Source organism: Polyodon spathula, chromosome 10 (assembly GCF_017654505.1).
Source record: "Polyodon spathula isolate WHYD16114869_AA chromosome 10, ASM1765450v1, whole genome shotgun sequence".
Taxonomy (NCBI): domain Eukaryota; kingdom Metazoa; phylum Chordata; class Actinopteri; order Acipenseriformes; family Polyodontidae; genus Polyodon; species Polyodon spathula.
The window spans coordinates 13,508,900-13,574,546 of NC_054543.1; the positions used below are offsets into that span (position 1 = coordinate 13,508,900).

At 37.3% G+C, this 65,647-nt stretch overlaps 1 protein-coding gene across 2 annotated transcripts; it reads right to left on the reverse strand.

Moving 5' to 3' along the window:
* Positions 1-10,518: 10,518 nt before the first annotated feature.
* Positions 10,519-39,416, reverse strand: LOC121321856 (polycomb group RING finger protein 5-B-like). Of its 2 annotated transcripts, none has more exons than XM_041261149.1 (9): positions 39,253-39,416; positions 36,369-36,695; positions 30,279-30,375; positions 26,754-26,809; positions 24,916-24,975; positions 21,488-21,633; positions 21,048-21,200; positions 20,084-20,173; positions 10,519-12,250 (listed from the first exon to the last, which is right to left on the reverse strand). In XM_041261149.1, exons 2-9 carry the CDS (start codon positions 36,478-36,480, stop codon positions 12,203-12,205), a joined length of 762 nt encoding a protein of 253 aa, XP_041117083.1. In that variant the 5' UTR covers positions 36,481-36,695; positions 39,253-39,416; the 3' UTR covers positions 10,519-12,202. The 2 variants fall into 2 exon arrangements, with proteins under 2 accessions (XP_041117083.1, XP_041117084.1); XM_041261150.1 differs by having other exon boundaries at positions 21,048-21,146; positions 39,253-39,415.
* Positions 39,417-65,647: the final 26,231 nt, after the last annotated feature.

The window sequence follows — 65,647 nt, forward strand, 5'->3', positions numbered from 1 at the left end:
GGACTTGGGAATATGTCTTCATGCTAATAAAAAGTAAAGCCAGATTAAGGGTTTGATATGGATAGGATGGTAGATACACAATACAACTGTTGTATGGAATAGTATAAAGTATAGAACAATAAGCAGCCATTGATTTTGTCGATTTAGAGCTAACTTTGCTAAAATTAACTATTTTCTTAGCGACAGTTCAAATGGGTAAGGGTTGCTGCTCCTTTTCTGGTTGAGTTACTTGCCAGCAACATGCTACACATGCCATGCATATGATACAATACCAATCGTGAGCAGCCAGTGACACTTGATAGCATGAAGGCCTTGCATCTTTCCATCAATAACTTGTGAAGGTCTTTGTGGGACACTGCCTGCTGAGCTGTCATAAGCATCTTGTTGACCTTGCTGTGGAGATGTTTTTGCCGACCTGGAGAGCCGATACTTTTACCACATACAGTACATATTTTCAAGCAGCAATACAGATGATCTCATTGCCAAGTCTAGACCGTTATAACCTATTTATAGATTTGGAAAGACGTGGTAGATAATATGGGCCCTTTTGTGACATTTAAAGTTAGTGAGATGTTCCTGTCTTTGATTTTACAATTGAAATTATTTTAAGATTCAAAAGGTCTCATATCCAAGACAAACACTTTTGATAACAAGATTACATATACATGTGAAAATAAAATATCTTAGGATCATGTTGCATTTTAGTTTAAGGATCCATCTGTAAATGCATTATCAAAAGTTTTGATGGAATTTATTACAGTATCATATTAATAATAATTAGGACTGTAAAGCTTAATGTTTTGTTAATTAATTACAAGGTTTCTGGTAAATTCCCGAGTTGCAGTTCTTATAACACTGTATTGCTAAAGCCTGTTATTATTATTATTAATTACAGTTACTGTAAAATCCTTCAAAAAACATTTCTATATGCTTTACAGATAACAGCTACATACTTTAAAGACATTTATAAAAAAAATGATGGCTATCAAAATAATGAATTGGGAAAATGGGGGTTGCAAATTGAAAAATTAAACAATGTTACTCCAGGTCTGGTAATTAAACATATTTTATAAAATATCAGGTATAAATACTGTAGTTTGCAATGAAAATTTTAATGTAACAGGAGATAATTGCAGTACAATGTATGTTCTAGTCAAAGTGCATTGCTGTGGTGACCACATAGCAAGTCTTCTCATACGAGGCGGACTCTGTTCTTCAAAAACTCCAAGATAGACAAACCAAACTTGACTAAAGTGATGGGATCCAGAGGTCAAGTACAAACAACTCTTATGTTGGCTGTGTTGCTCAAGGAACAGCTGAAGTAACTGCAAAGTGGGTCTCTGGCTTATATACATAAATAAAATGGTTTTTGATTGTGTTTATATTGAGAAATGCCAGGAATGGGGGTGTATAAAATAATATGTAAGTTCTGTGAATGTTTTAGGAGCTTTAAACCTTTGACAGCTGTTAGTAGAGCTTAGAAACAGCACTTGCAATGCTTGACAAAGAAGCAGTTAAGTTGGTTAGTTTGCAAGTTGCAAATGTACAGCTTCTACAAGATCTAGTTTCTTAGCTGAATAACAAAATACATTATTGAAAATATACAGGGGTTGGACAAAAGAAAATGGAGACATAACATTGCCAATAAGTTATATGGTAACTGTGATAAATTAGAACATAAATGGTATTGAAATTATTCTTGAAGAATATACTTTAAAGGTAAAACACACAATGTAAAGTACCCCTTTGATTTCATAAGATTACTTTAGTAGAGAAGATTTAAATTATTAAGACTGGATGAGTACCAACTTATCAACATTATAAAGACTTAATAAAGACAGACCTTTGGTCTTCTATACTGGTGAACCTTTATTAACATAATTCCTCTAAAAAAGTGAACTAAGGTGAAAGCTAAGCACTGTATTTCTAACTTTGTACAAAAATATTCATTTATAACACCTACATGAAAAAAAAAAAAGATATTTCCCTTTGCAAACAAGTGCTTCTAACTAGTAACAGAAAATATGATGACAGAAGGGCTTTTTCGGAATAGAAATAAAGCCATACCATGCAATCCTGCCTCTGCAGCAAGCACGCCTAAAATGTAGTGATATATTAAAGCACAGACTGGCTGGCTCTCTTGGTGCTGATGATGCTCAAAGAGCTATGACAGTTTTGTAAAAGGAGATTTATTTTTCTCCTTTTAAGCTTATAGGAAGCAAGCAAAATTATGACATCACTAAAGCCTTTAATGTGTTTATGTTGAGTTCAGGACATACATTTATCCATTCAAAGTAGCAGCACCTACTGTACCACATTGTAATTAGACAAGTGTTTAATGACCTGTTTGTAGTAATTAACAGTATAACAGCTGTGTAAGTTTGTTGTGTTTCAGTTCTGAACTGAGTCTTCCCATAGGACTATAACCCTTTTGATTAGAATTAGCAACCACAAAAATGTCACCAAAACCCATTGATAGGGCTGGAGTAGAATATCATAAAGGTCATGGCACAAACAAGAGCTATGAAACTTGGTTTATTAATAATTTTTAATGATTATACTGACCCATATGTACAAAAAACATATGTATATGTATGTGAACTATAGGTTGTTGGGCAGTACTTTCCATATGCAAACATACTATGTATCTGTTAATATCTACCCTATGACTAGTCTATTCAGAATATTGCTAAGCCCAGGTACATTACCCCGTGTTGTCATGTGCTTGGAGCAATGCATAGAGATTTGTTGACTGTTGAATGCATATATTTGTTTTGTGCTGTACCAAGTGAATAAAATCATTTCTGAGACCTAACAAATGTTTGTAAAAAGCAAGCACTTCACAATATAGCAACTTCATAGTTATGCATTAAAATAGGTTACACGAAGGTTGAGTGTCGACATAACCCAGCCATACCTCAGGGCTTTTTTCTCATAAATTAATAATTATGGTTGCTCTTTCTGTTTATCCTACTTCAAAATGAATAAATATATTTTTTTCTGCTTAAATCTCAGTGGTTACAGCACAGGTAGAAACTAAAACACTACAATGTTTTGATTTATAGCTGGTGTAACTCTAGACTGGCAAGAGTTTGTGGCAATGAACAAATTTACAATGCAGATATAAAACAGTGTCAGTTGTGTTTAAACCTGATTATTTTCCTGAAAGAAAGAAAGAAAGAAAGAAAGAAAGAAAGAAAGAAAGAAAGAAAGAAAACAGACACACTGCAATAGGCCACCATCAAACCTTAAATTAAATTAAAGTAGGGACCTCACGCAATTATTCAGGTCAGGTCAGAAGATACCAGATCTGTCCTTAGCAAATATGTTACAACATGTACAGGGAATAAATCAAAATGACGGTGGCGCATAACTATTTCCAAATTAAGCTATCACAGCTCTGTAGCCTTTGATTTAATGGCACCTATGTTCCTTATAAACACCCCACATTGGTACATTAAAATGTAAGTTAGCTGTTATGAATAAAAGCATGTTATTATTACAGCGAGGGGTATCTGTGATTACCAGAATATCTATATCATAAACAGTTAATTAGGCTGTGCAAGCGTCAGCTGAAGCAGATTCTGGATGACATCATGGTCTCAGGCAAAACTACATTAACCATAGCCAGTAGTCAGCTGGTGACAGAAACACACTGCTACAGCACAGATCTTTAGTTCTTACATTCTTTTTGGTTTCCTCCTGCCAAAGCGAGTCAAAAGTATTTCAACCTCTGAACAGTTTTAGCATCTTAGAAACCTTATCCTCTGTGGTTTAATCAGCAGTGAAATCATCAAGAAAATATGAGGAGCAGTTATAGACCCCTGCCTTCCCAAGCGAGATACTGTAGCTGTGTCACATCTCGGGTGTCTAAAGAGGCAGCGATTTGTTTTGCTGACCTGAAACAAATTACCCTGGAGGTACAGTTATCTTGAAAGGCCTTGCAACCAGATTTTGTAAAGGAGGAAGAGTTCATTATGTATACAAGTCACATTTCCCAAAACATTCATGATACATAAAATAAAAAATACAATAAAATACAAAAACTTAAGGGGACAGCAATTTTTTTTATTTTTCTTGTATTGAAAAGAACACCCTCCCATTAAGCAAAATAAGCACATGCAGATCACACTCAAATACTAACTAACAGAAGATTCTAAAAGAAGTCTGTAATAACTAAGAACACCCTTTTTTTTAGGATAGTAAGCACACATTAGCGGGAAAAAATCTATGGGTTAACTTCATCATTCAAAACTCTATTGTTGATCAGATCAATAGATTTGTGTTCCTTTTAAATAGCCAAATTCTTGTCATGTAATCAAAGAAACTACACAATTATATTGAAAAAGTCTACCAGAAGCCATAATAGTTGTACAGTATTTCAAGTTAGATTTCAATTTTTGCCAGTTTTTAATAAAGTATATGGAAAACTACAAAGTGGTGTATAATTCAATATGTCAATTTAATATTATTCAGCAGGTTCGATTCAACTTTATGAAGCAAAATTAATTAATTCTATAGGGTGATGCAAACCTTTTGGCCATAGATGTATGTTAGGGAGGTTTTTGACATTAGGACAAATCATGGTAAAGTGCAGAATTATGAAGTACAATAGCCATGGTATAGCATTGCGAGCCACTGCCGCTTGGCTTATCTTTTATTTGCCTTTTCTCAATACTGAGAGACAATACATTAAGAGTTTCTAATTACAATGCAATTGCAGTGCATAGTTACATGGCAATGACATTGTTAACACACAACCATACAGTTTACATACAAAAGGAGCTAATAACTGCCATCAATTTTCATTCTGTTGTATTTATCAACACAACAGTGTGTGTAGTTAATGGGTTATTACACTTAATTACAATGTAGTTAGGGATACTTAATGTGTCGCCTGTTACATTTAAAAATTTGAGAAATGATAAATCAAGTTTTTGGTACACTTTCGCACAGGTCAGAAAACCAAACACATAGCATAATATCACAGAATATCTTGTTTAGTCTCACAGCAGCTTTGACAATTGATCCAGCCGCATTCACATTCTCTCTCTGAAGTGAAAGCAGTAAGACTGGATATTTTATCCATGGTGGAATTTGACGGCTGTCTCAGGTCATAACTTGAGGATATTCATCTGAATACTAATTAAAACCACATGAAGGATTAAGAAGCTTCTGGACAGCTTAAAATGCACATAAAGTTAGATAAGTTATGCTAATCAAGCTGATGGCAGACATGCCACACTGAGCTACCTCAGTACAGGTGATCTAAAGACCAGCTGCACTTAGTTTCACTGTATAATGACTCTGGGAACTCAATTACCATTACTTAACTCTTAAGCAAGATCTATTGGGGTTCAGTGTGAACCATTATTTTATGGGACTCAAACCTGCTCTATAGCTGTGGGAACATATACAGAATGGAAATTGAGGCATATGCAATAATAAAGTAGTTTTACTCTTGAATAAAGTATGCTACAGTATTCATTGCCATTGTGCTGATGAGTTAGAGTCAGTATGATGGAAATGTCACATGATAATACAGGGCTGGCCAGTGAGGTGCCAAAGAGAGTGACCAAACTAACACATTGCAAGATCACAGAGAAAAATAAACACATGTGTTTCTGCCAATATTTCCTAAGATGTTTCTACCGAAAACAGAACACATGCCAGTTCTTTCTTTTTATTATACAAACTGCCAGACTGGGAAACAACATATTCAACAAATTGCCAAGAGAAACTAACATCCATCCATAAATTCTGCCAGGTGGCGAAGGCTAGTTGGTTATATTGAAACTGCAAACTGGAGCAGCAGGGTGGCTTGTTAATAAAATGAAGAAAGTGTCAGACTGGCTGTTTGGGAACCTTGCTGTGCTTCAACAGAAGTGTGGCACAGGTAATAGGAACAATGGCTACTGCTCTAACAAGGTAGATTTCTGTCCATCTACCCAAGAGCAATACAGTTTGACATTTATACTGTACAGATTTAGTTTGCGTTTTTACCTTATAATCTATGACTGGGACAATATTTGGGCATTTTATTAGAGAGGGAACTTACAGCCAGTACTACACATGTGTATGTGAAGAATGTATTCAGATAGTGAATATTGAAGCTCAAGGCCAATCCTGTTCAAATGACTTCCCTAATTAGGGAAAATAATTTATTTTTAATGAAAATGTGTCTGTTCATGTAACTACCAAAAAATTACCTAGTTACTATCCAGTATGGGTTAACCATGCCTTATAGACATGTTAAAGATGTTACAAGAAATCAGTATGAGACAAGCCCTCTAATACTGTATAATATAGAAATAAACACAACGATGGAAGGCATCAGGTCCTAATTCACAAAGCTTCAACTCATTAGTTATTTAAAGATTTTTTTTTATGACTAATACACTAAAATGTTGTGTCATTTAAATAAAAAAAGATAGAACCATGCTTTGTTAAATAGTGCCATGTGCTCTGCTCATCCCAATGCTGTCGAGCCATAAACAAGCATACAGAATGGATACATGGTGAGAGTAAAAATGGAACAGTAAAATAAATAAAATAAAAAAGTTATGCTGTACTCACTTTTTCTTGAATTACTTAGATTTCAGCTGTTAATCTGCGCACATTTGTGGTTCTGGGGAGTATCAGTTATTTAAAACAGGTGACGCATTTAAAGTATTTGCAAGGGTTTCAAGGTTCTTCTAGAGATTAGCACTGGCACCTGATTGCAATAACTATTTAATAACTGTACTCCAAACCCTAAACAGTTTTAGTTTTTAATTTTGACCAGCTGTCCAGCTATTCTTTTAAACAAATTAGTGTGTTTTGGGAAGCAATTTTTTGGAAGATCAACAGAAAGGGTATCAACATAAAATAGGTCTGTGCAATGGTGTCCTTTTGGATGTAGTTTACAGTATCTTCTCGAGGTACAGATTGTGTAAGTTTCAGCTAAAGACATTGCTACATGTGTGCCTCTTGATTAGTGCTTTTTGAAAACTTCCAGTAAAAGTCTGCTGCCTAAGTGGTCGTGTTATTTAATCGTTTCCAACTCTACACACAGCTTTATTTTCTGACTGATTAGTGTTCAATGAGTCAATTAAGTGATTAAGGTAAAAAGCTGTATGGCTAACAAATGTCTCCATCATCATAATTCTAGTGTTATTACCCTGAAGAAACTATAAAAACCAAAAGCTGACAGCAACATTACCAACAATGCTACACAATGGACTTGGAACTATTGTGCTGTGAATTAGGGCTGATATTACTGCTTTACTTTGTTTAAACTGTAGGCTAGCTATCAAACGGGAGAAGTAGTTTGTAGATAGGGTAGTGTTTGGATACTTGAGCACAGCCCAGATATGGTATAAAGCTACTGCAATAGGAAACCTTTTTTAGTCTTTTTTCTATCATTGTCCTTTACAGTACAGAACCAACATTATGGGGCTACTGTGTTTCAAAGGTCATTTCAGGGGCAGTTGTGTATTGTATTTCTGTTATTTTGCAGTTTTGTTGTGTTTGAATGCATGCATTAGTGCTAAAGGTTTCAGCAAGTTGAATGCACTTGTTTGACTTTTGGAAGCAAGGCAAAGAATAAAATGGGCCATATTTTCAAAGCATTTACTTGGAGAACACATCATGTTAATGAAACCAAACATGGTGAAACTTGAATTACTTTGTCATTACCAGTTGTTTGGTTGTGAATTGTGATTCATGAATTTGGGTTATGCCTTATGTAAATGTTATAAAATTGCCAAAAGACCACATTTGTACCTCATAATTAAATTAATTTAAATGTGCAACTCAGAATAAATTTTATCCTTAGTCCAGGGGTGATACTGTAGAACCCTAATGGCAACTCTTTCATAGCATCCAGCCAAGTATCGATAATCTTTTCAGCATGTTGAGCTGGCTGTGTAAAACGCTCTCTGCCTTTATTTGATGTTCTATTACATAAAGAGCAATCAGGATGGAGGGGTGAGGGCTAAGGACCTAAATAAATGATCAAGGTATATTGCATTGATGAACTGTTATTGTTTACACTTCTTTATTACATTACATCCAGTAATCAGGATATTGAATATGGAGATGCATTATTTTGATTTGCATCATCATATTGTATGTTTCTCTTTCAACACTGAATGAATTAATGTAATTGTTAAGCTGGATAAATAAATATGGATAAAAAGGTTTAAATAATTCAAGGAGCCATTCATATTATTGTGTTAGTTAAATTCCCCCAAATCAGTGTTCAGTTCTACTGATCCATGTAAGCCAACAAAGACAAGTCTCTTTATTTGATCTTTTTATTGCACATAAAAATAAATTACAAAGAAAATTAAAAGCAACCAAATAGACTGAAGGTTTACAACACTGGTAAAGTGTATTGATTTTCTTGTAAGCAAAATAGCACATTGGAATCTGGAAGTATTGGGCTTTCATTGTTCAACTAGAGCAGATACGATAGATCAGATCCAACAATAATCTTTAATTTTCGTTGATGGGATGGCAGTCGGTCCTGTAGCAACATGCAAGATTTTCCATGGAGAATTCCAGTCACCCTGGCTGATGTTCATGGAGCTGAGCAAACAGCAGCATCACCCTGCAAATGTTTACTTGGGAGGCATCCAGGGCAAAACATAAGATTGCTGAATTATGCACAGCTAAGACATTTCTTACTGATCATCACAGTTTGAATGAACTTCATTAACCTTGCTAGCAAATGCTCACTGCAAAGCCATTCAATCTATTTGCTATTTAATGTATAAGAATCCCACTACTGTGACACCAAACACGAATAACACTATAACAATTACTCCCTCCCACCCACCCCAACTCAGGTCGTCCCATTATTTTTTTATATAATCTACAGTAGTCTGTCATCAGACACATTTCATAATATGGGTCATACCCATGAGACCGTTACATGTATATAAACGTACATAAAATGTCCTCTATTCACACAATGTGAGTGTGTTACACTTAATAACAAAAAAAAAATATTACATCCAAAACAGAACTCTGCTGCATATACGATATACATATATATATATATATATATATATATATATATATATATATATATATATATATATATATATATCGATACCATCTATATATATGCACGCATACACACATAGCTAAACTCTATTGGAATGCATTTCAGGCACATTTACATTGAAAAATAAAATAGATTATTCTAAGCAGCATTTTTTTTTTGTTTGGAAAACATACAACATACATGTCCTTTTAAAGATAAAATATCTACAAGTGCTTCTTACAAAAATACAGAATATTCTTCATAATGGGTTAGAACAAGAACATTTCAAAGGCTATTGTCTTAAGGATGTATTAACTAACAGTAAACCACTATTAGTTTGTATGTTTCTATTTATTTTTAAATTTTTTAAATTTTTTTATAAAACACTTATTTCTGAAGATGGATAAAAACACAAAGTGATTACAGAGTTGTTTTTTTTTTTTAAAAAAAAAAAAAGCTCTTCACAAGTTGTAGGTAATAAGCATAGCTATAAATTAGGATGCTGTTAACAAAAGCCCAGCACAATTTGCCCACTTCATTGCTAGAGATTTGTACATAAAGCAGGCAGCTATACAAGATATCTGACTTTTTCAGGCCACCAGAAGGCTACTTAATAAAGCAGACATCATTGTTTTATCACCATATGTATTCTACTCATATTCAGCAGTACGGGATGGTACTACAGTTAATGTGGTACATGTGTAACAAGGCAGTCTTAGATGTAAGCCTCATTGGCCAACATGTATCGTTTAGACTTTAGTTACAAACATGCAGAAGCTAAAAAAAATAAACTTCCACTTTAATCAGTACAGAGATGAAAGGCTTTGTTCTTGAGGATTTCAAAACGACAGACAGCAATTTAATAGCTTTTAATTAAAAAAAAAAAAAAAACACACTATAAAAATGAAAAGCAACAGTTGTCAAGCATATGAAATTAGCAGCACAACCAAATGTTAAGGGAACAATAGACCTGTTTATCTAATTTAACACATATTTTTCAGATATTTTATTTCTCAATAAAATTCTCAATTTTGAGAATTATGCATTCAATAAAGTGGAGAGGAAAAACAAAAAACTAAATATTGTAAAATAAGGCAAACCAATTAAAACTATCAATGTAAAACATTACAAAAAATCTATTTATTCAGATATAAAATGTAACTATATTCTTTTGATATATATATATATATATATATATATATATATATTTTGATATATATATATATATATATATAGTATTCATACAGTATCTATCTAATTCTAAAATCCATCAATATTTCTATGTTCACTGCCAAATAATGCCATTCCCAGGTCTGATAATCACATTTTAGTCAGGCCATGGAAAAGAACTGAAAGCTTCTATGAATACTTTCAGCTCATATTTTTTTTCCAGATAACGATTCAAGATTTGGAAATGCTTTTGATAATGTCTCCCTAATCACTGAGCCTCAGTAGCGCAGCAATGGGTGTTTTGCTGTTGCTTCTTGTTGCATTGGTTCTGTTCTCTCACAGCACTCAGTTTGAGTCCTGTGCTGAAACTAAAAAGCTGTGGATTGCATCCTGTACGTACAGTACACAAATGGTACCGAATTAGAGGTTCAGAAATGTCAGAAACTGTGAATCAGATTATCCTGCAGTCGATAAGCCCTTGCACCCTCTGACTCTTCTTCTGTTCAACTGGCTGTGATCAGAATATGATCTCTTGTAAGTAGCCAGAATAAATTTTGTTAAATAAACTAAATTCTGTAAAAGACTATTCATCTCATAGAGCCACATTTCGTTTCTATACAAGTTCAATTGTGTCCTCTCTCAAGCTCTGGCTTGTGTCAACCTCTTGCTATCTATCAGTTTGTCCAAAAATGTAGATAATGTAAGTAAAATTCAAAACCCCCTACAATGCATGAAAATGTATGTGGTCATATGACGTGTCATGTGATCCACTAGCCCTATATAAGTTGTGTGAAACCTTTAGTATCCTTTAACTCTGGACCACTGCGTCCAATGCGTTGGGGGCTACAGTATGTGGTCCAACTCACAGTTGAAGCCATTATCAATTTATTTTGCTTAATCAGTGTGCATTACTATATGGTTTATCCAAGGCATATGTAAATTATATTTTAATTGGCGCCACTCTACACACAGTGACTACAGTTAAGAATGCATAGGGAATTAAAGGAAGGAATGATAAAAGATGTACAAATCTCTTGCAGTATGACATTTACAATGGGAAATACCACCAATTACTCTATGAATAAAAACAACTCTCTGACATCCTGACATTAATAACTAAGAAAGTGGCCATGACCCTTAAAAACAGGGCCTATATAATCTGTCCACAATAATCAAAAAAGTGTTGGGTGGATGAAATTAGCTTATTAGGAATCTTCAGATCATCCGTTTGGTATTCAAAATTCAAAACGGTTCTTCTCTAATCATCACCGCCACCACCACCAACATATATTCTGAATCCATTTTTAAGCATTTCTTTTAGATTGTTTACAAGAGTTCAGCTACACACTTGACTGAAAAAAATATCTACTTCTAACTAAGAACACATTTATAAACCTTTGGGATTGTAAAATACAGATTAGTAGCCTGCTTTAACTGTTACAAATCTCAAGACTTCCCATAAACACCTCTAAGTTCAATTCACTTGCTATTTTCATAACCAATGTATTTTGACCAATATATTGATACCTTATAACTTATAAGCGTATCCAAGCCAGAAAGCATTCCGTTGAACAACCTGAAGGTATCAGTTCTATTTGGATTTTCTCCAGTGGGTCCAACTTACTCGTACAACAGCAAACTGAATCATTACTTTCACAGATCTGTACACTGTGTCACGGCAGTGCAACAGATATGCTTGTTGTATTCAAATTAAAAGCAGTGAAACAGTTCAGTTGTTACATTAGTTTCTGGACTACGAAAAACCCATGCCAAGTGCTACAATTACTCTAGGTAGGACGTTGAAGGAGCAAGATTGGCACACATTAATTAGTTGTCAAATTAAAACATAAAACAGACTTAAAGAAATCAAACAGGTTAGACATCTATTTGCATGCGGAAAAGAAACAGAAGCATCTGTGTCCCTTGTCCAGGCACATCCATTCATTGTGCAATCTGTCGATGGGTTTACTTTAGTGCAGGTTCACTCTGTCTCCCTCTGGTCTAACCAAAGTCAATCCGCGGTCGATACTGTAGTACCATTGGGTAAGACTGATGGGGGGGGGGGGGGGGGGACAAAAAAAAAAAAAAAAACACAAACACACACACATTAGTTTGTTTCAACAGAATAACGCTGCTATAAATACAGTGCAGTCCAACTGTGATACGTCATTCAATAACAAAGCACTGATACATTTGTACTTTGTACTGACTTAATATTTACGGTTTAATGTGATAAAAGAATAAAAAAAATGTTTAAAACTACTTTTTTATTGGACAACACCAATTATAAAAAGTGAACACAAGAATCACAAAACACCAAATTTCAATATTGTTGACACTTCACAAAGCTTTAGATCACTGGTTTTAAAGTTTTTTTTTTTCAAAGCCTATTTTTATGAAAAAAAAGTTATTGGCCATTATTGGTTTTTATAACAAAAGCCTAGAAGAGTTTCATGAATATCAAACTTAACTATGAATAAAACAGACTGAAAAAATAAAATGTAAATACAGAGAGAAAAACAAGTATAAAATAAATGTCCCTGCAAACGTGCAGTTTTACAAATATGAATCTTCTGAGTATAGATGGAGAGTACAGCAAAAGATGCCAAATTTACAAAAACACATTTAAGTGCCACTTACAGAGATGCTTTCTCTTACATGTTGTGATAAACAACTACACAAAAGCAAACAGCAGTACGAAATGACCTTTGATGGATTCCTTGCGAATCTGACATTGAAATGTCACCCTGTTGATACCATTCGCTGATGCTGGGTGAACTTCTGTAATGTTACTCGAGAGCCAGGCATTTGTTTGGCTTGTCACAACTGACAACAGTAGCGGCTCACACAAATGGTACTGGTACATAGTTCTGTACAGAGTTGCATCCTTATTAACCAGACTTTACTAACTGGACTAAATCATTCTGATGGATTGCTGTTTTGTACTGCTCAATGAGTATTTTTAATGTCATTTCTAATTTTGTACGCTGTATTTTATTACAATTTATTCTTTGCTCATATTTTCCTGTTCACATTTTTTTGAAAGGCACAGTACATTACAACATAAAGCTGTGTACAAAAAACTCTTATAAATGTTATTGGCTTCTTGAATTCACACTTGGTGCCAGCACCACATTCCTCCAACAAAACAGACCTTTCTTTTTCATTTAAGAATAAAAAGTAAACTGCATACTGCAAGTAAGGCAGTATTAACCTGGAACTCAGCCAGCCAAGCGCCACTGAATGGTGACTTCACGCATTCAACCAGTCTGAGTGAAAGAATACCAGAAATCAGTTGAAGATTCCCCAGCTGCTCCACTAAGGGCTACACAGCATTTGATTACTGCGCTGACACATTCCACGACCCAACTGCCGACAGTGAGACTAGATCTTTTTAACAGTCAATAAATCCTGCTTGTGTCAGAATTCCTCCCAGTATGGACAGACACTGGATTGAGTTGAATCATGTAACTTACTGGGCCAAAGGTGCTGAATGACGGTGAAAAGCACTCCAATAAATGAACTACACATATTCTAAGTGTACTTTTCTTCAGGGGGAAACAACAACAACAAAAAAAGAATTACTGGCACCACATTTTAGTAGTCATACTTTGTGTTATCTATTTAAAAAAGCGGTGCTATTAAATGAACAGATACCTCGCTCTCTTTTTAAAGTTACACACTGCCTTTGTGTATTTTTCTGTGTGCATGACTGTTCCCCATAGCTTGTTTTGTGCCAGTACCATAACTGAGCACTTTACATCGGCTACATAAGCCACAGCATGTGTGGCTATACCCCAAGTTAAGGGACCTAAGACCAGCCCTGCATTACAGAATAAGTATCAATGCTGCATTTTGCATAACCAATGTTAGCTACAGCCATTTGGTTTTCATTTCCAACCCCTGTACTTTCCCATATTTTACAAAAGGCCGCATTCAAATGTATTACAGAATTACTACATTGTCTAACTTAATATAACGCCATATAGATGAGGCCTCCATTTAGTGTGGATTAACAGTGATTCATCTGGGTTTGGATCCCATTTTCCACATTCCACAGACATTCTTTTTTTTTTTTTTTTCAGTCTAATGGGACTTAATCCTAGTCAGCTCTGAAACCTTGCCCTGTCAACCCAATTCCTCACAGATTTCCTAAAAAAAAAACATTTAGAGAAAATAGCCAGACAGCTCATACAATTTTCTTTGGTTTCCAAATGGCACACAATTTCACAGCTGAGAGAGCAAAAGCACAGGTAGGTGGAGGTGCTGTGACCAGAGCTGAAAAGATGCCAGGGGCTAAGTTGGCTCTGGAAAACCGAGATCTTTAGCTTCTCAGTTCTTAAATCCAATTACCAGGCCCTGCACCTCCAGGCCAACTTTTAGGTTAGGATATGTCCTCCTTACTGGGCTATAGCAAGTAGCAGATCAACATAGGTCAGCTGATTTAATACTAAATGACACTGGAGCACTGTATTTCATACCTCCATTTGAAATGCTAAGACATAATTCAAAGTTGCTGGTGCTTTTTGCTACAAAATTACTTTCTGTGTTGTAGCTCAATTTTACTCAGATGGTCAAGGAGCTGATTAGATACCTGGAAGAATTGTGTTGTAATTTGCATATCTGAATAAAAGTAAAGACTTTAACCCTTGGTTAGTTCTCTATCAAGTACAAAATGTAACCATTACCTCATGGGTATTAATCCTCTGATACCGTCTAACCTGACTAGATATTCCAACACTGCATACAGTGCCAGTGACACAGTCACGCCTGCCCCCGAGGGTATAAAAGGACTGCTGACACTGATATCATCATTATTTTTCCTTTCACCAACCTGAGAGACCTAAGAACAGATAAAGGTTGAATAAAATACTTTTATCTGATTGTTGCTTGTGTATTACACTGCAAGTCCCGCAATGGCCTTGTGCTCTGCTCGAAGCTGGCAGCTCTGCTGCCCCTTTCCCTGGGATCGAACACCTTAAGTCAGCTACTTGTGCTTTCTCTAAGCTGCGAGCTTCGGTCGGAGCGTAAAAATAAAAAATGTGTTTTTTGTTATAAAAACTATATTAAAATAATGGTAATTGTTTGTTTACTGTATTGTGTGAGAAAAAAATATTTTCCACAGAAACACTAACACAGCTGCTGGGCTCAGCTGTCCTGTGGTAGACCGAGATGTGCTAGGTCAGGCTGCTTGCAGTTTGTCTCAGTGTCTCGTTGCCACATTAAGATCTGCTTGCAGAATTAGTGTGAAGACTGTTAGCTAACAGTAGGCTTTCCTTGGTTTTCAAACTATTGGTCAGCCAAGAGCATTATAGGTGGGCATCCCTATATCTGTAGGTAACTGGGGTAACTCAGACCTGCTCATATTCATGCCGGTACTTTGTAAAATGAACAAGGTTAGCTTTGCCAATTCACTAGCGGTTGCTGGACTCAGCTCTGCTTCGGGTCTGACCGACTGCAGTTTTTCCTGTAGTGTCTCATTGCTGCTCTGGTTTCTGATTGCAGCACCACTGCGAAGGCTGTCAGTGTCAGCAGGCTTCCTCCAGTCTTAGTGCTGTGTTGCGTTAAGCCAGAAGCTATACAGGTGGGCATCCCTGTATTTTGCTTCTTCGGTAACTGTAGGTCACTGATCTACCACCGTTCTTAGTGAGCAAGGTTTCCTTAACTGTAGCGATTCTGCACCGTACCATAACGTTTGCACCATGTTCCGTGTACCATACCATTGCACTGTACCGTACCTTTTGCACCGTGTACCATAACTTACCGTTTGCACCGTACCATGTGTGTACAGTTCTGTACTAGTGCTTAGACAAGTACTGGCTTGAGTTTCAGTCACATGTTTTTATACAAAGCCAGCCTGCCTGTCTATCTCCAAGCAGGCCTTGCTGACAGTCCAGTTACTGTCTTAACAAGCGGAGGCACCAATTATACATTCTTACTGTACATTGCCTGCTATTTGCATCAAACTGCTTTCTGCAAGTTTTGTGTGCTTTTCTCCAAGGCGCTCTGCATCTCTAGGAGCTGGCGTTCCCATCTGAGGACGTGGAGTCACATTGCGACTGAACTCCCTGTAACAGCGGAGCTTATGCCATTGAGCAAAAGGGCCACTGTGGTTTTACAGGTGCCCTGGTCTACAGACGGTCTGCCCTGTTGCATTACTGTACAGCAGCGGTCCTGCTTGAGCAGGCACCCCTTGTGGGCAGAAACAGTACTGTACACTACTGTACCAACCCGGTGCTACACAAAACCGGTACCAAATCCAGTTCTGACCAACTACCGACCAAGGTTTTATAATTCACAATCTGGTACCAAGCGGGCCTTGTTGACAATCCAGTTGCTGTTTTTAGCAAGCTGAGGCAGCAACTGTACATTCTTATGGTACATTGCTTGCTATTTGCACAATGACTGGGTTTATCCCTGTGACATATGCAAGGCCAGCCTGCCTGTGGACAAAAATATGCTCTTCCTGCCTGAGGCAGCAGCATACAGAGGCGGCACTGGTAAACCGCATTTCTTTGAGTTTTGTGTGCATTCTCGTACGTTTGAGAAAAGTTTCTCCTGCCGCTCTACTGAGCACTCTGTACAGCATTCTTCACCATCGCCCTCTCATAGAGGTGGCTGCATCCTCAACCCATGGCTCTGTGCCAAGGGTGAGCCAGGCACCCGGGAATAGAGAAGCTCTGGGCAACAGTTTCCCACAGCCTCGCGTGAAAGACAAAGTTTGCTCCGTTCCGTTTGGTTCTGGCCCGCTACTGACCGGTATTCCCCTACCAGTTTGGTGCCAAGTAGGCCTTGTTGACAGTCCTGTTACTGTCTTTAGCAGCTGAGGCTGCAACTGTACATTCTTACTGTACATTGCTTGCTATTGCATATGCCTGAGTTATTATCCCTGTGCCAGCAGCTTCAGGGACCAGCACAGCCAGCTGCGCCTGCAGCCAGAATGTCTTCCGGCACAGAGGCAAGAAGCCTCAGGCCAAGCCACAAGGTGAGCAGCAGCCGTAGGGGTTTGCTGCCACAGGTATTGGAGTATTGGCGTCAGTGCACCACAGACATCTGGGTGTTTACTACTGTTCATACCGCCTACTCACTGCAGTTCAAGCACGGTTCCCCTCCCTTTCGGGGCGTGACTGCAGCATCAGTCACGGACCCACAGGACACCGCTGTAGTGTATCAGGAGGTAGCAGCTCTGCTGCCAAAACAGGCTATTCACATGGTACACCCCTCCAATTGAAGGACAGGTTCTACTCCGTGCCCAAGTGGGATGAAAGCCTCAGACCAATCCTCGACCTCAGGCAGGTCAACAATGTTGAGCCGAAGGAGGTTCAAATGTGACAACGCAACAGCTAGATGCAGCCATTCAGGCCACGCAATTGGTTCATCAAGGTGGACCTCAAAAGATGCCTATTTTCCTATCCCCATAAAAAGTATAGAGTATCTGGTTTTCACTTTTAGGGTAGAGTGTTCGAGTTCAAGTTTTGCCGTTTGAATTCTCTGTAGCTCTCCATGTCTTTTGCAAGGTGCAGTGAAGCTATGCTAGCCCCATTGAGACTCAAAGGTATCTGAGTACTCTATTACTGGATGATTGGTTTGTTTTGCACAGTCTCCAGCTCAGACATACACTCACACATAACTGTTCATCAGCCACTTTCTATGATTAGGGCTTACGGTGAATCTGCAAAGAGCCAGTTCACACTTTCTCAGACCACCTCCTCTATGAGCCTGCTTGGACTCCAGGTCCATGCTGTCCACTCTTGTCGGACAGCAGAATGCAGAGAATTATTGCCCGCTAGAGTGATTCAGCTCAACAGAGCATTCATGGTAATGATGTTCCAGAACTTTTGGGTTTGAGGGCAGCATCTTCTCAGACTATCTTGCATGCACCCTGTGCAAGCCTGGTTCAGTAGCAGGGTTTTTCAGCCTGCATTGAACCACGGTTGCCCGTTGACTGTGTTCTTCACTGTCTAAGGTCACTCTCTTAGTTCAAAAAGTCTGCCCATTTGCACCGCAGTGTACCGTAGGGTAGTGTCACCAAAAAGGGAGGCCATTACCATGAATGAGTCCAGCCTAAGCTCTAGAATGCTACTCCACATAATGGTTTGGAACTGCAGGCAGTTTAACTGGCCTTGTAGCATTGCTGCAGAGGGTTTGCGGGATGCATGTGTTTGTCCATGCAGACAACACAACAGTGGTGGTTACGTCAAACACCAGGGCAGCCTCAGGTTCCCCAGTCTTCATTGAGTAGCCCACAAGTTGTTGCTCTGGGCGCACGATCACCTCCTCTCCCTGCGAGCAGTACACCTGCCTGGGGTGATAAGCTAAGCGGCGGAGCTCTTCTCAAGGGGAGGTCCCAGTGCCTCAGAATGGAGGTTTCACCCAGCGGTAGTGAGTCTCATTTGGCAACGGTCCGGGAGAGCAGAGATAAACCTCTTGCATCCCAGGAATCGACCCATTGCCCCCGCTGTTTCTCCATAACAGGAGCCGGGGACACACTGGAGATAGATGCCTTGGAACACCAGTGGCTGATGCAGCTGCTGTATGTCTTTCCACCGCTCGCCATGCTCCCGCTGTGTCTGGAGACGTTGTCCCTCACTGGAGACTTAATGTGGTGCCTGAAGCATTTATGAGGCCTCCCTTTGAGCCCTTGCATTCAGCTGAGCTGAAACATTTATCTTTGTAAGCGGCTTCCTTACTTACACTCACAACCGCTAAGCGGGTGGGCGAGATGCAAGCATTTTCGATTGCAAAAGCCTGCTTAATTTTTGCAAAAGCCAGGAAAAAGGTTGCTCTTCATACTAATCCTGCTTTTGTGCCAAACACTACCTCAGCATTCCATGTCAACCAGTCTGGATTTGGAGGCTTCTTCCACCTCCTTCCAGTCTAACAGGGAGCTGCAGTGTGGGCCTTGGCATGCTATGATGACATGATAAAAAGTTGAAGGCAGTGCGCATGATGTGTTGTCTGTTCTTGAACAAAGTTCCATGATCAAGCCCTGTCTAGGCAGAGGCTGTCCAAATGGATCAGAAACACATTCAATAATGCCTATGAGGTGGCCAACGTGCCCCCTCCAAAAAAGCTCACTGCTCATTTCTATGGCAAATTTGGGGGTTTTATTCCAGGGTGCATCTGTAAATGACATTTACAATGCGTTGGTGTAGGCTGCTACCCATACCTTACTAAGTTCTAGCGACCCTGGTTTTGGAACAAGAATGTTAAGGGCGGCCTCTTGCTTAACTCTTACAGCATAAACATAGAGGTGAGTTATCCCTAAATTTTTTAGCCCTAACTACTTGGCTTAGCCTTCTACCATTCCATTTGATCTGCAATATTGCCTTGCGACAGCTTTGGTATTCATACCCATCAGGTAATGGTTACATTTCGTCCTTGATAGGGAACGTTAGATTATTATCATAACCCTGGTTCCCTGAAATAGAAATGCAACCATTAACCTTCAAGGTCACTGCGTTCATTATTGCAGCAAGTCTTGAAGGAAAAATGAGGATGATATCAGTGTCAGCAGTCTTTTTATACCCTTGGGGGCAGGTGTGACTGTGTCACTGGCACTGTCTGCAGCTTTGGAATATCTATTCAGGTTAGACAGTATCAAAGGATTAATACCCATGAGGTAATGGTTACATTTCTGTTTCAGGGACCCAGGGTTATGATAATAACTTGACGTTCTATTATATTTGTACAGACAGTAAGAAGTGTTTTGTAAACAATCAAACGTTTGGCATTATATGGATGTCAATTATAAATAGAAGGTTTAATCCAACTAATGGCAAACCCTTACTCTGGCAGTGTAACTACTTGACAGACTTTCTTCAGGAAAGATACACAAAGAGTAATGCAATAAAATAGGCAGAGAGATAAATCAGTACTCACACTTTCACCCCGAAGTCTCCATCTTGTCATATAGATAAATTCCATAGTATGATCTTTCCCCATGATCTCACCGTTGCATAGTACATCCAGCTGTGACCAAAACAGACATGACATTAATAGCTACAGATAACACTGCAATAGGTACACTGTAACTAAATATTGTTCCATTTGTTTCTAAAGTGGTGAGCAATGAATCTGGTGTCAACATAAGAAAGCAACTGGCAAGTATACCATAAGGAATCACAGAACAATACAAAACATATACAAAATATCCCAAGATGCATTGCAGCCAAATAGAACATTAAAACAAAAGAGTTGGGGTAGACGAACATATGATATGTATCAAAGGGGGGGGGGGGGGGGGGTAGAATACTTCTATTTAACTAGACAGGCTTTATGTTTGACTGTTTTGTTTTCTGTATATTCTATATTAAAAGCTCCCATACGCTACCTTCACATTTCATTTAAAGCTTTATCAGAATGTGTTGTTATGGTTGCTTCAGTGTGTGCCAATCAAAGTGGGAGAAGAAATGGATTTAATCCCAAACAAAACTTTATTCACAGCACAGACATCACAAAAGATAAAGACTTTGGTGATCGTATCCAAGATTTTTTGGTATATATGTTATTTTAACTGAATAAATGAACTAAAAAAGGACAATGTCCTAAACAATTTTAAGTGTAATTATTTGATTCTTGGGTGGTTGCTTATTCATGGGGTCCAAGACATTGTAAAACTTTCTTAAAAAAAAAAAAAAATCCATCTGTGGCTAATCCTGGCAGAGTATAGGTTGATCAACTCAACCTTAGTGCTGAAGTAGCTAACCTGGCATTTTCACCCAAGGATGATACAGCACATTTATTCAACTAGACAGGCCTTATCTTAGCAAAAATAGACAAGTATTTTCTTAAGGAATAACAGGTATGCATGTGGCACACATGAGGTTTATCGGACATAGCTTACCTCATAAGAAGTTGGAAGCTTTAACTTCAGACTAAGAAACTTCTTTATTGTTCCAACCGTCACTCGAGAGGAGCAGCGTATAAATTTCTTCATTAAACCCTGGAGCGGGAATTGAAACAAGATCGTTTTCTCAAGGTTGGGTAGAAACTCAGACTGTTAGACAAGACAGGAATTAAAAAAAAAAAAAAAAAATATTTCCATTATGGTTCAAAAATGTAAAAGAATATTTCCTAAAACAATCCTCAGTAAACAATACAAAATCCTATCTGTTCTTACTCAAACCCTAACTCGTATATTGACGCTGAATTTACAATGTCTCCCTCAGAATGCTTGGAAAACTTTATGTTTATTTCTTCCATTAACATTAAAGTCTAGGTATACACTTGGAATCCTGCTGACTCCACCAAAATAGTGCACTTATATGCTGTAGTTCAGCTAACCTTCACTATGTTTTCTGCCGACTGACTGCTGTTTCTTAAGCAGTCAAGGCAGATAGCTATCTGGGGGTCACTTCTGTGGTGATCGTGGTCTCCATCTTCCTCATCTTCATCGTCCATTCGGGCTCTCTTTGCTCTTGGAGTGTCATCTGTGGTAAACAATCAAGATGTTAAGAAAGATGCAAACTCATGCAAGATAATACTACCAATGGTGCTAGGGCCTCCTTCTGCCTGACAAGAGCTTCTTACCAACACAATGAATGCAATACGTATACATTTGTGCTGGGATCGGGGCCATCTATACTCATTATCTCATTAGCTCCAAATACAGCCATGACAACAAAGAAAACTGTACTAACCCTTACAAAAGTTTAACAGGGTATGTTTCCCTGTGGTTATACAATGTGTTTACCATAGTTTACGCTGGTTTGACATATTTATTAACAGTGCTTACTTATGTTTTACCAAGCTTTGACTATTCTTTATTACACTTTACTATGGTAAACTTTTACAAGGGAAGTAACTGTGTTGTATTATGAATCAATGGCAGTGTCTTGTTAGAAGGTCTGACACCTCAGAAACTACTGAAAATCTCATGTAGTATATAATTAGTAAGCGAGAAATGTGCATGTTTGTATTGAAGTGTCATTTCACTGTGTCAAACAACTTAATATGGAAATAAGACCCCCATCTCTGACTGTAAAAAAGCACATTTATGGAAATGAATGTGCTTTATTTTTCACCAAATGCAATAGATGGCAGTCAATAGTTTATCTGTGTAGTTTTAAAAAAGCAAACAATAAGCAGGAGCCTACGTGTAAGAAAATAAACCACTTTTTAAAAGCTGCCTGTATATCCCAGAACTGGTTTAGCGCTCTTTAACAAACCAAGTGTAACTGTCTCTGTATAGTTTACCACTAATACTATTTAGAAACCCCCCAAACTATGATCTATCCTCAGCTGACAAGTCTGAATAATTAAGCAAACCAGCCTAGTTTAACCGCAATGACTGCCTGCAGTAGTATTTTTTCTTTCCATATTAGCTGTGCAATTATCTGTTAAGGAACTACTGTCATCACAATGCACCAAGCTCCAGACACTCCCTGCCAAACGAATGCTTTGATGGACAATAATTCAAGATTATTAATTATAAAATATTGTAAATTAACATGGGTCTTGCTTAGTAATACTGGAGGCTAAATATCACCAAAAAGCCGTTTATCTTGTCTAACTCACCTCTTACCTTTTTACTCCCTATATGCATCTCTTCAGTTCTGTGTAAAGTTGCTTTCCCTATCTTGTTTTGTCTATGAACCTATCTCAGTCCGAAAGAATGAAACTGTGAAAACAAAGCAAACTACTCTTTTTATCTTCACTTAATTTTATAAAACAATGTTAACCCTCTCTCTCACCGAAACATCCCACATTATAGGAAATATGTATAATCTGTTTTGAAACCATGCACTTGATCATCTTGTAGCAAAGAGGAACTGAAGTAATACTGTAGAACTTTAATTTTACAGTGTTACGGTAATGAGGAATTATTAGTGTGCAGATGAATGTTTTGTAAAATTACTACCAGAAATGTTATTTTAACTTGACCTAGCGAGTCACTGAATGCTGTTGGGTATCAAAAGAGTTTTTTCTTTATTATCTAGTAACCATTATAGCAACCATGTGGCAATGTGTGTGAAGGGCACCGTTACATTCTGCATTTAGTGTTTACAAAACACCACAAATATGACACCTGTCTCTCAAACGGTTTATCATGCAGAAGATTTCCTTTTGAGAAGTTTCTTATTTCTAGAACCAACCTGACAACTACAAAGAAAGTTTTCAGCTTTTACCCTATTGTTATGTTTTTTCAGTTCTGTCTACCAGGTGCCAGAGATATTTAATCTTCTTCTACCCTTTGTATATTGTTGTGATTCATCACCGCCTACTGGATCGCCTACATTTCATTTGAGTCAAACTTCTTTTCTCAACAAGTTCTCTTTGATATTACATTCCCTTTCCAGGACTTTTAAACCATAAAAAAGAAATGTTTCTTGGTTGTCCAGTGTGTTTCCATTGCCTAAAGGTAGTTTCAATTGCAAGCACATAAGCATCTGGAACCCTTCCTGCCACTACCTGCAGAAGGTAGATATGGATGTCATGAATACCTTTTTTCCAAAGGTGTTTTTGATACCATTTTACAGAACACAACTATAATACTGTCATTTCCAATGCTGTTTAATACGGTAATAACCTTCTATTTTTAAAACTGCATGAGGCAATACACCTTCAGATCGCTTACAAAAGACTAGGCGTTCAAAATATCTTCTCCCATCAGCATAGCAAGCAACTGCATTCTTTTCTTTTCAGGTCAACGGACGAATACAATCCTTTGTACTCTGAGATTTTTTTATTTTAAACCCAACCTCTGCACAGTAGAGATTTGTCTCCTTTGAGCATTGCAGAGAACACATTAGCATTAGCCCAGGAAATCAGAGACACAATTAATGTCACCTGTGTTCGTTGTTACCTCCTTAGTCACTTTGCTAATACCCAGGGACAGAACTTGGTACTGCAAGATAGGTATTAAATATTACAATGTAGGTGGTACATTTTGTTTGGTTGATGTACAGGAGCTAACTGACAGTACTAAGCTTAGCTAGCAAGCACAACAAATTGATAAAGTACCTTCAGGATCCGCTAACTTAGAGAAGGCCATAGTACCATATCATGTTCAGTGTTCTGCTCATGTTGCAGCTGTCACAGCATCTTTCTGGTCAACTAACAGTACTGGTCTTCTAATAAGGGTTTCATGTTTGTGAAAGGAACTGCTGGCAAGATATGACGGATGGACATATTCTTCTATATATCCCCAGATTCTGACACCCTCTATAATTTGGGGTAAAGGTTGTTTTCAGTGACAGCGTGGAAACCCCCAAAGATTATGATACTGTTAAGATAAGATAAGCAGATTCTAAAAGCATGTGCAACAACACCTTATCCCCTTCACTGGGGAAATGCATCCCCAGCTGGAAACAATAAACATTCATCATTGACATCATCTATTTTCCACATCAGCTGCCGTCCTATATGTTGAGAAAGAAACAATGTATATTTATGCACCAGATCTAATGGTAGTCACCCAAGTCTTTCATATAGTAGTAGTGTGTGAAGAAATTTGAATTACCTGTGCACTGACGTACATGGGACTACAAAGAGAAACAATGTGAGGTCATGCAAGATATTATCAGTATCATAACCCAAATTCACAAAGTTATAGGTAACCTGGATGAAACAGCTGTGCTGTAATGTCCTTGACTGTGTTATTGTGCTAGTCTGATTAATTTGGTCGTATTCTGTGAAAGGGGAGGGGGGTCTTTGTTATTTGAATGGGACTGAATGGGACTATATTAGATATGGATGCCATTCATATTTACCTCCTCCATTTTCTCTTGATTTGGTCTTCCTCCAGAATTCTATTTCCTGTTGTTGCTCCTCTAGCCAAGAAAAAAAACACATAATAATAATAATAATAATAATAATAATAATAAAAAAAAAAAATAATAATAATAATAATAATAATAATAATAATAATAATAATAATAACAACAACAGTGTTAGTGTGTGCAAACATAATTTGTGAAATGTAACTTATAAATATGTTAAATAAGCAGCACACACCAGAATCACATAATTCACTGGCTATGTATTGTATAGTAGGGCAGATATATTTGTATCCAATGGTCATGTACTGCTCCAGAACAATGCCTCCAAAAGGGCAGTACCAAATTCCTACCATAGCTCTAATATTAGCTGCCAGTGCATGGAATCTGAAGCTACAAAAACTATGATTTATAAACTGCCCCCCCCCCCCACCGAGGTCTAAATAGAAGTGCTCTGTAGATATTCACAACATATCAGGTTTTTTTTTTCTTTCAGTAAGCGTTAGCCAGTTTCTATTTTTAGCACAACTGATCTTACACATTATTAGTGTCTCATGCTTTCTCTTCACAACTGAAACAACCTTAATCTAAATATAGAGCACAAGTATCGCTCAGTACGAAGATGATCACTGTCAGTTAAGATAGAAAAATATGATCAATATACATATCATTTCAGAATTACCTGCCCTGCCTTTTTAACACAGCCTAGCTCTTTTCAGATTCAAATGAACTTAATAAATCACAGCACTCTGTACACCACACGTGTCAGAAGGATCTACAAAAGCTATTCTCAAATACTTTATGCTTCCTACACTGTTACTGATACTGTTACTGTCCTTAATGTAGGTCACTTGCCGCTCTCCTCTGGGGCCAGCATATTTGTTAATTTTGTGAGGAAAAAGAAACAACAAATGTCTATTTAAGATCCTCAAGAATTAAATGTAATGAGCTGAGAAAACTAATGTTAGCATTCCAGATATTTTACATTGACATTCAAGGCCAACAAACTGAACCTGACAGAACCCAACAGAAGCGGACAGGTTTGGGTCGGCTTCCATTTCATAATAGAAGGTTGGGCTTGGATCAGGCAGAGGCCTACTTAATTGTAAACGATACGTTTGGAAGTTAACAGCACAGCTCAGACAAATCAAACTCTTGTGTGATGACCTAGTACCAGTTGCCAAAAATCTAAATAAAACAGAACTGTCCCTTATACAAGTTTAAAACAGTACAGTTGCACAGTACTTTGCAGTTTTCCCATGCTTTTCCTACCTATAGACACTGGATTTACCATGGTTTGCCATGTTTTATAATGTGCTGTGCCATACCTCTCTGGGCTTTACAATGCTTATTGTCATTTTCCATGTTTTCACTGTGCGCTATTAACTTTACTATAAACCTTTATTAGAGGTAATACTGTTGATATGAAGATTGGTGTTGTGGGTCCAGTGGTAAGTAGATATTAGAAAAGCCTTAATATTAATGTTCAAACGACTACTGTTTACATTGTATTCCTCATTTTGGTAACTCCTTGCATTTTTGGTTGTGTGTGAATATGCACAGCACCTGAAAGGGATACTTTATATCACATTCAGAAATGAGGGGGCCGAAATGACAGATTTCAAGATCGAAAGACAGGCATCTCCCACCTGTTGGCACTATGAGTTCAGCCAGAGCCATGGTTTCTCCACATTTAATGAGCACAAAATTCATCAAGTTTGTATAAAGACAACAATATTAGCCCTCTTAGAAAAACATTAAGTATTAAGTGGTTTAACTCACATATCTGATTCTACCACAGAAACGCACAAAAAACAATTTAGCAAACTTACTTTCTCTGAGTCCAGGCACAAGTTTAAATATGATCTCTTCCAAGGTGTTGTCCAGCCTTTCCAATAAAAAGAAAACACAACGGTTAAAAGAGTTCTGTGAAAATGGTGTAGGCGATTACAATAACCCAAATATAGATCATATACATGATTGTTAGCGAAAAGTCATTCTGAAACTGACAAGTTCCTGTCTAACGACAAGAATAAGAAAGCATGTGTGGGATGCCTGAAAACATTCTATGGTATAGGCATTGCATTCTATCAAAATAATAAAAACAGAAGCAAGCGCAGGATACCAAATGTAAAGGCTATCTGCAAAGAAAGACAATGGCTAAAGTCCAGAGTATGTTACATATGAAAGATTATGTAGCTTTGATGATGTTAGCAATAATCCATTTTATAATAATTATTATTGCAATTACTCAAATACTGTCTTCACTTTGATATAATCTTTGTTTAGGTGCTTTGACCCGAGTTAAAAATCCACTCTTGAGTTCTAGTAAGACAGATCATCTTTCACCAGAGACACAATACAGGGTAGATCAACAAAGCACCTTTGGAATTGTAAGAGCCAGAGCCATCTAGTGAACATCTACAGTAAATAGTGTACTTTATTACTGTCAATACACAGTATCTGTTGTAGATGGTACTCTCTTCTCACAACTGTACAGACACCAAGTTGATTGGCCTACTGCGTGTGAACCTAGATTAAAAGCACTTTAACACTGACTGTCAAAAAGTCAATAAAATACAGTATTTCAGTAAGTGCAATAAGAATCAATCCGAATGTTGGCAAACACTATAAAATGTGAACATGAAAAGTGAAAATAGTCTGTGTCACATTGTTTTACATGAGTCCATAGTTCTGACCAAACAGTGACCAGCAAATTGCTGTACTTAGTTGGGAGTATATCCTTTAACTGTTGTTCAGTCCTCAGCATTCCATTATTCCATCATCTAACACAAAACACAAAATCTGCAAGGGTTAATGCATTTCTGCAGATTTACAGTTCTTCTAAAGCTATTGCACCTGTGTTATTCTATGTTGCACTGAGCACCCTACAGAACTGGGTAACCTAGACATGCTTTGGAGAAGAGCTGACTGAGGCATGCAGGCCAGCTGCTGCCTGGTGGCTTGCTATGGTAAAGATCAAATTCACTGTAGAAATGACTACAAACCCTGGAAACATGTTCAGATATTAAAATCCGCCTCACTGCAAATTGTTCTAAATGCTCAGATGATCTCCTGGTCAGCTGACGCCCATCAGAACTGGACAGGTGTGCTGGATTTATTTCACGCCAGACAAGTCCATACATGTAAACATGTGCATAAAGCTTACTGTATTTGTTGCTATATTAATCAAACAGGCATATATGATATGTTTATGGTAAATCACAAAAATCTTTTTTTTTTCTTTTTTTTTTTTTAATACAGCTAGACAGATCTTGAAGCTTTTAGTGTGTGCAAAAACCATCTGGAAAGTGGGAAAACTTGACAGCAACACGTGAGCAATGTCCCAATCCCTTTGGCTTGGTCAACTGACTCTCATTCCATAACTGTTCCTGAACTGTGTGTTGGGAGTCACATACTACTTCTGTAAGCCCTTTGAGGAACTGAAAAGCTGCTGTGTGCAAACCCGCACATGCTGTCATGTATGAGGTAATGCTGTTTAATGTACAGACAGCACCAGCAAAAACAAGGCGGCCAAAAACTTCCAAAACATTACTCATCCATTATGTAACTATTTTAAAGTTTTTTGCACTCAAATTTGTTTCTCGTAACTCTTTAAATTATCTGGGCTTAAACATTTAAAATAATTTAACAGAATTTATGAGCCAAATGAACATTGGGCTGATTTCCAATTGAATCACTTACAGTATTTACCATGTAATGCATGACCTATCATTGCAGTATACAGACAAAAAAAAAAGGCTGAAGCAGAAATGTATCCCTCCCAATAAAAACATATCAAATGTTTTTTGCGAGAGAAGAAAATGCATGTTAGCCCTTTTTTGTAGGTAATTATGCGGGCAATGAGACACAGCGTACAAATTGCAAGTCAGGGACTTTTTTTTGTTCATGGAAGGTTCTATTTAGAATGCCATTATATGTCTAGAAAACACATTCCAGACAGAGTGCCTTTCAATCTCTATATTCCTTGTCAGATTAGAGCTGCACTGAATCTGTGATCTGGCATTCAACTTGGTTGTACAATGTCTGTGAAGCAGCAAATGCATGCAGTGGGCTTCATTTCTGCAGTGAAAAACAAATGACCTAACATGTTCTAATCAGGCTAAGGTCAAATGTGAATTGATTTTGGATGACAGAAAAGATCATCAGAGAGGCACCACATAATACAACAACACATTATAAAAAAGGAGGTGAATACAAATATGATTGAACTTATTATCTCTCTGTACTATGGACTGAAGCAGTAAACAGGAAGCACACCCTTGAAGCAAGTACCAAAACACATTTTCAGACAGCAGTAAAATTATTTTAACAGCATAAAACTAGCAAGAAACTCCTCACAACAACTGAACTGCTTATTCTGGCAACCAAGCTGAAAATATAATCTTCAAAATAGTTTAAATGATGAATTGAAAAATACAAGTGATCAACAAGTTCCAGGACAAAGCAGATGACAAAACAAGATGTTCAAAGTGGTGCTAGCACATGGGCAACTTGAATTGAGGACTTGAATGCTGTTGAGGATTTGAATGCTGTAACCTCAATGACTAATTTCACATCACACATCAGTTTTCAACTAACTATAAAAGAGCGAGTAGACAAATGTTTCTACCAGTGCGGTGATATGCAGGTGATAACCTTCTGGAAGACTGACCCAAAGATATGTCAAGCTCAAGTTTTGGGGTTTCATGCTATTCCTCCTATTTACCCCAGGAACCCGAGGGAAAAAAAAAAAAACATATTTTAATTCTGTTTGGATCTTGTTTCCAGTTGCACACTACTAACTGTAATTGAACTTTACTGTGTACCAACTATGCAGACACTATGTCAAAGTATGCTGTCTGTATCACTGATATTGCCATAGGTCAGGTTAAAACAATAAGGCAGTGAAATGGTTAGCTTTTACTTGGCTACAATGATTAACACCTGAAGAGAGAGTAGCCCACTGTTCAAAAAATATTTCAATGCAATGCCATCCCCAAATGAAATCCATTTACTATCAATGTAGAAGGACTGGATGCTGTACCAGTCTTGGCTGATACCATGACAGAATCTCATTTTGGGAATTAAAAAAAAAAAAAAAATCTAGTCACTTGCAATTGGTAGTAAATGGACAACATTTAATTAAAAGCTTTTACGTATTTTTGAAGAGGGGATGATAATTTATTCAGTGAAACCAAGATATTTAGTGAGACAGCAAATTGAGTGGGGTAAAAAAGGGAACACATTTCTTCCCCAAGTCCCACATATGCCAGCATATAACAGAAAGTTTTACGTATATTTTGTGGCAAGCCCATAATATATATATTTTTTTGCAATACATTTCCATGTCTTACCTTAGCATTTCTAACGGATTTGTTTCATGAACTTGGATGCCACATTTGGGACAGTCATTGCTGTCTTCAAAGTGTTGGACGATGCAGCGTTTGCAAACTGGAATAAAAAAAAGGTTAAAACATTGTTTAAAATTGCTAACCTTTTGATTAACATCCATTTTTTTTCTATTTGGCTTGTGGATACATAATTCTGAAACCTTCTCTTGGGATACTGTAACTTGGAATAATCCTAGTAGATTGTCACCCTCGGGTTTCTTTGATCATCTTATACCCTGCTGGGATAACCAGGTGGTTGATACAATTCAGGGCGATTCTCCAGTTCTGTAAAATGTTTCATTAATATCCAGCTGTGGCTTATCTAATGGGATATAGGTTGATTAAACTGACCCAGGTTAACTAGACAGGTGTTTCAGCATGTGCCTCACTAGTGTACTTTATTGATTTTTTAGTTTTGGAAAATATAAAAACTACACAGACCAGAGTTAAACAAGCACCAGGCGATCAGTTAATTGTTTCATGTTCCTATTCCCTTTGCCCTCATTCACTTATGAGTTTTTTAATATATATATATATATATATATATATATATATATATATATATATATATATATATATATATATAATGAAAGCATGCGGTATTCTTCAACAGAACAAACACAAACACAATCAGCTAGAAACATACTGTAGTAGAAGGGTGTTTGCCTAAACCAGCAAATATGACAATATGCTCATAGGTTTAGCAAGTGGGTAGATAGTTTTCAATTTTTTCAGGACCGCTGTGTTAAAATTTGCAAATAAAATAAAATTTATTCAAAGGCAGATGCAAACCTTCAAATCAATCCAACAAATTATGAGTCACAATTTGTAAACCTTCATTTGCAGGTTTTTTAGTTAGTGAATAGAAGAGCATCTACTAATTACAGTCTTCCCTACAGAAATGTGACATGCTAATTTGTAAATTACTTTTTATTAAGATGAAAACGCAGGACTTGCTACCACCACTAAGATGCACAGGACACACTCGCAAACACTTATTTCATACCCCAACACACATGCAAGTTATTCCACAACACCACACTGCTCCTCGCCCTTAAAGACTTTATTAAGATCCATTTTTATGTCTAATCATAAGAGCCCAGGACAGTGGCATTCCTCCACCTGTTTTACTCCTTGTCAATCTACAGTAAGTTAAATAACACAGAAACAAAGACAAAGTTACAGTACATTTTCTTGCTTTGACTTTACCATAATTAACTCTGTTAATAAAAGTTTGCTGGGAAGCCGTTAATTGGTTTGGTTTCCCCCAGTGCAGCTTGTGAAGTGTAAAGACAGCTCAAGTTTATTTGGATTGTGAAGCTACGTGGAGCAGAGTTGGTAGGGTGACATCATCACCTCATTCCAGGAAGTCTGCTTATCATTTACCTTCAAGAGTTACGTTTAGCATGCCATTCTCCATAGCAATGTCACACACATGCCCCCATGCATATAAAGAGGAGGGGGCCAGGTGATAATGCCCAAGAGATGATGTGAACTGTTTTGTCAGGTGATGTAAAGGAAGGCTTAATGAGGATCGGGGCCGCTTGACCTTGCTCGTTTCCTGTCTTAGCACTGCCTGCATTCTCAGCTTCCCTATCTAGCATTTTATTTTATTAAAGACATGATTAGGGAGAGAAAGGGGGTGCTTCTGTGCCAAAATCTTTAGACTGTGCATCCTTTAGCTGTTTCAGTGTGCCTCTGGGATGTTTGTAGTGTGCAATTCTACTTTCTTATGTAAATGACTGCTACTAATTCTCTTGGGGGGGGGGGGGGATCCCTGCTTGAAAATTAAAAGTGAAAATTCAACGGACTTCAGAGTCCCTGTTACAGTACTGGACCTTTATAAAATGGAAAGTACATTTATTACAAGTTTATAGTAATAAATGTATCTACAATTCATTTTTGAATGCCCTCTCCGCCTCCACGCACAAACTATCACTATCACACACTGTTTTTGTAGAAATTATACAAGGTTTTGGACACACCCAACTGAAGCAATTAAAATGTATTGCTCTGCAACATGGACGCAGTGGATGGCTGAATGAAGACAACACCTGTGCTTGTCTGAGTTTGATAAAACTTTGTCTGGACATTTGTTACAAGACCTTGTTGTATTAAATCTGTTAATGTTTTTTCAATGTACTCATGAAAACTGATTGGCTAAGCTTTTGAAAGCTTTAGTTTGGAAACCACTACCAGTTAACAAAATTTTACACTGAGATTTATACAAAAAGCTACTCCACACAGATATATATATATTATATAATATATATTATATCATTATATAATTAGACAATGGTCACAAACAAGTTACATTACTTTTATATATATTTCAATATACTATATATATATATATATTATTTAAATTATATATATATATGATAAATTTAATGTACAGCATCAGTCTGTCACACTCTACATGGTAAACACGATAACTACATGAATTTTCACAAATTTTCGAACACTTCATTATAGATCTTTCAGATCTGTTTGCATGATGCTTGTAACCAAATCCAACCAATTATTTTGTTTTTTTTGACATACTCTGATAAACTGTTGATTTTATACAAATTTTCCAAATATTTATGTTAATAAATGTTTTGCCAAGTCATGTGATATTGTGACCTTTCAACTTGACTTCACTTCTATAATATACTATGAAGCAGGTAATGTTCATAATATCACGAGACCAACTTCAAACTATTCTGAATGATTGCAAACATCATAAAATGATACGGGAGAGGTACAAAGACAAAAAAAGAGAATTTGTTACTCACATAAAGTATTGTACATGTCCGAAGTTGAATTATACTACTGTACAACCTCCACAAAAATAACTTTATTTTGTAGAGAAATTGAAAATCATACTACATAGCTTCTGCTTTAGTTGCTCGCTTTTCTAACAGAGACCATATTTAAAATAGTGGACCCAGATGGTGTGTCAAACAAAAGGCTTCATCTCACTACCACATCACTCTGTTGAGAAACCAGAACACTGGGTAGAACAGATCCCTCTTCTACAAGGGGAAAGCTTTAGGCACTGGCGTGTAAAGTGTTCCTGTCTTAAACCTGACAGCCTTAATTAGGTTTGGCAAGGTTTCAAAATCTCCTCTTTATTATTGTGTGCACTTCCATTCACACCATGCATTATGGGAAGTGTTTCAAAGTTGACAGCTGAAGCAACAAAGAAATTTAGGACTACATTATGGTTCTCAACAATGCAACTGGATTATTCATTTATGTGCTTCAAACATATATGTACTTTTTGTATATAGCATATATTTCTTAACAAATTGCACCCTGCATTCAGTGTTGAGTAAGCATCTTTCAATTTCCATTTGCTGGATCTCCCAGTGTCTGGAATTCTCTCCCAGGAGTGCTCAGACCCAATGTTTTTTTAGCTTTGCATTTTCCTACAGTGATATTTACTATTTGTAAAGTACTTTGATAAGCTTGTTCAGGAAAGGCACATTATACCAATAAGCATACATAATTGAGTGATTAACTAGTTTAAAGACTTGAAGCTTGCGGTATATTAGAAATGATTGTGGAACTGTTTTTAAATGTTCTATCAGAGATCAGAAACGTTCACAGAGGACGGGAAAGTGACGACCAAAACAAATGGGGAGGACTTCTCTGAAGGTCTAAGAAATGTGTTGAACCCCTGGACACAGGATATGCCCAAAATTGAGTGCAGTCGTTCATGTAATAATTTTCTTAGTTTCGAAATGTAATTAAACAGAGATAGAAATGTTAATAGGAAGCTGGTGCAGGTTACAGACAAATCATACACAAGTACAAGAACAATGCTGTTCTCCAATTGATTTGCAACAATTGTAGCTAAAAAGTAAAATATGGTTGAAGTGGGAAGAACTACTTAGAATATGTTTAAATGTCTAGAGCTCTTCCATTTTCCATGGGTTATCTAACTGGCTCCTGTACCAGTCTTAAAATCCACATAGTTGACAGAATTGTTCTTTAACATTATCTTTAGTGCAATGCCATCAAAATATTTAGTTACAAACATCATGCAAATAGATATGCAGTCACACTAGTCTTAAATTATCCCCTTCAGTTTCAACAGGCCACATAGTTCACTTAGTGTCAATGAACCTCAGCTATTCATAAATGGGATATAAGGAAAAAAAAAACTATATTGTACATCAGTAAATTACCTTTAGAATCAACTATAAGGTTTTAACCAAGAACACACTGACAATGCAGTTCAATGACTCCATAGTGTACATAACTCAAAATAAACCCTCTCCATTTTTTTTTTTTTTAACTGTAGTCAAACTTGACTTAGTTGTATATGAATAAATATATTATTTGTAGCTACAAACAGGACAGCAAACAGCAGCATATGTTTTTATAAAAAGGTACTTCAAAGTACTGCACTTGAATCTTTGTATAAAATATGTTTGGTTTTAATTTACTAAAGAAAATCCCAGCTATTTTCAGAAGAAGACTGTTTTACAGCACCAGCTGAGCAAGAACCCCTGTTTCTCATTCTGCACAGACTTTGACTAATATTCTGTGAGCGGTGTTGACAATTCTCATATTTAATACATATAATTATTTTCAATTATTTCTCCACATTACTGTAGTTCTTGCTACTGTGCATTTTTTAAATAGACAGAGATTAGGAGTGGCCGATTGGGAAAGACTCCAAAGAAGACTACTCACTCAGCTGAGAGTTACTGTTCTTTATTCCTTATTGGGCAGTGCAATGGTATGGCTAGGGTATGGGCTGTTAGCAGAGATTTAAGCGCTTCCAACAAATGGAAAAGATAAAAAGGAAAGTAACCTGGTGAGAATTGTACAGCATTCATCTGAATGGGATGATGACAGGATCACATGTACAGGACTATACCTTTTATGATTAGTTTCATTTGGAACACTTACTTCCCTGGTTTGTGTGTGCTTCCTCTACCTTCCCACAGTACTGTTAGCATTTCCGGTGTTCCAGCTGAACCACAATCACACTCAAGCATACTTCCCTCAGCTGTGCTTAGCAGGTATGTTTCACACTGCCTAACAGCATGTGCCCTATTGTCTTCAAGGCAGGTGTTGTTCCTCTGTTGGCATTTCTTTAATTTGGGCTAGAAATTGCATTCTCTGGTCAGCTTACTCAAATGACCCTGGTCATACATATATTAAATTCTCCAAGAAAAGGGGAGCAGAATGTTCTTTTATTTCCTTTGACAGAAGTGAGTTATGTTGCCATGGCAACCCAAAACAACAATATGTATGTTACTGTGATCAACCTGATATACAATATTAAAAAATGTGGGTTCTGACCAGCTTGATTGACTACAAACATCTGCTGCAAGCTAACTACTTCCACAGCACTCATTTAATGTGTCAGCGCTAACATGCTACAAAAATGAGTCGCAAATGCCAGCAGAAGGTCCAATTCACAAGCACATAATATAGGCCCAGTAAAAGCTAACGTTTGCTTCGTTTTTATTTTTATTTTTTTACCAACACGGAAATCAGAAACATTCCATCATTGCTCCAGTTCTCCCAAGGATGAAGCTCACGGCTTGATTAATATAGGTGACCAAGCTCCTAGGAAAGTCAATGAAAAAAAAAAAAAAAGAAGCAGCAGCAGCAGCAAGCCATAGACTTACTCCAAAACTGGCCTGTTGCCCCTCTGGAAATGTACTTACACACTGGACTAAAAACCACTGAAAATGTTTTTTTTTCTGTAACTAGACAGTAATAATAGTGCAACCCTTTATTGCTATCTCTAACACTTTCTGGGGCTTTATAGGGTCACAGTGCAGTTAAGTGTTTTCTAGTTAAGTAAAGGTGGCTGATTTTAGCATATACATAGTCAACTGATATTTATATCCCTTACAACCTAAACACAAAGAATTCAGCAACCACATACACTAAACATTGAATGGTGCATAGAGGGGTCCAACTCTACTTTTAACCCTTATAAATCATCCTTGACTTCCTTTGACCCCATTAATGGCTTAATTCAGAACCTGCGTCTTTGATGTGTGCTTTCAGGGCTTAGTGGACTGCCATGGCTTCAATACTTACAAGTGTGGAGGCACTCAGTCACTGTGGTGGGCTTGATTAAGTATCCTTTACAAACATAGCAGGTGATGTAGTGGTTAAAATCTCTGACCAGGTGCTTCCTCTGAGTAGCCATTTCTAGGACAGGCGAGGTTGACAGGACCGTGGAGACGGGAGGTGATGGTCCAGTCTTGCTCACAGGAGCTGCTGTGCTACAATGCACAGCTGGGATGCTCCCCGCATCGGTCTCATTTCAAGCAAATCTTCACCTTGTGAAAAATACATTCTCCCGAATGGAAGCTCAAGGGTGCTTCATTGTAACCTTCCCCTGGTTCTGTAGGACTTCTGCACCTGCAAGACGGAAGGTTTACATTACAAAAGCAATCTATTTCAATAGGCGTGTGGGAAGCCACAAAAGTATAGGCCTGGTTATTCATAACACAGGGATGCTTTAAAAAGTTAAAGCTACAGTATCCCAGTTGTATACCAAAATATGAATCTGGGTTGCCTGTATACTTTCTGTACATTCTACTTCGTGACAAACCCAACCTTACTGACTTTCCTGTTTGTTTAGCTGCATTCACACAAGCTTTCAATCTCAATGAAGCTTCCATTCTGTAACACTAACATGGCTTGTTCATGCTGCTTCCTTCTGCAGAATGTACTGACTTATTTGAAAGCTGTTCTGAAGCTCTAATAAGCAAAATGAAACAAACAAAAGACAAAATATTGGAAACTCTTTAATCCCCCACCCCCACCCCAAAAAAGAGTTTTTGTCTAACATTTCACAGGAAACACTCTTGACATGATCTTGCAAGTATAAGGTTACAATATTCTTGAACATGTAAAACTGTATGGGCTTACATGTTTAAGTTAAATAGAATTAATGGAATCCCTTTGGAGCCTGAATACAAGCGATAGAAGACACTGAAGATGGAGATGCCTACTAACACAGGGGTGCTGCAGAAAGGGTTCTAGTGCTGTACATCTGCTTAAGTATGTTAGGAAAACATACTGTGAAAATAAATTAGAAGAGCATAACAATAATAAAACAAAAGCCAGTTATTAAGTCAAATACATGCATAGCACCATCTCTAAAGTAGCATAAAGAGACAGTCAAACTGAAGACCACCTGTAGAATTATCATCCTTCAACAGTAACCTGCCTACCAAGAACTCCTTTTGAAGCTTGAGTACATTAGTGTGATAGTTTGCCTTTTTTCTATGCCTCTAATCATACTAATAAGCCAGTCATTGTGCAGCAAGGAAAATTAGGCTCACACAAATGTGATTTTCAGCAGCAAGTAATTGAGAAAGCCCATTTTAATATTTGAATATAAAATAATTTAATATTTGAATATAAAATAATATAGTATTTTAATAGAAAGGGCGAAAGAGCACTAAAGAGCATTTATAAAGACATGTACAACATACTGAAACGTTGGGCAGCTGGCTCAAACTTATATTTTATTACCATTATAAACTTATTTCATAAAATTACTTTCCCAAGAATTTTCCTTTCTAATATATTTCTCGTAACGTACGTAATGTATGACTTTTGGCAACATTACAACACTACATACGTATATATATATATATATATATATATATATATATATATATATATATATATATATATATATACACACATATATGTACATATGTGTGTGTGTGTTTCACCATACATGTAATATGTCATTTATCCATGGTTATGTTCTGGAGTAACAATATGTAGATCATATGATTTGTTAACTAGTGTCAGGTTAGTGGAGTTCACATTCATTTATTTTATTTACAATATCTTGTACAGAACGTTTATTCTCCCTCGATGCACTGTCATGTACGATTTGCTTATAGAAACCAATACTTCTTTTCTTGAGAAATATACAAAACAATTCGACAAATGTAAAAACCATTTCCCATATTGTGAAAACCATTGGTCAGGTACGTACTTGTCACTTTTACACCAAAACTAAGTTATAAAAGTTTTGGTTACTGTACGTGCCTGGAAGACATGTTTCATGATGTTAAACTGTTGGTTTTGCAAATAATGTGCAGATTCCAAACAAACATAAATACAAACATTTAAATTTCGACTCTCGACTGAGCGTCATTGTCCTAAAGCGAGTAGCCTCTGTAGGTTACGATACATGTACTACGTCGTTCCACCTATCTACGCGCAGGTGCTGGTGCCAGCACTACAATAACATTACAGTTGTCAACAGCTACACACCGCCGCTTGATATTTTTCATAAGGAAACTGCTCACAACAATTTAAGTACGGGTAGATGAACCAGTTTTTTTTTTTTTTTTTTTTTTTTTTTTTTTCAAAAAGTAATTCAATTTAGAATTGTGTAAAATAACATACATAATGGATATATAGCAGAGACACACAGATGCTCTGTGTAACAGAGAGAACGTCGCATCTGAGTACAGATAAGATTGCTAGAAAAATCCTCAGTACGCAGCAAAGAAATCCAAAGCTTGCTTGCTTTTTACAGTTGTAACAGTGAACACGCTGTGTTATCTATCTCTCATCACCAGGAAGCCACAAACGTCACAATTTGCGTCAGCTTACTTAAAACAGGGTTACTGGACACTAAACGCCTCGTTGATATTAGTTACCTAGTCGTCCAAAGTGAAGGTTAACCAAAATCGATTTCAAAGTAGCACTTTTTGTAAACACACGCAGCAGCAGCTTTCTCTGTCATATATCCACAAAAAAAAAAAAAAACAAGGTCGAACTCGCATGCCGGCAACTTGATACAATATAAATATATCCTGACACATGATCACATCCCATCCCACCCCAAAAACTTCACTACCTTGTGAAAATGATACGCAATAGCGTCGCATGTTTCTCTTGATTATTATTATTATTTTATTTTTTCAGTAACCGCATCCCTTACCTTTTTATTTTATTTTCAAGAGGTCATGGTCATGAGGATCTGATGTAAATCCACTACTATATAATTCTCACGGTGGGTTATGAGAGTGAATGATGTTGTAATAATAAAGTAGTAGAACACGGAACTAGCTTCGCCGAGCGAGACTGATAGAAAAGGGGCGGAGGACTTTCCCCGGAGCTTGTTTACGCATTGCTGCCTTATTCATTCCACAGCATATACGCTCTGATTGGACGCAAACTAGGGCGCAGCCTTCAATAACTAACTACTACAGAACTGTGAACAGAGAAATAGATCGGAAATTGTATTTATTCTACCCACACGAGTGATAGGATATCTAAAGTTACAACGAATATACACGTAATATGTAAATTAATAATATGACCATTTGGTGTGTTGCAGGTTGCATAGCCTACATGGCTAGAAATAATATGATTCATTTAATTATTCGATATTGTTGCGACTGCACGAACGGCAGTTTTTGATGTCTCGTGTCTTGTGAGTCCAATCCAAATATAGACAACTGTGCTTAAAGGTCCTAACACTATTGCTGTATTTATTTCGACATTCGATATGCATACACAAATTACATTTTAAATGTATTCTTGTATATATTTCACAGTACTGTAAAAAGAAAAAAAAAATGGTTTGGAATCTAGTATGTTCTTAAATTGCAATTAAAGTTCCCACGTGGGAAATACTATTTTGAAAACAGCTGCCACTTGTCATTTGAATGGCCATATAGGGCCGCACCATTAGCAGCTTCCCACTTCAGCCCCTTGTACTGTAAAAACTATTATTGTAGCATCATGACATGGGTGGCATTACCAATATTATATTCTATTTCCAGATGTAAATGTCCAGATATGAAAGCTAGTGAACTGTGCCACAAGTTTCTGAAAATACTGTTCCAATAATAAAGATGACACTGTTTTACAAGGGTATATCTAATGTGAATACCATTGTAAAATTAGATTCTTACTATAGCACTCCTATCCCATATTATAATAATAATTAGTTCCTTGTGTAATAGATGTGCTTTTATCAACAATGTGGTTGAGTTAACCTGGTTTTTAGCAAATGCAGTATCAGCAAATTGGCATTAAGGAACAGAAAATATGTTGTCTGGCTACAAAACTGGAGAGTTTTCTCTTGGGGCAATTCTTCTGTGGAGGTGTACAATATGGCAAAAAGAAAAAGAAAGTATGCGTGAATGTTAATTCCTTTTTTTTTTTGGACCCTGTGTAGACTAATGTCCAGGATGTCAAAAGTCCAACACTGCCAGTATTAGAGAAGGAACCGCATCTTGATTTGACAATTTGTAACATTCTGTTTAAAACCAAATTTTCTTCAGTTCTTAAGTTGCAGGTAACATAGTTTGTTATTTGGTGTAGATATTATCTATTCAGCACTAACACATTGAATGTATTTTTAGTGTCAATATTACCTCAAAAGGTAGAACTGACTATGCAAGATAAATATTTTTAATTGGGATCAAAACAGCATTCAGAATTATCTTTAAAGGCAATATAGCATAAATCCATTCACCATGTAGCTCTTGTACATATGTGAAGTTTTGAAAGAAGCATGTAATTCCAGTTTCTTCTTCTTATTTTTTAAATATAACTGGTACTATATTAGGTTAAGGAAAGTTGTGTTTGTGTGCTATGTCATGCACTTCCTTGATCTTAGGGACATTCTCCACAACCCTTCAACACCTTTATTCTTGTCATTAACTTACTAGTTGCTTCTCTTAAAGGCTGGCATGATTGTAGCTAGAGGCATGCTTTGACCCAAAACTACATCCAAGTGTAACCATTAACCTGTACCCCTGCAATAGTCTGCCTCTAGTGGATGTAAAAAATATCACATTTGTCCACTTTGTCTGTTTTTGGGGCTCCACTCCTGAGGATAGTCCTAGCAGTGGCAGTGCTGACAGCAACTCAGGACACTTTGGCAATAGCAGTGCTGGCAGCTCCTGACACATGGACACTGGTTCCTCCGCCTTTCAAGATAACGGCAGTGGCTCCTTCTCTAATGTAGCTGAAAACGGCTATGGCACCTCCCCCACTGTATCTGGAGATGGCTATGGCACTTCCCCCACTGTATCTGGAGATGGCTATGGCACTTCCTCCACTGTATCTGGACATGGCAGCTGCTCCTTCTCTTACTCTTGGGACAGCAGCTCTTCTCATTCTTTCTTTCACACCTAGCTCTTCAGACAGCTCAGTGCATTAAAAGTGCTTTTTGCACATCAATGGCTTCAAGTTTTTTTCTCACTGATTTTGCTCAGATTCTTGAGATCCTTTATTCTTTGTCATCATGCTGGGATGCCAGCTGCTCTCGGAGCAGCCTTATCTCCTCTTTATGCTTCCTCAGCACTTTCTCTTTCTGTTGTGTAAGCTGCTTCACTCTGTTGGTGTACTTATTTTCAAGCACTTCCTTCTTTTCCCAGAAGTCATTGTACTTTATCTTGGCCTTGTACAGTTCTGTAATGCTGCTACTTTCTCCTGGGTCAATTTCTGATGCCGTAAGTTGCCATTTTCAGTTTCCACCATCAGCTGTTGCTCTCGGGCCTCCGGCTCCTGGACAATCTGGCTCGTAGTCTTAGACTGGGCTGAATGTTCAGCCCCCAGCTTGGACAGGTGCGAGCTCATGTCTTTAATATTTTCACTGTATTTCTTCTGAAGTTTGATCTTCTCCTATTCCATTTAAGTCACAACACGGTGCAGATTTTCCTCCCACTTGGTTTTTAAAGACTCAGCACTGTTGTTCAGCTCTGTGATGTGGTTCTTCTTATTCTTTCAGATAACCTGCGACTCCCACACCATACTTTAGATTTTCTTCTCCAGTTTCCTAATTGTCTCTTCCAATTCATTTTGCTTCGTCCTGTGAAAGTTTTGTACTTCTTTCTGTTTAACAACTGAATAACCCGGAGATATTCTTCTTTACTCTTCAGAACGTCTACTTTCAGCTTCTCAAAGCCCCCTTGTTTGAGTTCAAGCTCCTGCTTCAAACTCTCAAAGTCTCCCGTTCCAGAGTGTGTAACAGATTCTAGTTTCTGCCTTCCACTTCTTCGCCTGGTCATGGGCAGTTGACTTCTCCTGGTTGAGAACCTCTGTGGTTTTCTTTACCTCTTTCACTTGGTTCATGGGCTTCTGGTGCTCCTCCTGTTGAGCTTTTAAAAACTCCTTCCTCATCCTGGGTCTGTATGTGTTGCTGCAGGGCCTCCTTTAACTTCCTCAGCAGCATCTCCTGCGGCTGCTGTAGGTCACTTGTAGGTACTCGTCTCCCCTACATAAAACAGCAGGCTTTTGAAGTAGCTGCTCTTCCTGTTGCTGCAGGTCACACTGTAATTTCCTCAGCAGCGCCTCCTGTGACTACTGACGATCACTCACAGTGTGCACTTCTCCCCCACAGAAATCATCAGGCTTTTGAAGTTGCTGCTCCTTCTTTACTTCCCTCAGCAGCGCCTCCGGTGGCTGGTGATGGCCACGCACGGCTTGCTCTTCTCTGTCTGGCTCTTCTAGCCCATCCAGCACCTCAGGCTTCCTCCAGTCCTGCTTCATTTCCCGCTCACGCAGCGGGCATTTTGCCTCCTCTTGCCCGTACTCTAGGCAAGAAAAGCACTTTGGTGCATCCTCATAGGCCAGCCTAGACTGCTCTACCTCCCGTTGCTCCCTCAGTATCTGAAGGACTCTGGTGTTGCTTGTCCACCAGCTGTGCTTCTGTTGTCTTACAGACAAAATCCAGGGCCTTCTTCCAGTGGTCAGTCCGAAGCTGCTTTTTTCCCTCTGTCTTCAGCCACAGAGGGGTCCTAGGGTCATGTCCATTTATTTAATTGTTTTACTGCATCACTGGCTGAATATGTAAACTCGTTCTTTGCTTTCAGGACGTTGGCAAGGTATGGATTCCTATGGATACATATATTGATAAAATATCAGATTTATTACTTGCAAAAAATATATATTTTACTTCATATAAACAATGTGTATTTACATTGATGCGGTGCATTATAACTGCCTCTTTAATGTTTTATTAAAGTCGTGTAAAGAAATATTTTAATTTAACAATCTTTGTATACAAATGGTAAACCGTGGTTTTCACAGAGTTTTACCATGCACTGTAACTATATGATTTATCCTGATTGCAGTCAAAGTTCAGCAGCAGTAAATGTAACAGGTACTAAACAGGTAAGGGTGAGATTTTATAACAGCAATGCATCAAACAGTACTACCCATTACACAAGGTTTACCTGGTTAAGTCATACACCTTCTACAGCGCTGTTGCTGTACAGCAATATCTACTTGAAAAGATAGTTTGACAATTTAGAAATTGAAAAAACTGTGAGCTTTATTGTTTACTTCTGATTCAAGACTGCTTCTGTGAATTACCCCATAGAATCTAGCGCATGGTATGTGCGCTGTCTATTGCTCTAAACACTATTCCTGTTTTTGTTATCTTGTCTATTCAGTATCTTAGCTTGATTGGTTATAACATTTTATTCCCTGCTGTTTCTTTATCACATTAATAATACATTAGAAGGCACTGAAGTAAACACAGGTCAACCCAGACTCACATTGGAATGAGCTTGAGCGAGTACAATGCATACAAATTGCACAAACATTCATTATTAACTTAACATTGCAGACTTTGAAGTTGGCAACACATTAGTCCTGGACTTCCATGTTCAACAATATTAGGGTCCCTTTTTGAGCTGATCGTAAGAACATAAGAACATAAGAAAGTTTACAAACGAGAGGAGGCCATTTGGCCCATCTTGCTCGTTTGGTTGTTAGTAGCTTATTGATCCCAGAATCTCATCAAGCAGCTTCTTGAAGGATCCCAGGGTGTCAGCTTCAACAACATTACTGGGGAGTTGATTTCAGCCCCTCACGATTCTTTGTGTAAAAAAATGCCTCCTATTTTCTGTTCTGAATGCCCCTTTGTCTAATCTCCATTTGGGACCCCTGGTCCTTGTTTCTTTTTTCAGGTCAAAAAAGTCCCTTGGGTCGACATTGTCAATACCTTTTAGAATTTTGAGTGCTTGAATTAGGTCGCTGCGTAGTCTTCTTTGTTCAAGACTGAACAGATTTAATTCTTTTAGCCTGTCTGCATATGACATGCCTTTTAAACCTGGAATAATTCTGGTCGCTCTTCTTTGCACTCTTTCTAGAGCAGCAATATCCTTTTTCTAGTGAGGTGACCAGAACTGAACACAATATTCAAGATGAGGTCTTACTAATGCATTGTACAGTTTTAACATTACTTCCCTTGATTTAAATTCAACACTTTTCACAATGTATCCGAGCATCTTGTTGGCCTTTTTTTATAGCTTTCCCACATTGTCTAGATGAAGACATTTCTGAGTCAACAAAAACTCCTAGGTCTTTTTCATTGCTTCCTTCTTCAATTCAATCCCACATGATATTTATAATGCACATTTTTATTTCCTGCGTGCAGTACCTTACACTTTTCTCTATTAAATGTCCTTTGCCATGTGTCTGCCCAGTTCTGAATCTTGTCTAGATCATTTTGAATGACCTTTGCTGCTGCAATAGTGTTTGCCACTCCTCCTATTTTTGTGTCATCTGCAAATTTAACAAGTTTGCTTACTATACCAGAATCTAAATCATTAATGTAGATTAGGAATAGCAGAGGACCTAATACTGATCCCTGTGGTACACCGCTGGTTACCACACTCCATTCTGAGGTTTCTCCTCTAATCAGTACTTTCTGTTTTCTACATGTTAACCACTGCCTAATCCATGTACATGTGTTTCCTTGAATCCCTACTGTGTTCAGTTTGAGAATTAATCTTTTATGCAGGACTTTGTCAAAAGTTTTCTCAAAACCTAAATAAACCATGTCATTGCTTTGCAATTATCCATTATTGATGTTGCAATAATGGATAATTCCTAAAACCATGTTGACTGTCTCCCAGGACACTGTTACCATATAGGTAATTTTCCATTTTGGATCTTATTATAGTTTCCATAAGTTTGCATATAATAGAAGTCAGGCTTACTGGTCTATAGTTACCTGGTTCAGTTTTGTTTCCCTTTTTGTGGATCGGTATTACATTTGCAATTTTCCATCTGTCGGTACCACCGCTGTGTCAAGAGACTGTTGCATGATCTTGGTTAGCGATCTTGTAAATAATTTCTTTCATTTCTTTGAGTACTATTGGGAGGATCTCATCCGGCCCAGGGGATTTGTTTATTTTAAGAGCTCCTAGTCCCTTTAACACTTCTGCCTTGGTTATGCTAAAGTTATTTAAGACTGGATAGGAACTGGATGACATGTGGGGCATGTTGTCCGTATCCTCCTTTGTAAAAACTTGTGAAAAGTAATAATTTAATATATTTGCTATTGTTTTTTTTTTTTTTTTCTTCATCTATGATTTTGCCATTTGTATCTCTTAGACATTTAACCTCCTCTTTGAATGTTCTCTTGCTGTTGTAATATTGAAAAAACATTTTGGAATTAGTTTTAGCCCCCTTAGCAATGTTCATTTTTATTTCTCTCTTGGACTTTCTAACTACCTTTTTGACTTGGTTTTGCAGTTCCGTATACTCTTTCTGTGTACTTTCTTTTTGGTCCCCATTTAATGCTCTGTAAAGTGCCTTTTTTCTCTGAATATTATTTTAATTGATTTTGGCAATTTAGTTTTACATTTAGATTTGTCTACTTTAGGGATGTAATTGTTTTGCGCCTCTAGTACTACCTTTTTGAAGAACAGCCATCCTTTTTCCGTGGATGTTTCTCTATTTTACTCCAATCTACTTCTGTTAGTCTCTGCTTCATACCTTCATAGTTTGCTTTTCTAAAATTGTAAGCCTTAGCTTTAGTCATTACTTTTGGGGTTTTAAAAAGTACTTCAAATGAGACCATGTTGTGGTCTGAGTTTGCTAGTGGTTCTCTGACCGCTGTTTTAGTTATTCTGTCTTCGTTATTTGAAAAGACTAAATCAAGGCATGCCTCCCTTCTAGTCGGTGCCTTGACAAATTATGTTAGGAAGCAGTCATTTGTCATTTCCACCATTTCAATTTCATCCGTCGTGCTCCCCACCGGGTTTTCTCATTTTATATGGGGGAAGTTGAAATCCCCCATTAGTATGGCTTCTCCTTTCTACATGCATTTCTAATGTCATTGTATAACAGATTATTTTGCTCACCGTCTGAATCTGGCGGTCTATAGCATGCTCCTATTATTATGCCCTTTGAATTTTTGTCCGTTATTCTGACCCATATTGATTCGGTTTTATTTTCTTTGTCCAGGTTAAACACCTGGGCTTCAAGACTGTTTCTTATGTATAGCACTACCCCTCCTCCTCTTCTGTCTGTCCTGCCTGTCTTTCCTATACAGTGTATACCTACAAATATTATATTCGTCCCCATCACTCTCAGACAACCAAGTTTCAACAAGAAACAACAATGAACAACAAGTTCTATTCTGTTCAGTGGATCGGAACCTCAAATGAAAAATGGAAGAGAAGGACAGAAGCTAATGAAAAGGTTTTAGAGCTCATAGGACTACTGAAAAACCTATATGCTGACCTCAAAACTGTTTCCCCTCTGTTTAATATACCCTATGACTTTTCTTCACATTCATAAATACAGTCTGACAAAAAAATAGAATTAGCCCATATGTTCCATGATTACAAGGAAGCTAATTGTTATGACATTAATTCATGTTTTTCAGGGACAGTGCAGTGTCTGTGTTTACTGGATTTGACATGTCTTGCTTAGATCATTGGATCGAATGGTAGTAATTATCATGTTGCACAGCAGTGAAGAATAACAGAGAAGGCTCTGTTGCTTAATTGGTTTCATCCTCAAAAGGGGTTTATAGTTCTGTGACTTGCAATACTTTACACTGCTGTACCATCGAACTCTAATGGGCTAATTCTTCTGGAGGCACTGGTTTCAATTCACATCATTAATGTGATGAGTTTGGATGTGACAGTCCTTGAAGTCATTTTATAAATAAAAATACCACATTATTCTTCTTGGAGGAAAGCATGACGAGTACCATGGAGATACTATTTTAATATCATTCTATTACCTACTTCTCTGTCAATGACCTTGAAAAAGAAAACATTTTACTCAGACTTTAGTACTACCATTGACAGACGACAGCTTTACCTTCACTGGCAGCCCAACGTATATTTAACAAGCATTGCAGTTGCCTTGATATGGGTAGGCACTGGTACTGATATTGGGTGATATGGGTGGGCAGTGGTAGTGGGGCTGTGGTAGAGGAGGCTGTGTGGTCCAGCAGTTAAAGAACTGGGCTTATAACCAGGAAGTCCTAGTTCAAATCCCAGCTCAGCCATTGACTCACTGTGTGACCCTAAGCAAGTCACATAACCTCTTTGTGCTCTGTTGTTCATTTGAAAATGTAAATTCTTCTTCATAAACTAATTAAAAAAAAATTTTTTAAAAATGCACACATTTTGGATTAAGCACTATATTCTAAAAAAAAGCATATGATGAAAAATTACAAGAACTGTATCAATGCTTACAGTCCTTACAGCTTTTGTTATTTGAACTTTTCTTGAACCTACAAAATGAAAGGCACTTGTTCCATTGAATTGATTTATAAGAATATGGTTCTTTTATAAAATCTCAGTAATCTGGCAGATGGAACAATCAAGCCTGTTTATGGTCCAAGAACATCAAGCTTATAGTCCCTTCAGTTCACATGTCTTAATCATGCCCAATGGAATCAAATTCTACAAGAGTTAATGACAGTCGAGAATTCATGCTTGTTTAAGCAAATCTGTAAATCTCATTGTTATGGCTATGGGCTTATGATGTGGGCAACAATCCATTAGGGTGTTTGTAGACACCACAAACCCATCCACATGTGACTGTAGTCTTATTAAAAACTTCTTTTTTTTTAGTAGTGCAGTATATCTCCCAACAGATATTTTTAGAAACCAACATTTTCTTGCTGGAAGCAACAATAGACTCTCAGAACACTCTCCATATTCACTCAAAATGGTAAAATTAATTTAGCATCTCCACCAGACTTGTAGGTGTTTATGAATTCATCTTGATTAGATTTCTTCTTCAAATACCTCAGAAAATGTACATATCAGAGGAAGCAGCTTTCGCTCAACAATAAACAGAGTAGTTGCATTGTATGACCAAAGAACTGTCTCTATTCAGAAAGGGGAAGCATGTTTTTTTGTATAATTTGGTAATGGTAAGCAGGTGACCTTGCTTTAAAATCAGTCAGAGGAGGGCATTTACCTAGGAAAGGGTTTGTTCAGTTCTGTGAAATTAAATGACAGATAGAAATAAAATTTAAAATGAATATAATTCTGGTAGAGTGACCAGGTGCCTATGGTAGTCAAGAGGCAGAATGGGGACTCAGAACTGAAGAGTTGCAAGTTTATTTTCTTAAATAAAAAAATAACAACAAAAACACAGCTCACCAAGCCAAAATAAAAAGGTTAAAACAAATTAATGAGAAAATCCCTCACCCAAGTCTATCACTATCATGGTGAGGGTTTAAATAAAATCTCAATCTATCTCTCTGGCAGCAAAACTTCATTGTTTCCTCCCTAATGGAGCTCTGGGCTCTCCTTTTATAAGATGTGGCTGCTTCCAATTATCACCAATTGTTCTATTTGGGAGGAGCCACATTCTCATATGTTTTTGGCAAGGACAGGAATTAACCCCACCCCTGTGTCACGAGTTACCCTAAAACTTTCTTCCCTTACACAATGTACAAGCACATTTTTTGAGTGAAAGGTGCATTTGGCAGCAATGCATGGCTCTTTGATAGAACCAGCTTAGTTTTCCTACAGATAAGGGGCATAAGAATGTAAAGATGGGAGCCCAGCTAATAAGGTTTAAGTTTTTTTGCAGGTATCGGGCTTTTAAAGACTGTCACCCACACCTGTGATGTGCAGAAATGGATAAAGGATTCTGTTGTGGCTTTGACACTCAATGAGAGTAGAAGCAGGATGATCTTTGGGATACAAATTGGACATTTGTGAAAGTGCAACAATGTTAATATATTATAATAACTATACTGTGTTTTAAAGAATACAAGGCCAGCAGGAAAATTATTGCAGAAAAGGGAAAGCAGACATTGACCTAATGTTAGAAAAAACATGCCTGTGTGCCAATGCTTATAGGTTCTTGGAAACTGACCAGTAACACCTGTGAAATGTCCTTATTTAAGAGCTGCCTGAGTGAAAGCAGGTGTTAATGTTGAGGAGAAAAGCAGAAGCGAGAATTTCATTTAATTAAATTAGAAAAGTGTCCACAGTAAAAGTTCTTGTCAGAAAAGCAACTAACTTTAATTGGAAAGAAGTTTTTAGGCCAAAAACTTAAACAAAGCTTCTTAGGTATTGCAAATAAAAGGCAACCTTTAGACAGAATTACAATTGAAACTAAAAAAAGAAGTCTTGCACTTATTTTAGTTTTACTATAACAGAACAGATACGTATTTATTACAGGGAAACTGTTAAGTTTAAAAGTGAAACAATTTAATACAAAGCTGTAACCTAGCTTACTTATTTGGGCAAACATCTGTAAATAATAAATGATGAAGTGATACAGCGGCATGTATCACTTAGTTTGTAAATCCCCTGGTTTGACTCGTAACCAAAAGTCCAGTCGTTATCCCACCCACACGAAACACAAAACACAAACACAGTTAACAGTAAGTGAAATTAGTGCTCGTGGTGAAAGACAATCCTCCGTGAAAAAATGAAGGGGTGAAAGTGCTGGTATCCGGGTTGGTGTTGGCTCTCGCTACAGCTCCGGACTGTGTTAATCATCTAAATAAAAAACAAACAGTTTTTACTTGACAAACAAACAAACACAACACTTACTTGTACTTTATCACAGGTTTCCCTTTTAGGTTGTTCTAAGCATTTGCAAAGGAACAGATTACTTTCACTACAACCCCTATTTATACCCTCCCTCATGACCCCTTGGTTAACGAGTGCATCCGCTCCTCCAATCCGCGGATGCCATGCCGTTTCCTATCCGGGTCATTGAGGTACTATAGCTCTGCCCCTTTTCTAGATGGCCAACTTCCACCTACCCATGGGAATAAATGGTCATGCTATTTAGTCCAGGGTACTCCATTCCCTTTACATAGCGCCCTCACAGGTCGGTCGGGAGACCTAACACCAAGAATCATTTGAATCATTCTCTGTCACAAACACACATTTGTAAATTAAAAGAACAGGTTTATTAGATGCACAGTGAAAAGCATATATTTGGTTTTAAGAGAGAAATATATTTTAGACCCAGGTTGGAGTAATTAAACAGAGCTGGTGTTATGTATATGTTATCTCTCTCTCTCTCTCTCTCTCTCTCTCTCTCTCTCTCTCTCTCTCTCTCTCTCACTATATATATATATATATATATATATATATATATATATATATATATATATATATATATATATATATATACAGTACACATCTGTATTAAGGACTCTGTGCTATGAGTAATATGCTATTAGTTTGAAGACTACCTCATATATTTTAGAGATTAGGAAGGTAGAGGACATGAGCTGATATACAATTAATTTTAAAAGCACTGCCAGGATTTTTTAAATATATTATTCACTTAAAGATAAGAGCTGCCAAAATAGGCCAAAATGTTCAGCTGTTTAGATCTGATGCACAAAGTGGCAGAAAAGTTCTATGGTTTCCATTACATGAGAGTAGATGTTAAAACTTTATGCTGATTTGAACTTGGCTCTTGCCAAGATAAGCACCAACAAAGATGTAGCTTAACAGTGAACTAATGTGATCCATCTGCGTGTCCATCCATTTGTGTTTCCTTCCATCTGATGATGTAGATATCCTTCTGCCTGGTGTTGATGGTTGAATTGGCTCCAGGGATCAGCTTATTTTACCTCCCAAGAGCATCAGCACATACAACGGCTGCGATGCTGGCTCTGGGGATCAACCACATTGCAGTCTCCCCAGCGCATCAGCATGACAACCATCTGGATTGAGATAAAAGTCAAGGCAAGACTATAGTCAGGCATCATTCAACTTGCTAGCACAAGCTGTTCGGGCTATTCTCTGAAGATCTCTGAAAAAGCTGGTTGCTGTTTGGTCGTGTTCAGAAGCCTATGCCTTCGAAGGCAGCTCTCGTCTTTATATTATATTCTACACTACACTTCTGTATATTGGGAGGTAAGCATAATCTTGAACGTATATCTCACTTATATTGAAGCATTGCTATGGGGTTAGGAATTATATTTTAGCGTTAGAGAGTGATTGTGAGAGGGTAGTGGGTGGAGCTTAGGGAAGGACCAGAACTGACAGCACATAGGAGCCGGAAGTGACGTTTAGTCCTGGAGCCCTGTACCAACAATGGTACCTGGGCAGGATTTTATTTTAACACACAATGAAAACAAACAGTCCAGTAATGCAGAAAACAAACAAGAAAACCACCCGGAATACCAGCAATGGTAAACTCGGGTTTCAAATAAAAAGAGTAAACAAAAACACTTTGGTTACAAAAAAAACAACAACGAAGGAAGCACAGAGTTTCTCCGTGCTACTGCAGTGGGTTTCCTCTCACTCTTGGCTCCCTTCCAAGGAATAATGACTTGTGTTGGGTTTTTCCCCACCACGGTAATCCACCAAGGTTTTCCAAAGGTTCAGGTTTCTGTGAATTACAGCAGGTTGGTAAAAGCAAAACAACAAACAAAGTGTGTCTCTTTCGTGTTTTCAGTTCAGGACAGGGAGACTGAATGGAAAAACCACGCTGCTTAAATACTGCCAAATCCCTCCCCTGCAATCAGCACGCTGCCCCACATCAGCCAATTGACAACCACACCACAGCTGATTGCAATGATGGGACTCGGCAGCCACATGGTTCCACCTTATGCCAAGATGGTCACCCGACATGGAACTTTCTGTCTGGTCAGAGTTCAACCTCCTGACCCAACCACGGTCAACCCTACACAGTGCTGTCGGTGGTCAGGAGGTCGAATTATGACAGGGACTCCTTTCAGTCCTTTCACAGTGACATATTGGATGCTTAGGATTTAGCAGTGAGAGCTTTAGTGTTTTGTATGTCTGGCCTAAGGGCGAAACATGTGATAATCATAATTGTATTAAAGTGTTAATGATGTTAAACCTGTAAAGGTACTGGATTGCTCAGATTACCTATTAACTGGGATCCTATGGGGTCTGTAACCACTTAATTGATTTTTAAGCATTTAACATTTAACCCTTAGCAGTCAATTTATTCAGCACTTGTCAGGTGCTTCAGGTCCAAATTATTTTCACACGCACTGTTTATTTTACACGCGCTGTTTAAAAAAAAAAATTCAGAGTAAAACTGGTTTAAAAGACACTGAATCAAAAAAGGACACTCAGTACTGCATCTCCAGCCAAGCCTCACCCCTTGTTCGCTGTATTTTTCACATACCTCTACACTAATAAATCCTCTCCTGATCATTCATTTTATCACCAAACTCCTCAATAATGCGACAATAATCCAAGTCATTATTTTATTACTACAGCTTCTCAAAAAGTTCTGAAAATGTACGTATTATACTTTGTGCACTGGATGCGGAAGCAGCTATCTATAAGCAGCTATAAGTAATGGGATCAGAGTACCCAGGTTAAAAGGAAGTCGGTCATTTAGAAAAGGGGCGGAGCTTCGGTATGCTAACTCATCGACCTGCAAGGGAAATTATGTGGCAGCCGAGGATTGGAGGAGCGGCTGCAATCGTTTACCAAGGGGTCATGAGTGACGGTAGAAATAGGGGTTGAAGTAATGTAATCTGTTTCTTTGTTTTGGTTAATGAAAAGTGACCCGGAAGGACCTCTGTTTTGTGTATCAGTATGGTGAGTGTTTGTTTGTTCTGTCTATTTGTTGCTTGTTATTACTAACATGTTTCGCAGCTGTTGCCAGAGGCCAGCACAAACCAGGAACAGCACTGCACTTGTATCACAATAAACTGTATTTGTACCACAATCACTAATTTAAGCACTAAACAGACTTGTGTATGTGTTTTGTGTTTAATGTGGGGATACAATAAGGGGACTATTATTTCGGGACCAACCCGGGGATTATAAAGTAAGTAATACACACCGCTGTATTACTTACCAGCTTTATTTAGAAACTACCATGGAGTAGTTTATATATTAAATGCATTTTCCCCACTAAATGTTTGATCTATTTTACAGTATGTTTACAATATACCATATTTTAGGCATTTTTTAAATATATACTGCAACAAATATTAACAAAATGTTATATATTCTCTGCTATGGGGTAGGTTCTATTCAGTTACTACAACCTTCAAGACATAATACTGATGGGGTAGATTCTGGGAGGAGGGGGTAGGTACTGGAAGACTCACCATTGCAGCAACCTTTTTTTGGTGGGTAAAAGAAAAGGAAAAACAAATATCAAACTCAGTCATTCTGCACTGGTAGTAAATAAATAACCCTTTGAAGAAGGGATTATTATCTATTCAGAGATATTCAGTGAAGGAATGGAAACTGTGAGCGTTGTTTAACATTTTGCATGAAAGTCCGCAACAGGTAAGATTATGTTTTGATTTGTTTTTTGGTTTTCTTGCAGAACCCCTTTAATACTTCATGGTATTATTAGTTTTGAAATGTTCAGAACAGTTCGAGTGAACTATTTCAGCTTTCTGGTAGAAATGACTAGCATTGGCTATAGTTTACTCTATATGACACTTTTGAATGTCATTCTCTGTTGTGTTTCTACTGCCATTTATGCAGAGCTGTGTTATTAATAAATACATTTTATCCAGAGCTAATTAATGGGAAAAAATGACAGGTTAAACATCACATTCCATTTCCGATATTTCTTAATATAATAATGAACAGTTTATTAGATGTTGCTTGGCTAACCTTTCAGAATGAATCTTTTTTTCTTCTTTTTTTTAAAATACTAAAGATGTTTGTGATTAGATTTCCAATATCTGTAACAACCTAATGACAATGTCAGATGGACAGTTTCACACTCTATATAGTACTAATCATAGACTAACCCATGTCATCGTAGGTAAGGTTGTCTAAGATTGGTGCTAATAAGGGTCTGTGAAAGCAGCCGTAAATATATTCATTTTATAAGCTTCAACGTGGTTTCCATAGTATTGCTCAAAAATAACCAACTTAAAAATAGCTACTTAAAAATAATTATGCAAGATGTGGCATTTTAAATTCAATTATCTGAGGTGTGATATAATAATAATATTAAAATAATAATAATAATAATAATAATAATAATAATAATAATAATAATAATAATAATATGCATCTCTAAAAGGAACTCTTCTTAATAATTTAACTCAAACCTGTACAATAATAGTAGTCAATATTGAGCAAAATAATATATTATGTCACTGTTATACAAGTAAAACAGGAAACAGGAAATTAAAATGTGAAAAATAATGTTATTTCAGCTCAAATATGCCTGAGAAATGTAATTTGTTTTAACCAGTGTCTCAGAATAGTATGGCTGCTGTCACCCTTTTAAAGGCCTGTCTTTTGTGGTCCATGTTGGAAGTTTGAGACTATGCTGCACATCTACTGTAGCTCCCAGTGCTCTGTGACAACTACCTTTCTCCACTATTTCTGATCATTTATAATTCACACAGCACTTTACTACACAGATGCTTACCTTGATGGTCATTCATATATATATATTTTTTTTTAAAAAAAGCTAAAAGTAAGATTGGCTTTTAGGAAAGCCACTAAATTCCAAAAACTAAACTCAAAAAAGCCTTTAAGAATTTTTCAACATATGATTACAAATCTGTTTTGATTAGAAGTACTGTCAAACCTGCTCATAACAACTGCCTAAGAAACCATCTGTGTGCAAAAAAAACAACGAAGTGTAGTGTTCTAGTAATTAACATGTTATACACTATAGAAGTGCAATGAGTGTGTTAAATGATCAAAGAGCTAATTGATACTGTAAATATGGTGAAGTCACACTTTTTGGGTTAAAGCATGAAAAACAATATAGTTTGTGTCCTTTAAGCACAAGTGTTTTTTTTTTTTTGTTTATTTATTTATTATTTCAAAATTGGATTGTTCTGAAAGTAAATGGAAACGTAAGCCGCAAGCAAAATAAAGATATGACCATATAGAAAACTGAAATTCCAGGAATTTGGAGTGAATGTGATTGGATTAGCTATCGTACCAGGAAAAAGGGCAATACTTAATTTAATGAATTACGTTGTATTTGAAAGAGCTGCATATCCAGAATTAAAGGATACAAAATGAGCAAGGCAAAGAACTAAAATATCTTCTATACAAAAAAAGTGTGGTGGTGGTTGTATAGTACTAATGGCTAAGATTCACCTTCGTGGTATATGTAATGTAAAACAGGTTATTAAGAGTGGGTGTAATTATATAATATAATATATATGATATAACTATGGACTAATAAAATAGGTAATTGTGTTTAAGTGGAAAACAATGCCCACTATTGCTATTGTAAGTAAGAAAATGTATTTTGAATCTTACATTAAATTAATGAAAGTTTTCATTCACGGCTGCCTTTTTCTACTAGACCATTTTCTTTTTTTTTCTTTTGTCAAAGAAATCCTGAAAGCTTATCGTTGAAGGGAATGACAGTGCTTAAGACGCAGAATAATGCTTTTCTCCCTCATTCAAATGCTGTTCATTATTTTGATATTTATTCAGATAAGGGCAGTAAGTCATTTAAATATTGACAAAAGAAAACTATTTCAATGGCAAATATGAGAGCTGTCAGTCACAATGACTGATATGTTTACTTCTTTCCAAGAAAAACAAATCTCATCCTGATGAAAGATAAATTCTGAAGTATTTCAACAAAATTATAACCCATTTTACTGTAAAGTTCTCATGTGTATTACAAGAATTCAGTAACGTAAATATACTCACTTATTTTCCCACCTGAGATCGCCATGCTAACCTTCGACCTGATGTTGTCTTGTGGTCTGGATAAGGACTCCTTGTTCATCTGGTAGAGTTAACAGTGTGATGGGAGGGTCCTGAGGATAAGGTGTATGAAAGGAAAAAAACTTTGGTACGCTCAACTAGCTGCTGAAGCGGAACTGTGAGGATGGAGAGTCCAGGCACACTATGGCACACTCCAAAACTCGGTTTCTCAGAGACATCGGATTCAGTGATCAAGAGTAGCAACGCATAGTGAAGAACTTATCTGAAGCAGCAGAGAGAAGCAGCAACTAGCTCTGGATGAGATGAAAATATTCTGGTTGGTGACTTCATTCATGGTAGAAAGAAAGCAATGTCGATCTAAAGGAAGGTAAGCAGGGCGACTGCAATTCTCTATTTTTTTTGTTTGCTGTTCATTGTTCCAGGTACTGTGTTGTCAGATGCACTGTACCACTGATTGTTGCCTTTTTACAATTTCTCCCCCCAAAAGTTTGATATGGTGGGATGGCAGTAGTTGCATTTTTAATATAATAATGCTCAATAAAGTCAATGTGTAATGATGCCTTTAACTCACACTATCTTTGCCTATACCCAACAAACAAGACAAAACTCACAAAGAAATAAATAAAATATCTCATTTTTTAAAAGCAACATGTTTTTATTTTATTTTAAACAACACAATTGCCTGATAGTTTGGATAATTGTGGGGGGATTATGATGGGGTGGGGAGATTATTATGTGTGTGGGGGGGGGGGGGGGGGGGGGGGTTTAAAATGAGGTTTTATAAAAAATAAAAAAATTGTAATGTTTCACTTCTCATTACTTTAAATATATATTTTTTTAACTAAGCTTTGTGTCTTCTGTATAAAAACGGTTTCCCCTTCCCGCTGGCATTTACTGTTTGTTGCTTGTACATGCAGCCATGACTTAACAACAGACCGCCCCCTGACCTTTCCCTGCTGCTCCCCTGCCATGTTCGGTGTGTGGTCTGTGGCGACTGCAGAGTGCCGCACAAGGAGGTGGCATGCATGCCGCGTCTGGTGTGAACTCCCCTTAAAGGTATTATTATGATCACAGAGAGGGTTATACAGTATTGTTCCAACCCAAAAGTCTCTGCTTCAACAATTCTGTCCGGCAGCCTGTTCCAGTGATTCACCACCCTTTCTGTGAAAAAGTTCCTTCTCCCCTCGGTTCTGAAAATTTTCTTCTTCAGCTTCCACCTGTTGCCCCTGGTTCTGTTCTCCGTGACCTGTGAAAAATAATTCTAAGTAGTTACTTTGCCTTGACAATCTTAAATACCTCTATTAAATTGCCTCTGGTTATACAGATTCAGATCTTCATATGACATACCCTTCAATCCTGGAATTAATTGTGTTGCTCTGCTCTGTACTCCAATGGCTTAATGTATTTCTTATGATATGGGGGCCAGAAATGTACACAATATTCTAAGTGTGGTTGTACCAGTGCATTGTATAATTTTAATATAAATTCTCTAGATTTGAATTCAACTGTCTTGGCTCTATAACCTGACATTTTGTTTGCTTTTTTGTATAGCTTCTCAGCGCTAGTTGGCTTAAGATTCATCCACTCCTACTCCCAAGTCCTTTTCATACATAGCCTCCTCATATAAAGCATGTAGCTGGCTGAAAGCATGTCAGTCAATAGGGGAAGCAGCTGGATGGAAAGAATGTGTTGTTTCACTCATCAAGGTGAAAAGGACCAAGGCAGCGCAACTCTATCAGAAGGCATGGCTTTCTATTTATTTTATTTCATTTATGATTTTTTTTACCCAGGGGATTTATCCATTGGAACCGAGGCCTCATTCAAACAGTAAAAAGCCACATGTGGTTCAAACTTAATCCACGGGATACAGAGATCGAAGAATAGAATACATAAGACATATCTATTTGTTAATATGGACTGAAAGAGAAGCAAACTATGATGGAAACAATTTCATAGCTTTTTTAATTGATATGTAAAAGATAATTCTTCCATCCATGTTCGAACCCTTAGAACAGCCAAATTAACAAAATCCTGAGAGCATAAACTATAGCCAATTATCATCCTTTCTACCAGAGCCATCAAATAAGGAGGTACTGTACCAAGCCTTTAAAACCCTTAAACACAAAATAAGGAATAATAGTAGCAGGCAATAACTTTAACCTGATAGATAAGGAAAAAAAGTTTAAAAAATAGATAAGGAAGAAAACCTAATAATTTAGGTCCTAATTTCAAAACCAATTTATCAATATGGTAATTAAAGGAAGGTGCTCCTCAATCCATCTACCTAGATATTTATAAAAAATAAACTTTCTCTAGCAACTCTTCATGGAATGTAACAAACCCAAGTCAGACTTCTAATCTTCCTCCCATTAGAGCAGAACAGCATTGTTTTTGTCTTGAATACATTAAGTAATAATCTGTCTTGAAGTCTGTGCTGTACAATGTAAAATGTAGTCTGCAAATCCCTCTGTACTGCCTGTATGGCGTATCATGCCATATATATAATGGTATCATCAGCATATAAATGTGTATTAGTATTATTAATATCAGATCCCAGGTCATTTACAGTATATAGGGTAAAAAGGATTGGTCCAAATATTGAACCTGAGATGCCCCCTCCTTACATAGAGGCTCAAACACTCTGAGTTAACCCCTTACATAGAGACTCAAAGACCCTGAGTTAACCCCTTACATACAGGCTCAAAGACCCTGAGTTAACACCTTACATAGAGGCTCAAAGACCCTGAGTTAACACCTTACATAGAGGCTCAAAGACCCTGAGTTAACCCCTTACATAGAGGCTCAGAGACCCTGAGTTAACCCCTTACATACAGGCTCAAAGACCCTGAGTTAACACTTTACATAGAGTATCAAAGACCCCGAGTTAACACCTTACATAGAGGCTCAAAGACCCCGAGTTAACACCTTACATAGAGGCTCAAAGACCCTGAGTTAACACCTTACATAGAGGCTCAGAGACCCTGAGTTAACACCTTACATAGAGGCTCAGAGACCCTGAGTTAACACCTTACATAGAGTCTCAAAGACCCCGAGTTAACACCTTACATAGAGGCTCAAAGACCCTGAGTTAACACCTTACATAGAGTCTCAAAGGTTGAAATAATCCCATCAGCTCTTGTTGTTTGTGTTTGATCTTTTAGGTAATCCTTCAACCAATCCACAGCCCTCTCACTAAATCCAAAACAAAAACAAAATAAATCTGCAGAATCTATGCAAGCACTATATCAGTAATCACCTTAAAGACTACAGTTTGTGTACCATATATCAAACAAAATACAGACTGATGATGTGCTGGGATATTCTTCTGTTCTAAGAAAATCTTTATTTATTTGTTTACTAAACTCTCAGATATTTGGCAATAACTGGAAGTACAGGGCTGTAGGTATTTAGTTTGGAATGGTCACCTTTAAAAATAGGGCCAACATATGCAGCTTTCCAAATTGATGGCACTGAATTTGAAATAAGAGAGAGGTTAAATAGATCGGCTAATGGTTGCACAATAGTGTGTGCTGCTACCATTAAAAAATATGGCTCCAATCCATTCGGGCCATCAGATTTTTTATGATCGAGACACAATACTAACTTAAGTACCATGTGTGCTTTAATAGTACGGAAATACAATTTAGCTGTACAAGTTTGCTGCCAAAACTGCATATTTGAGACTGCAATAGGGAATGAAAATGCATAGGTATTTAATATATCTTAAATGAGGATCTATATTTGGTGTGGGTTTCAGAACATTAATTAAAATACATTGAACCAACAGTAACAGATTTCTACATACTGTGATGTGGTACATCTGCCCATTTTTAATGCCTGCAAGTGTTTAGGCAGTCACATGCAACTGAAAAAACAGCTGGAAGGAAGATATAATTACGCTGTGACAGCTGGTTGAAGATCAGATTGTCACATTAATAAGACCTGCCATTTCTGCATAAAAAAATAAATATTATGAATTAGATTAAAGTGTAGAAAAGCACTGCATTCTGAATGAAAAATATCTATGTTTTCAAAATAAATAGTAGATGTCTATATAACGTTGAAAAAACTGTGTCACCTACCACGAGTGCCTCTCAACCTGTCCTCCATACATGCCGCTGTGGCATGCAGGACAGTAGAACTAATCCAGGCTAAAATATACAAAAATGTAGCCCACATTTTTGTGAATATTTGTTGACCCTGATGTAGCTGTTTAACGTACAGTGTATTTCTCGGTTTAATTATTGCTCATAAGGTCATAGTGCCAAGTGATAACATCTGACTGTTCAGATAAATTCCAGTGGAACTTGTAAAGAAAAATGTCCTTACACTTGCACTATAAACCAGTGAGGGCAAGGATGAACTTGACACCAGGACTTGAAATATGACCCCTACAGTGTTATTAATCTATTTGAAGAATATTTCTCAGGGAAATTAAACTTGAGTTGTGTTTTGTCCAGCAGTACATCTACAGTCACTGGCTGAAGCACTTCGGTATGTAACCCCCCCTGGAACAGATAGCAATTCTAACAGAAAATTGACAACAAGAGCATAAGTAAGTCTATTAATTACCGTATTAGCATGGATGAGTTATAGATTCCTAGAATTTAATTTTAATGGTATATTCTTAAAGCCAATAGGATACATTATTGATGAAAAGGGACAAAACTGTTTCTGTTAGTTTTTGTGTGGTAAGGGGGGAACACTTACATATTTACATTACACAATGTTCCCCTCTTGTTCATAATAAAAATTATAAAGAAACTAAGCATTGGGAATGCAAGCAATGACTCTGTTCTTATATTTGGCTGCTCTTTTTCTGCAGATATTACTGACAGCATAGAGGTCTATTAAACCTGCAGATACACTTTAGAACAGGGCCTGTATTAAATTAACAATGCTGTTTCAAAAGATTCAGAATACAGTCATAAAGCACTTTATCTGAGTCTCCTTGACATCCCACGTCTGTCTCATTAATGACTCTTGTCTTATCTGCACATCTTTCCTCAGATTAACAAGTTTCTCTGAATATGGCACAGCACTGGAATGTTAACCCTTGTGGAGACCCCAGTTGGGAATATTATTTTATTTTCTATTTATCTTTTAGTGACTGACTTGGCTGCCTAATCTTATATAATATTTTTTTAATGGACCTGGTAATTGATGAAGAAGGTGGAATCGATTGTATCATGGTAAGTTCATTTCAGCTTGCTATGGCATATGTCAGTGAGCTGTTCTGTAATCCAAGATACAACTGGATTGTTTTGAAGTCAGAAGTCAGAAATGACAGCATTTTTTGTTTGTTTGTTTGTTTGTTTGTTTGGTGGGGGGGGGGGGGGGTCTTTCAGTTACTATAATAATTACTGGGATAGCTTTCAAACAACCAATTTCAGGTTTCTGTGACAAACTTTATATAACAGCAAAAATATCTGCTTAATGGTAACATTTACTACTACCGTGTTATAACAACTGTTTTGATACTCTTTCGTAACAAATTAGTCATGCAATCAAATGAGTAATGAAAATGGTAGTTGAATTGTAAAGTAGTTTAGAGCTATGCCCAAACGTTTTGCATCACCTAGAATTTTAAGATTCAGACAGAATTTAAAAAAAAAAAAAACTATATGAACATAATTTAGATATTTTATTTAACATCATGTAATAAAAGAAACTACAAAATGATATTGCAAAAGACTACTGGGATAATAGCATTACAGTTTTTCATGTTAGATTTCCAATGTCATATTTTTCAATTCTTTTCAGTTTTTTTTCAGTTATGGAAAACTACAAAGCGGTATGTAATTCAATATGTTAACTGAACATTATTCAGCTCCTCCCCCATACTATATAAAGGAGAAAAAAAAAGCAATCAGTACAGTCATAAATTGCATAAGAAAGTAGAGGAAGTGCAGGTTGTTTGACATTCAGTAAAACAGATACAGGCACAACGCTGGTTCTTTGTCTCTTTCCTTGAGAGAATTGCAACTTACTGAACACTATGTCAACAATAAACACTTTCAATGTTTTCCTCTTACAGTGAATTCAGCCTATTTTATCCTATGTGTATTAACATGGGAAATGCAAGTCCCAGTCCCTAAAGGAGGTGTTTCCGAAAACCTCCTAATTAGAAAGATTTCAATAGAACTGTTTGAAAAGGCTGAAGAAAACAAATCCTATAGCATACACAAGAAGTTTCCTAGGAATGCACTTATATGCAAGATGAGCTTGGGCTTGAATGCTTGACTCTTTTTGAAAAGAGTAGATAAAAAGCAAAAAGTGAAAATCTATATGGAATCCAATTGCAAGGCTTGCTGGTGTGAATCAATGCACATTTGAAAACATTCCAGCCCCCACGCCTTGCATTTACACTTCAGCTGTTGTGTTACACTCGAAGACAGGCACACAGGCTTATACTGTAAACCAAAATAGGACCTGCATTTTCTCAGAAAACTGTATAACCTTATTTACATGATTTACATTATTTTTGTTAACAGGCAACCTCATTGGTGTTAAAACGAGACAGTAGAACCAGCATTTGAACTTAAGCCTTACTTTGCTCTATACTTATAGATCACTAGAGAAAAAAGTATGTGGTTTTTGCCATTTTTACTCTAGATTTGGTGTCATGGCTGTTGAAATCGTTGATCTTCGCTAGTGATTTTATAGGGCCAGTGTTCACCTGTGGGTCACATCTTCTTACCTTGCTAGCGTCTCTAGTGGCCAGACACCTGAAGATCTGACCTTTGATTAATTCATTAATTAATTTAAATATATACAGCTGCCTCTACCATATATATATATATATATATATATATATATATATATATATATATATATATATATATATATATATATACAGCTCTGGAAAAAATTAAGAGACCACTGCAAAATTATCAGTTTCTCTGGTTTTTATAGGTATGTGTTTGGGTAAAATGAACATTTTTGTTTTATTCTATAAACTATTGACAACATTTCTCCCAAATTCCAAATAAAAATATTGTCATTTAGAGCATTTATTTGCAGAAAATGACAACTGGTCAAAATAACAAAAAAGATGCAGTGTTGTCAGACCTCGAATAATGCAAAGAAAATAAGTTCATATTCATTTTTAAACAACACAATACCAATGTTTTAACTTAGGAAGAGTTCAGAAATCAATATTTGGTGGAATAACCCTGACTTTCAATCACAGCTTTCATGTGTCTTGGCATGCTCTCCACCAGTCTTTCACATTGATGTTGGGTGACTTTATGCCACTCCTGACGCAAAAATTCAAGCAGCTCGGCTTTGTTTGATGGCTTGTGACCATCCATCTTCCTCTTGATCACATTCCAGATGTTTTCAATGGGGTTCAGGTCTGAAGATTGGGCTGGCCATGACAGGGTCTTGATCTGGTGGTCCTCCATCCATACCTTGATTGACCTGGCTGTGTGGCATGGAGCATTGTCCTGCTAGAAAAACCAGTCCTCAGAGTTGGGGAACATTGTCAGAGCAGAAGGAAGCAAGTTTTCTTCCAGGACAACCTTGTACTTGGCTTGATTCATGCCAAAACTGTCCAATTCCAGCCTTGCTGAAGCACCCCCACATCATCACCGATCCTCCACCACATTTCACAGTGGGTGCGAGACACTGTGGCTTGTAGGCCTCTCCAGGTCTCCGTCTAACCATTAGACGACCAGGTGTTGGGCAAAGTTGAAAATTGGACTAATCTGGGGGTGCTTCAGCAAGGCTGGAATCGGGCAGATTTGTCTTTGTGAAGGACGCATGAATCAAGCCAAGTACAAGGTTGTCCTGGAAGAAAACTTGCTAATATAAATATTAAAACCAGAGAAACTGATAATTTTGCATTTGTCTCAATTTTTTCCAGAGCTGTATATATACAGTTACAGTTACAGTATTTTACAGCTGGCTTAATAGACCCAGATTCAGACTAGTCATGGATTTATAAAATAATCTAAGTTTAGAGGGTTTATTAAACCAGCCGTTAAAAATATAAAATTAATTACAGAAATTTGGAAACCCCAGCTCTGTATTTTTGTGTCCATTGATCTTGGAATCCACATCACTTGATCTGATAATGTGAGGGGCAAGTCTGTGATTCTGAATTGCCTCAGGAGATATCAGAGCTCAACTTACCCTCTAACACGTAAATATACGTCTCCTGAGAGAGACATTAACTACCATGCTGTCAAAGGAGCTTAATTTGCTTATGTTATCACTCATTTTGGATACAAGTTTTTAAAAGGCTTGTCAGAAATTATTAGCGACATAGTTGGTTGTCCATATCTGCTTTTTTATGCCCTCTAATGTCACATATCGGCAGTATGCTTTAATAGATTAATGCATGTGCCACAAGGCGTCCGGTTACAATGCTGAAAGTTAGCATTTGGTGACGAGAGCTAAGACCTGTGATTGATGTACACAGATAACACATGTAATGTAATTTGCTAATCTGGAGAACTCACTACTGCTCCCTGGAGACACAAAAGCTGATACACTGATCGGCCATGTATTTTAATGATAGGATGCTTGTTACTGATGCCAAGCAGCTGGAGCGGTGAAAACTGTTTTAAATGAGCGGCACATGCATTCTCTGTCTATATAGATTACAGGAGGAGCAGCTGCTTTTCAGGTCACTGCACCAACTAACTTCAAGTGACATAGCTTTTTTTTTTTGGTTCTCTGGTTAACAGCTCAGACCCGTGGCTCCACTGACAGACAGCTGCGGTGTCTGCTGCATAAATAGCCATGAGCACTTGAACTATATCTACAATAATAGCCTACAAACAATTGCTGAATTAATACTGTTACTGTGTCTCATAGATACTTATACTTTGCCCAGTTTCAATCATGCACACGCCAATCAGTTTGTACACAGCTTGGAGGCAATTGGAGCCTACTGTTATTTTTCACACCTGGTGCAACTGATGAGGGTCTAAGATCACCCCTACCCCATCCCAAAGCTTAAAATTGCAAATACTGCCACTGGACTTGCACCAGGAAACATATTACCTGTAAAGAATCATACAATTGTATAGTGATTAACATGGTACAGCTACATTTTAGAAAAAATAAAGTACTACACCAAACCTCCTGTAGAAGCAATTTTAGAATTAAATACAATGTGACCATCTAGAAAAAAAAATGCAGGGATGCATCTTAAAGTCAGTATATTGTTATACAGTACAGACTCCCAACTTAAACTTGAAATTCCATCGGACAGGCAGTTACCCTTTAAAAAGACCTTGAGATTTAGAAGACCTTGCCTCCAGTGAACATAATGTAATCCAACACGCTTAAATGATTGCATTTATGGGCTATGTATAATACGCCATGTATAATGCCTCTTAATTCTGGTCTTACAAATCAATAATTCTAGAATTCTAGAATGACGCTCACAGCATATAATATGATGACTCAAGAATGCCCTGACCTGCCACCTCAAAAGTACTCATTACAAACTGTCAT

What these genes read in the sequence shown, in the direction of transcription:
- LOC121321856 (XM_041261149.1), bottom strand. Translation starts at nt 36,480, where the DNA reads ATGGCTACTCAGAGGAAGCACCTGGTCAGAGATTTTAACCACTACATC. An exon ending in ATCAAGAGAAAATGGAGGAG is followed by an intron (nt 21,634 to 24,915) that starts GTAAATATGAAT and finishes TGTTTACCACAG; the next exon opens with ATGACACTCCAAGAGCAAAG. An exon ending in CGGCAGAAAACATAGTGAAG is followed by an intron (nt 21,201 to 21,487) that starts GTTAGCTGAACT and finishes CTTGTCTAACAG; the next exon opens with TCTGAGTTTCTACCCAACCT.